The sequence below is a fragment of the Rhineura floridana genome, chromosome 1 (genome assembly GCF_030035675.1).
Source record: "Rhineura floridana isolate rRhiFlo1 chromosome 1, rRhiFlo1.hap2, whole genome shotgun sequence".
NCBI lineage: Eukaryota > Metazoa > Chordata > Lepidosauria > Squamata > Rhineuridae > Rhineura > Rhineura floridana.
In genome coordinates, this window is record NC_084480.1 from 304,896,195 (window position 1) to 304,968,283 (window position 72,089).

Consider the following 72,089-nt stretch of genomic DNA (forward strand, 5'->3'; position numbering starts at 1 on the left):
ATATGGCATTTATTGATCTGACTAAGGCCTTTGACACTGTGAATCAAATCGCTCTCTGGACCATCCTTCTGAAAGCTGGATGCCCTGATAAATTTGTGAATATTTTGTGACTCCTTCATGGCAACATGTCAGCAACAATTTTGGACAACAATGGCTTTCAGAGCTATCTATTCAGAGTCAGATCAGGTGTAAAACAGGGATGCATCATTGCTCCTACCTTATTTGCCAGCTTCATTGCTATGATTCTACACCTTATTGAGGGGAAACTTCCTACTGGTGTGGAAATCATATATCAAACAGATGGAAAGCTTTTTAATCTCAGTAAGCTGAAAGCAAAAAGTAAGGTAATATCAACCTCTGTCGTAGAACTTCAATATGCCGATGATAATGTAGTGTCTGCACATTCAGAGAAAGATCTTCAAACTATCCTAAATGTCTTTGCAGAAGCATATGGAAAGCTTGGGCTCTCACTTAATATTAAAAAAGCCAAAGTGCTTCATCAACAGGTGCGAACTAGTCCCTCTGTAACACCATCAATCCAGCTGAATGGTGTGACGCTGGAGAACATTGATCACTTCCCCTATCTCGGCAGCCATCTCTCTGTAAAAGCTGACATTGATGCTGAAATTGAACATCATCTGAGCTCTGTGAGTGCCACATCCGAGGATCAGGATATTCGCAGGAAGACCAAAATGCTTATTTACAAAGCCATTGTACTACCAACCTTACTGTATGCTTGTGAAACATGGACCATTTATAAATGCCACTCCCAACTTGAAAGATTTCACCAACGCTGCCTCTGGAAAATTCTGCAAATTACTTGGGAGACAGACGGACTAATGTTAGCATTTTGGAAGAAGCAAAGACTACCAGTGTTGAAACAATGATCCTCCAACATTAACTTCGCTGGACCGGCCATGTTGTTCGAATACCTAATCACCGTCTTCTAAAGCAGCTACTTTACTCCCAACTTAAGGATGGAAAACGGAACATCGGTGGACAGCAAAAAAGGTTTAAAGATGCTCTCAAAGCTAATCTTTAAAAATTTAACATGAGCATTAAGAACTGGGAAGCCTTGGCTCATGAGCGTCCCAATTGGAGGTCAGCCATTATCAAAGGTGCTATGGACTTTGAAGAAGCACGAGTACAGGGTGAAAGGGACAAACAAGCTAAGCAGAAGGCACGTCAAACAAATCCTCATCGTGACCATCTTCCATCTGGAAACCTATGTCCTCACTGTGGGAGGCTGTGTGGATCCAGAATTGGCCTCCACAGTCAGTTAAGGACCCACTGTTAAAGACCTTATCTTGGAAGACAATCTTACTCGGCCATGAGTGATCGCCAATGAATAAATGACATCCATTGCTCCACCCACTTTTCCCTCTGGCCCTGCCCAGCACTGGGCATGGCTCTTGGAAAGTTCCCCACAAGAGAATGAGTGAACTGGCTTAACACACTTGGCATTCTCACTTAGTTCAGAAATCATTGCTATTTTTTTTTAATAATTTTTATTCAAATTTTTCAAAAGACAAACAAAACAAAGTAAAAAAACATAATACAACAAAAAAAATAAAAATAAAATAGTTGACTTCCAATTTGTCGCAGATCAGCTATAAGTATATAATATACATCAAACCTGTCCCTTAATGTATACATACAGGATCACTTTTCTCCATAGGCTGTCTTAGTTAATCGTCAAATCCCAACCAATATCATCATTTTATTTTGATCTTTCAACAAAAAGTCTAAGAGAGGCTTCCATTCCTTAAGAAATGTATCTGTCGATTTTTCTCTAAGTAGACATGTCAATTTATCCATCTCTACTAAGTCCATTAATTTCAATAGCCATTCTTCCGTTGTTGCTGTTGATTCCATTTTCCACTTTTGTGCATATAATAATCTTGCTGCCGTAATCATATATAATATTATTCTTCCATATTTCTTTTCTATTTGTTTATCCATAAAACCCAATAAAAAAAATTCTGGTTTTGACTGAATATTTATCTTTAGAATTTTTTGCATCATCCTACCTATCTGTGCCCAAAATGATTTTGCCTTTTTACACAGCCACCACATATGATAAAATGATCCTTCTTGTTGTTTACATTTCCAACAAACATTAGAAACATTACTATACATTTTTGACAACTTTTCTGGAGTCATGTACCAACGGTACATCATTTTATAGAAATTTTCTTTAAGATTATAGCATAGTGTAAATCTCAAGCCTTTTTTCCACATATTTTCCCATTGATCCATTTGTATGTTATAACCAAAAATTTTTGCCCACTTTACCATACACTCTTTTACTTGTTCTTCCTCCATATCCATTTTCAGTAAGAGTTTATACATTTTCGCAATTGTATTTTCATCATTTGTACACAAACCTATTTCAAAATCAGATTTACTTATTTCAAACCCATACATTTTCTTGTCCATTTTATATCTTTCTAACAATTGTAAATAGGCAAACCATTGAGAACTATATCCTTCCTTTGTCAGTTGTTCTCTCTCTTTCATTATATATTCTCCATGTACATTTTCTAATAGTTCTTGATAAGTTAACCATTTCTCTTTTCCAGCCATTTCTCTTCTGTAAAACGCTTCTTGACTTGAGACACATAATGGTATTTTCGAATAAAACCTTGGTTTATATCTATTCCATATTTTCAACAGAGGACGTCTTATAAAATGATTATTAAAGTCTACATTTACTTTTACTTTGTCATACCATACTTTGTCAGGTTATGGCCCTCCAAATCCAATAGTCTTTTATTCCTCAATAAAATCCATTCCTTTATCCAGACTAGACAGCAGGCAGCAAAACAAAGTCTCAGATTTGGTAATCCCAGTCCTCCTCTTTCTTTGGCGTCTTGTAGTAGTTTAAATTTAACTCTTGGTTTTTTTCCTTGCCATACAAATTTAGAGATATCTTTTTGCCATTGTTTAAAAGGTAAATCAGAGGATATTACAGGTATTGTTTGAAACAAAAACATCATTCTCGGTAATACATTCATTTTTATCACAGATATTCTACCCATTAATGACAATTGTAGTTTATCCCATTTTAGCAGATCTTTCTTAATCTCTGTCCATAATTTTTCATAATTATTATGAAACAACTTTGAATTTTTATTTGTCATAATGATACCTAAATATTTCAACTTTTTCTCTATTGTAAAATCTGTCTTGTCCATTAACTCTTTCTGTTCCCTTAAAGTTAAATTTTTCACTAACATCTTTGTTTTTTGATTGTTGATCTTAAATCCTGCTAACGGTCCAAATTCTTTTAATTTGTCCATCAATACATTAATTCCTTCCAAAGGGTTTTCTAATACAATTATCAAATCATCAGCAAATGCTCTCAATTTATATTCTTCTTCTTTTATCTTTAATCCCGAAATCCTTTTATCTTGCCTTATATCTCTAAGCAGCACTTCTAAGACCAGAATAAATAAAAGGGGAGATAATGGACATCCCTGTCTTGTACCCTTTTGTATTTCACATGAATCCGTTAAATCTCCGTTAACAATTATCTGAGCCTTCTGAGATGTATAAATCGATCTAATCCATTTTATAAAATTGTCTCCAAAATCCATTTGCTCCAAAACCTGAAACATAAATTTCCAATTCAAATTATCAAATGCTTTTTCAGCATCTAAAAAAATCAAAGCTACTTGTTTATCATTTTGTTGTTCTAAATATTCCAACACATTCAAGACATTCCTGACGTTGTCACGTAATTGTCTTTTAGGTAAAAACCCTGATTGATCTTCCTGGATAAATTGTTGCAATATTATTTTCATTCTTTCTGCCAAGATCATTGTAAAAATTTTATAGTCATTATTCAATAGAGATGTCGGCCGATAATTTTTTGTTTTAGTTAAATCTTGCTCCTCCTTAGGTATTAATATTATGTTAGCATTTTTCCAACTATCCGGTATCTTTCCCTCTTGCAGAATAGAATTCATTGTATACTGTAAAGGTAGCAAGAGTTCTTCCTCCAAACATTTATAGTACATTGCAGATAACCCATCTGGTCCTGGCGCCTTTCCTAATTTAATTTTGTTTATAGCTTCAGATATCTCTCTTGACGTGATAGGGCCATTAATAGCTTGTCTCTGAAAGTCTGTAATTTTAGGCAAATTCTGTTTAGATATATACTCTTCTATTTTTTCAGATGGGATTTCCTGACACTTGTACAATGTTGAATAATATTGATGAAAAATCTTTTTGATTTTTACATTATCTGTCAGCATCTCATCTCCTTCTTGTATCTTTAAAATAATATTTTTTGATGTTCTTTTCTTAATTTATATGCTAACCATTTCCCTGGTTTATTTGCAAATTCAAAAGTCCTTTGTTTAGCAAAATTTAGTTTCCTTTCAATTTCTCTAACTGTCAGCATTGATACTTGATTCTGTAACATTTTAATTTGATTTACAATAGAAACTTTAGTTGCATTCTTTTTCAATTCTTCCTCTTTTTGTTTTATTTCTTCCAAAATTAATTGCATTTTCTGTTGTTTCTTTTTTTTAATTCAGAGTTACATTTAATAAAATATCCCCAATGATCATATGAAAACTCTGACAATTTTTCCATAAGTCCTGTGTAAAACCTTGTTTTATCTTCATTGGGGGCATAAATACCCACTATCAAAATGTTTATGCCCTGTAAAGTAATTTCAACCCCCACAAATCTACCACTATCATCCAGTAATACCAATTTAGGAAGCAATTGTGGGTTAATGTAAAGAACAACTCCATTTTTTTTTTTTGGTCCAGCCAAAATAAATTCTTCACCCAAATGTTTACAAATCAAATATTTGGAATCTTTCTTCTTAATATGAGTTTCTTGTAAACAAATTATATCCAATTTTAATTTTTTCAAATAATGAAACACTTTCTTTCTCTTCTGCGCCGTGTTGGCTCCATTTATATTCCAAGTTAGATATTTGTAATCCATCTTTAAGCGTGTATTTTAAAATGTGCCTGATGCTCCCTTTAATCCATCATCTTCCTTCCCCTCCTCTGCATGTTCTTGTTGACTTTGTTTCCCAGGAATTATATCCATATCTTTGAGTTTATCTTCTTCCATGTCTTTTGAAGCTTTTCTCAAGAAGTCCCTTGCTTTTTGAACAGTATTCAATCGATATTTCTGTTGTCTGAATGTAAAAATCACTCCTTCTGGAACATCCCATCTAAATTGAATTTTGCATTGCTTAAGTTTTTCTGTAAGGAAAGCATATTCTTTTCTCTTACGTAAAAGTCTAATAGGAATTTCTTTCATCACCAGTATTTCCTTACCATCAATTGTAAAGGTATTGTTAAAGTGTTGTTGTAATACCATATCTCTGGTCGTCTTCTTTATAAAGTGAACAAGCACATCTCTTGGAATTTTTTTCATTGTTGCATATCTGGAATTAATTCTATAAACTTTATCTATTTCAAATTTCATCCGATCTTCATTCAAATCCAGAAATTTAGTAAAGCATTAACAATTTTATCTCTGATGTCTTCACCTGTTTCCTCAGGGATTGCACGGAATCTCAAACAATGTTCTTTATTTCTCATTTCAATCACAGCCATGTAGTCCAAATTTTTTTCTAATTCCAGATTTAATATATCTGTTCTATTCTCCAAGATTTGTACCTTTTCTTTAGTATTTTTTGCATCCTCCTTTATTTGCCCAATTGTCCCTTTAATCTCATCCACTTGTGTTTTAATATAGTCTTTTATATCTATCAATTCAGTTTTCATTTCCTGTTTTATATCACTAATCCCTTCCATTATTTTTTGAAACATATCTGGGGGTATAGCCCCTTCCTGTGGATCAATTGAACCTCTTCGCTCCTGAGCCTTAGCTGTTTTTCTAGTTGTCATTCTCAAAAGAAGCCTTTAATTTCTGATATTAACCACTGTTCCAAAACCTAGAGGCAGTCTATTTCTTTTTTTTTTCCTCCACCAACAAAAGAGTTAATATTCCAGGCCTGTTATTATAGTCCGGCCAGCACAGCACAGTTCTTATCTATGTCCAGGAATGCAAAACAATTCTGGTTCACAACACCAAGCGATTAGTAACATATACGAACAGCAGATTCATCCAAAAAGAAATAGTCCAAGGAGAAAAATAGTCCAAAATATATTTCCATCAAATAATAATTACCTCTCATCCGTTTTTAAACTTTAAAACTCCAAATTCAGGCCAGCTTTTTGTCGTAAAAAAAAATATATAAATTGTTTACATTTTCTTTCTTCCTTAATTATATTTAAAAGAGAAAAAGTATGACTCACCCAGATTTCTCAGTTGCTGATTCGTAAACAAATCCCTTTTATTGTAGTAATTTAAGCCAAATGATAAGATTTAGACAGAAGTAGGCTCGCTGGTTAAGAACGTTTTTAAGAAGAAAAAAAATGCTTCGCTTTTTTCCAGTACAGCTTGCTGGAAGTCCTGACTCCGTCTTCAGCCGATCGGCATGCCTTCTTATCTCAGGGATTTCCTGATCAATTCCAGCAGCTGACAGCTCAACGAAGTCCTGTGGAAAATCTGATCGGTTCTCCTATACCTTGGAGAACATTTAAGCCAGTCAAAGTTTCCTCTTGGCTGGCTTTTAAACTGAAAAAAGCTTCCTCTGAGGCAGAGATCTCTCAGAGACAATCACCAGCTGAGCACTCACTTCCGGGAAGTCAGAAATCATTGCTATTTTTAGGAATAGACTTCTATTCCATCTTTCAAATGAAATGTTCCAGGGGTGGCTTAGACAACTTAAAATAAAATACAAAACAACAATAAGAGAAATGAAATAAAATGACAAATAATGCAAAAGAAAATAACTTCAAATTCACTGCAAAAAAGGTCTGGCTTTTGCATGGCTAGCCTGTTGCCTACAATAGAAAAGCCAGTGTCACATCCATTGCTCCACCCGCTTTTGCCTCTGGCCCCCCCAACACTGGGATGTGACTGTGAGGCGTCCTTCCCTGGCTCTCCCTGTCAGGTTCCTACCTGCTCGTGGTTACTGCCTGTCTCTAGGCACCACCAGGGACTCCACCAGTCCGGACCGCTCTCTCTTATGGTTTCTCTCCCCGCTCTAGCACAGATCTCAACAGATCCCCCTGCTAGGCAACCACCAGTAACGTCCCAATACTAGTATTCCCAGAGACTCTGAATACTGGTATTGTTATTCTCTTCACCGCTACCACCATTTGTTACAGTTCCCCTTCAGCCTTGGTCATTACCTTACCCTCCCTTCTGGTCTGTGAAACCCCAGCCAAGGATCAGGCCTTTGGTAAACCAAATTAAGTATTTATTAAAGATAACAAAGCTAACAAGATTAACAAGATTTCTTCTTAAGGCACATAAGCATATGGTTTTACTCAATACTAATCCGAACTCCACCTCCCTCCTTCTTCACGCTCTCCTGGCAAACAACTCTCTCAAATTCACACCACATCCACCTATCAACATCCACCTCTTTCTCTTCTCCCCAGATTCCACTCTCACTCTTCCTTTTATACATTCAGCCATTTTAAACACTCAGCCAATCATCTCGCATTCTACTGCCCATTCACTCCCCCTCTTTCACTCCACTTACCATGTATCTTCTAAAACAACTACACTTACCATATATACATTAATATAGAAACATCACATTTCCCCCCCCCTTAAACAACTGCAGAGTATTATTCCTGTTCCAGGATTTATACGTCGCGTTAACAAATAAAAGTCTCTATGGGGAAAATATCTTTCTTTGTTCCTCTGTCTGGTCACGTCACTGCAGTCCCAGCCACTTGCCTGGAAAGTCCATCGGCCAGTACATTGTCCTTGCCTTTTATGAACTGGAAGTCCACTTGATAGTCCTGTAGGGCCCATGACCACCTCTGCAGCATAGTGTTATGGTTTTTCATAGTCTGCAACCATAACAAGGCCCGATGATCCGTAGTCACTGTGAATCTTCGTCCCCACACGTATGGGCGCAACTTGTTCAGTCCCCACACGACCTCTAGGCACTCCTTCTGGACCGATGAATAGTTTTTCTCCCTCGGCGTCAGCTTGTGACTCAGGTACGCCACTGGATGTCTGGTGCCTTCTCTCTCCTGTAGCAAGACGACTCCCAGCGCAAGGTCCGACACATCTGTAGCCATGATGAATGGTTTCTCATAGTCTGGTGCTATTAATATGGGTCCTTGGCACAAGGCTTGCTTCAGTAGATCAAAAGCCTTCTGACATTCATCCATCCATACCACACGCTCAGAACACTTCTTCTTTGTTAATTCATGCAAGGGGGTTGCTATTTCCCCAAAATTTCTCACAAACTTCCTATAAAATCCAGCCACACCCAGAAATGCCCTTACTTGTTTTTTGGTTAAGGGGATCGGCCACGCTTGTATTGCCTCCACCTTGCTCCATAAGGGGGTGATTTTCCCACTCCCCACCTTATGTCCTAAATAGATTACTTCCTTTAGTCCAAACTGGCATTTCTTAGCTTTTATTGTGAGGCCTGCTTTTCTTAAGGCCTCCAATACTGTTGTCAGGTGTTGGACATGCTCAGGCACCGACTTGCTAAAAATGGCCACGTCATCGATATAGGCCACTGCAAAATCTGACATGCCTCGCAACACAGTATTGATTAGCCTCTGAAATGAACTTGGTGAGTTCCTTAGTCCCATGGGTAAGGTCACAAACTCATATAACCCATCTGGTGTACTGAAGGCAGTTTTGGCTCTGGATTGCTCATCTAGTTCCATTTGCCAAAATCCTTTACAGAGATCTAGTGTAGAGATAATGGTTGCTGCCCCCAATAACTCTAACATTGCGTCTACCCTAGGCATAGGATACGCATCTGGGACAGTAATTTTATTGATTAGCCAATAATCAATGCAAAACCTTGTCGTTCCATCTTTTTTCGGAACCAGGACAATACTTGAGGCCCAGGGACTGATGGATTCCCTGATCACTCCTAATTCCAGCATATCTTCCACCTCCTTTTTGATCTCATTCAGAACTTTCCCATTCGCACGGTATGGAACAGATCTGATTGGGGCATGATCTCCAGTATCAATGGAATGTATAACTATACTGGTTCGGCCAGGTTTGTTGCTAAAGAGATTCCTATAGGTTTTCAAAACTCTCAGAATCTCTTCTTTTACTTCCTCCTTCACCTCCTCTGACCATTCCATTTTTAGGAATAGACTTCTATTCCAACTTTCAAATGAAATGTTCCAGGGGTGGCTTAGACAACTTAAAATAAAATACAAAACAACAATAAGAGAAATGAAATAAAATGGCAAATAATGCAAAAGAAAATAACTTCAAATTCACTGCAAAAAAGGTCTGGCTTTTGCATGGCTAGCCTGTTGCCTACAATAGAAAAGCCAGTGTCACATCCATTGCTCCACCCGCTTTTGCCTCTGGCCCCCCCAACACTGGGATGTGACCTCTGGAAAGGTTCTTGCAAGTGAAGGCATACCTCATGCTGAAAAAGTTTCCCTACCCTGATATAGGATCTGAGCCATGGATGAAGAGCCGGTGGCTCTCACAAGGACAGCTCCTATCATCCTTGACCACTGGCGCTGCTAGCTTGCACTGAGGGGAGTTGGATTCCAACAACATTTAGAGGACCGCAGGTTCCCCATCCCTGATTTAAACCTGATCTTCTTGAGGCTTGTTAAACTGAAGTTAGGGCAGATGCTCTCCCTGACGCCAGCAGCTAAAACACAGGCAGCCTTGGGAATCGATATGAAGCAAGTGGGAAAGGAATGCTTCTGAGGGAAAGGGATAGTAATTGGAAGACAAAAATAGTAGGACGGCGAGACAAGGTCTGAACACAGCAGAGCACATTTAGGAGTAGCAGCAGCAAAGCGAAGCTTAATGAAATGGTGCCTTGAGTCAATCAGGCAGAAGTGATTAAAATCAAAGCAGGGAGAGTTTCTCAAATGACAGCAACAGACAGAGCTGGTAATCAAAAGCAGCGCTACAGTGAAAACCACACTATTTGTAAGGAAAGCAATGCATACAGATAAGATACCTAATCCTATTCCCTGCCCTTCATGAAAAAGGCGCATCTAATGGCATTCAGAGCCTATAGCCAGGCACAAGAGCAAAGAGGTTCAAGGCAGGAGTATCTCCTCCTCCTCTCCTGTCAGCTTCCTGTTTCCCTGATGCTACCTTGGCCAGCCTCAAAATATATTTCAGAATGCAGGCTGCAGCCAGTGGTGGCTGGTGTCCATTGCAGAGCTTGGAAAAGTTACTTTTTTGAACTACAACTTCCATCAGCCCCAGCCAGCATGGCCACTGGATTGGGCTGATGGGAGCTGTAGTTCAAAAAAGTAACTTTTCCAAGCTCTGGTCCATTGGGACTGGTGGGGTGGAAGTCAGGGTGCCCAACAGTAGTTGGAGCCAGAGCCAATGACAGGCAGAGCCAATGAATTCTACTTTTATCCCCATCCTCCTCCCTGTTGAGCTCTCCAAGGCCAACCCTGAGATCAAGGAGGAAGGTGACAGGAAGTGCCACACCCTGGACTGGTTGTGAGTAAAGAGGCAGACAGGTGGGAGCTGGCTGAGGGCAGACTGAGGTTGGTGGGACAGTGCCCCACTTGCCCTAGTGGACCAGCCTCCACTAACTGAGGCCCTGCCAACCAACACTGCCATCTTTTCTTCTGGAAGGGCTCCTTTATTGAAAAAAAAAAGCAAAACAGCACAACTTATATGTGGCTGTGGATTTGTTTTCTCTTGACAGTGGTGGCTTTTTGAACTTTTTTTACCTGGAGGGAACACTTTCTGCATCAACTGGCCTACTAAGGAACTCCCACATATTCCAGAGGATTCTGGGCTGTCCTCCAGGATAAATGTTTGGTCATTTCTTGTGGCACAGGCCAGTAGAGCTCCATTGTCGCAGTACTTGTGACAGAAATACACCTCAAACCATAGCAAATTCTCCCTTGCAGCTTCTTATTCCAAGGGAAGATTATTATTGGTGGACAAAATACAGCAGTGACCAGTTAAGACGTTTGGCCACAGGACTAGTGAGGGGGGAAGGAAATCTTCACCTTGGATGGTTTTAAAAGAAGGTTAGACAAATATATGGTGGCTATGCTCTGCCTTCCTGGTTGGAGGAAGCCTGCTTCTAAATACCAGCTGCTGGTAACTGCAGGAAAGGAGAATGCTCTTGTGCTCAGGTCGTGCTTGTGGGACGTCCCATATGCATCTGGTTGGCCACTGCGAAAGCCGATGCTGGACTAGATGGGCCATTGGTCTGGTTCATCTGGCTCATCTTATGTTTTTAAGCACACTCTTACCAGCAACCACTAGGAGGTGGCAATAGAAGTAGAAGATGCTTCCCTCGGCACTGTGCAATCATGTGGTTGCTGATTGGCTAGCTTTGCCCACTGATATGGAAGCATTCTGCATCTGCTCTGGGGGTAGATTGCCAGACAGCAACCACAACGGCTATTATCACTGATGGTTATGTTCTACTTCCACGATTGGAGGCAGTATAATTCTAAATACCGGTTGCTGGAAACTGCAGAAGGGGAGAATGCTCTTGCACTGAGGCCCTGCTTGTGGGCTCCCCATAGGCATCTGGTTGGCCGCTGTGAGAACAGGATGCTGAACTAAATGGGCCACTGGCCTGATCCAGCAAGCTATTTATATGTTCTTACACATTGCACATTGTCCAATCAGGTGCCCCTTAACTCCACCACCGCCTCCTCCTGATGGTTTCCAATAATGGCAAGAATTCTACTCCCTCTCCCTTTAGTTGCCTCACAAAAGTAGCCAGTGGTTCTCATTAGCGAACCTCTTCTAGCAAACTGTCTTTCCAAGAAGCTTGCCCATCATTACCTTTTCACTGAGGATTCCCTGATCATTTTTGGAGGAACCCCAGGATTCTTTAGAATATAACCTAAAAGCCTCTGCCTGAAAACCAGCAGAAACATTCTAATTTTGCTGCATCTTAAATGGACAAGCTGAGGAGCTATCATGGGGATATATTAATTGCAAAAGGGAAGATGCAGGTATTAATTTCCAGCTCCTTTCAGAAGTGAAGCGTTCTACTTTTCTTTTCCCTGATCCAGCACACATTTTGTTTCCAGTTTCTCCCCCCTTTTATGTCATCTTCTTGGGATCCAGCTGCCTTATTTTTGTTGTTGATGATGCCACTGCTGTTCTCCTTCTGAAGAAGCCATTACCATTAATTTAGTGGCATAATATTTACCAGGCGCGCATACTCCCAAGATCACACAAATGCCTATACTTTCAAATCCACGGAGAAACCTGGATGTTTTAAAATAACCCCCACCTGATACAATTACAGTTTGCAAGAGTAAATGATTAGCCACATGACCATGCAAGTTGCCAGATGGAATCTCAAGACTCCTGTAGCGTGTTGCCTTTGCAAAGTATGGGGAAGCTATTTAATGCTCGAAGTACGAATGAACTGGCTGAATACCCTTGGCATTCTTTTCTTTTTTCTTTTCTAATGAATAGATTTATATCCCATCGTTCAAATGAAATGTTCCAGGGGTGACTTAGACAACTTAAAATAAAATACAAAACTACAACAAGAGAAACAAAATAAAATGGCAAATAATGCAAAATAAAATCACAGTTCACGCGAAAACCTTTTTTCAATGTAGCACTGTGCACTGGCTCCAGCTCAGTCCCAGATTCCAAACTGAACAGGGCAGATTCAGGTCACCCTGAGATTCATCCAGAGTGGCTAGAGGCAGCAACAGATTGCTGTTTGTTGGACTAGGCCCACCAGGAGTGATCCAGGGCTGTCAAATGGATGGGTGGCCTGGCAGCGAGGAGAGGGAGGAGAAGAAGATGGACATAGGCAGCCTGTGTGCATCTCTTCATCTTCTTCCCCTCCTGACTGCATGCTTAATTAGAGGTTTAAGAACACTGTGCAAGACACCAAATCGGTCCAGGATCCAAACCTGGGTCAGTCCCTATTCATCCTGGGTCAGATCTGGGCCATTTCAAAGTAGGGATGGGTGAAAAATTCAATTCAGTTTGCATTTCAACCTGAATCTATCAAATTCGCACTTCCCGAAACAACATGAGAACCGAAAAAGATAGCCACCCTTCAAAATTCGCACTTACTCAAATTTTGCAGTGCAGTTACCAACCAACCAATGTTGACAAAAAAACATATGTTGGGGGAAATGTGCATAACGATGAATATATGAGTGAAAGTAACAGACAAAAAAGAAATTGCTTGCAAAAATATGTACATTAGTCAAAACTGCCTACAAAATTGTGTACTAGGAGAAATTTGCATTAAAATGCTGGAGAATTTTCATGAGGGTTTTTTAAAACAACAACAACAAATTGCTGCAGAAATGTGGAGAACTGAATTTTCATGAGGGTTTTTTAAAACAACAACAACAAATTGCTGCAGAAATGTGGAGAACAGGAAAAATGAGAAATGGAGGGAACTGAAATTGACAGATCTTTCCATCCCTAATGTCATGTCCCTAATCATTTGCTTTTTGTCAACACTTCCACCCCCCCTTCATGGAAGATCATTTAACTTCTACTTACTGATTTTGTCTTGGCTATGGCAACAGGCAGCTTTGCAAAATGTGGGACTGCAAAAAGCCATCTTGTCCCTGCTGTACAATCTAGGGATGAACCAACCGGATACAGATGATGGGAGAGACAATGAAAGCAAATATGGTCCCCTTGATTTAAAAGATGGGGAAGTACAGAGTAACATCCAATCAGAAGATTCACTGCCAGGTACAAAAAAGAAGTGATTCTGCCTAGCCAAAGCCATCTGGAATTGTTTGAGTCATCCTATGTAGTGCTGTGCATGCTTTTTGTGTTCAAGGGGATTTACTCTCAGGTCAGGGTGCATAGGATTTGAACTTTAATTTTTTGTCCAGGAAAAAGAAAGAGTCCTTGGGAAAAGGTAGAGAGACAGTGGGGTAGAAGAGTCAGAGTCTTTGCCGAAGGAAGGTGGCAGTCAGTTTCCTTTCTGCAGTCTTTTTTTTTTATGAATGCCCCCCTTTTCCCATTAATGACAAAGCTATTTTCTAACTTTCCGGCATCCTGTCACCTGGGCCTTCTTCCCCTTTCCTGACAGGCGACAAAATACAAAGATGCATGGGTTGCTTGGACAGTGGCAGGATTTATGGTGTGATAAAAAGGGGTGGATTTACGGCACACAACTTTGTCTATCGTTTGTGTCCCAGACATGAATTTTATTGCCTCTTATTTATTCCCCGGGAGGGGTGACAGTGGCTGATGATTGTTTCCTTTAGATTCATGACATTTATGTACTTCTGTCATTTCCCCTCTCCTCTAGGCTGCATTTTTTTCTCTTTAAACAAAGAAATCTTTGCCTATTTTTAGAGTAGAGATTTTTGGTCCAGAAAGCATGGTCCGGCACATTCCATGATGGATAAGTATAATGCCGTCTTTGCTCAGGATGTTTTTTTTTTTAAAACTCTTTTGAGCTCAGGTCAAGCTTACACAGAAAGAACCTTGAAACATTTACAGTGCAATTCAATGTATGTCTATTCAAAGGTAAGTTCTATTGTGTTCAGTGGGGCTTACTTCCAGCCAGGGATGGTGGGGTGCGTTTGATTTTGTTTGCATATTTTAATGAGAAACTGCCTAATTTCCCAGATTGGTTTAACTTTCAATCCTTCTTCCCAGGGAACTCTGTGAATTATAGTTCTGTGAGGGGAATAAGGGTCTCCTAACAACTCTCAGCACCCTTAACAAACTACTGTTCCCAGGATTCTTGGGGACGAGCCATGACTGTTTAAAATGGTATAGTACTGCTTTAAATGTATCATGCAGGGGCCCTAGTGATGGGCAGACATCCATTCAAACTATTGTGAGCATTCCTACCAAGTAATTACAAACAGAAGGGCCTTCTTTGTTGTGGTATCCTTTCTGTGGAATCCTCTCTGTGGAATTAAGGCAAGCACCAACACTGATGTCATTTGTGCACTTGCTGAAAATTCATTTATTTTCCCAGGCCTATCCATTGATTTGAATTCATTAATTTTAAAATTAATTCTTATTTTCTTTCACATTTACAAATCAGTTAAATAAAGATAACACAATCAAATGGAAAAATGAAAACAAAAATATAAATAAAAGAGAAACATCAAGAAAATAGGTTCCTGTTTTCTTCTCTTATTGCAATTTTAATGCATTGTTCCTAGGGGTGGACAAATCTGCTAGTTTTGGTTTTCTGCATTTCTCATTTTTCCAAACAAATCCAATTCCTGGCATCTCCACAACAATTTGCTTTTAAAAAAAAATCCACATGAAAATTCATCAGCATTTTAGTGCAAATTTCTCATAATAAACACATTTATGTATGCAGCTTCAGCTAATACATACATTTTTGCAAAGCAATTTCCCCTATTACAATGTATTTTTGCATGCTATTTGTATTTTGTGCACATTTCCCCCTAATATATGCATTTTTGTATATATCGTTTGTTTTGAAGGATAGCTATTATTTTTAAGTTTGCATATTGGTTCAAGAAGTATGAATTAGGTAGTTTCTCCTTAAAGTGCAAACAAAATTGAATTTCTCCATGCCTAATTGTTTTTAGTAGACCCCCTCCTTGTGATTTCAAATAAAAAGTGGTTATTAACATATGTTAAATAAAATTAATAAAGTGTATTTTGTAACACATGGATGGTGTTGGCATGTTTATGAGTGGTGCACTCTGCAGGATTGTGGACAGAAATTAGGATGGTGATGATGATGTTCTGGACCTGATGGCAATCACATCTTAAGAATACTATCTGGAAAAACGCTACCGTTATTTCTATTCTGCCACTTTATACTATTCTTGACCTATCAGATAAAACCAAGTGTATTCTGGGTAAGGAAGGATAGGGATGGGTGAGAATTTTGATTCAGTTTGCATTTCAGTTTGCTCTTTCTGAAACAATGTGAGAACCAAAACTCATCCATTCTTTCAAATTTGCACCTATTTGAATTTTTTATTGCAGTTCAGCAACCAAACAATGTTTACAACAATGCATGTGTAAGGGGAAAGTGTGCATAAAAAGGACAATAATGTGCAAAATGCATTATAAGAGGAAAATGGCTTGCACAAATGTATACATTAGTCAAAACTGCATACAAAGATGTCTTTATTAGGAGACATTCATGCTAAGATGCTGGAAAATTTTCATGAGGATTTTGTTTTTTTAAAAAAATTGCAAATTGATGCAGAAATGTAGAGAACTGAATTTAAGTTTGGAAAAATAAGAAGCGGAGAGAACCCAAATTCACAGATATTTCCATCGCTAAGGATGGGGGAGACATTTAATTCAGTTTACATTTAAACCCAAATATATCAAATTTGCACTTTCTGAAACAATATGAGAAGCAAAATGTAGCCATTGCTCAAAATTCTCACCCATCCGAATTATGTGATGCAGTTCTCCAATCAAACAATGTTTACAATAATGCATAGAACAGGGGAAAGTGTGTGTAAAAATGAATATATGAGTGAAAATAATATACCGAAAAGGAGTATATTAGGAACAATTGCTTACAAAAATGTGTACATTAGTCAAAACTGCATATAATAATGTGTTTATCAGGAGAACTTCCCACTAAGATGTTGAAGAATTTTCATGAAGCTACGGTTCATGGCAAGCTTCTTACATGAAAAATTGTGTGTGTGTGTACACAACGTGAATGCTATTTGAAAGCTATTAATATTAGTGCTACACATGATTGGTAATGAAAGTATTTTATTTTTTGTGTTTCTCAGTGGATGGCTTTCTGAAAGATGGATGTTCTCTGCCAGCTCTGCCAGCTGTGGATTCAATCCATTGCAAGCAGCTCAAATAGGCAGAATTCCAAATCCACACATACAGGGCACTCCTGGCTTCAGAGGATTGCCCTCTACAAGTTGGAGGGCAATAAGAATGGTGGGCGAGGGGGGGTAGAGTTAGCATTTTTGTTGACTGCTACCTGCCCTCCCAATGTGTTTACTTAGCACATATTGATAATGATTTTGTGTTGCAGCTATTTCACAAGTATAAGATCCATTAGGAAATTAAACTTTATATTAAGATTCTTTAAGTTAAAATAGGACTTCCCAGGAGGAATCGTTCCTCCTGTGCAGCCTTTGAGACGAGCTCCCGTCTCAGAGGAAGCTTTTTCAGTTATAAAACCAGTCAGAAGGCTTTTTGACTGGAAAAGATTTTCTCCCAGGCAAGGGAGAAACGAAGAGATTAGCCACAGAAAGCTTTGTTTTGTTTGTTGGACTGGAATTCATTGGAATCGCCTATGAAGGAAGGTAGCCAACAGTGTCGGACGGAGCCAGGGATTACAAACAGGCTCTAACTGATTAAGCGAGACTTTTTTTTTCTTTAAAGAAAAATGGAAATTAACAGGCAAGCATCCTCCTGTCTATTATCATCATTTTGTTATCGTTACTGCAAAAGAGATTTGTCAAAGAGTCAGCAACAAAGAAGCCCTGGGTGAGTTATAACTTTCTCTTTTACATACGGAATTAAGGAGGAAGAAAATCGAAATAGCCTATCTTTGTTTTTTATTGCAAAAAGCTGGTATGGAATTGAGCATTTTAAACATATAAACGGATGTGAGACATCTAATTTGAAGAGAAATTTTGATTTATCTGATATTTGAGTATTATATGTCTGGGACTATTTTTTCTGGTCTACTTTTTTTTTTTTTTGGCGAATCTGCTTATTCCTTATGCCACTAATCATTTGGACGCTGTGAACTAAATTTGTTTTGGACATATAAGAGATAAGGCAGTTCGTGCTGTCTAGAGGGTGATGTCATCTGGCTTGGAAGATTAACTCATTTGTGACTGAAAAAAGAAATAAACTGTTCTTTGCTTGAGAATAGTGACTATATTGGAATTGAAGGGGTTTTGTTCTTTTGGTTTTAAGAATGACAATCAAGAAGGTGGCTGAGAACCTGGATGTTCAGGAAGGGGTTCTCTCTCTAAATATGTTTCAGAAAATAATGAATGAGATTAAGCTAATGAAACAAGAGATGGGTCAGAACAGACAAGAGATGAAAATTGGATTTGGCAAAATGAGACAGGAGCTGAAAGAAATTCAGGATTCTATAACTGGACAAGAAAAAGAAGATGAAAGAAAGATCAAAGGGAAGGTTCAAGCCCTGGAGATTGGAATAGATTTATCAAATACGGACCTGGAAAAAGATTTTGATTTTATGGTTGTGATGGATCCTAAAGACAAATATTACTGTTTGGAATTCGGCGCTGTCCCTGAAGGAATTGGTGAAGAGATTAGAGATAAAGATATCAACGACTCGAAAAAATTCCTGGATTGGAAGGATTTGATGGAACTTGAAATAGAGAAAGTTTATAGAATAAATTCCAGATATGTGACAATGGAAAAACTCTCAAGAGATGTGTTAGTGCATTCTGTAAAAAAGAGGAACAGAGATACAACTTTACAACAACATTTCAGTAATACATTCAGAATTGATGGCAAGAAAATACCTGTGATGAAAGAAATCCCTATCAGACTCTTATTATATGACTATGGCAGCAAGACCAAGATTATTGGGTGTGCAAAGATGGAAGATGGAAAATGGAATCAATACTGATAATGGGAGAATGGGAGAAGAGCTATTGAAATTACTGGACTTAGTAGACCTGAAGAGATGGATTAATTGACATGTCTATTTGGAGAAAAATTGATGGATATATATCTCAAGGATTAGAAACTTCTCTTTGACTTTTTGTGGAAAGAATAAAATGATGTTAATGAGATTTGATACCAATTAAGATAACCACTGGAGGAAGATGATTGTATAATTTTATTAAGAGACAGGTTTGTTATATATTATAGATTTATAGCTAATCTATGACAAATCGGAAGTCAATAGTTTTTATTGTAATAGTTATTAATTTGTTTTGTTTGTTTGTTTTTGAAAATTTGAATAAAAATTAATGAAAAAAAGAGATTCTTTAAGTTAAAATAAAGAGAAATATTCATGGCTAGTTTACTAACACATCCTGCTTCATAATCCAGTGGAGGACAAGCCAGCAAGATGTGTTAGTAAACTAGCCATGAACATTTCTCTTTATTTTAACTTAACTGCAGCCATTGATAGAACGTACCCTCTGGAAACTGCTTTAATCATATTTTAAACACATCTACACCATATCTCCATATCTAGAGGCAGCAAATTCTATACCTTAGTGTTGTTGCACCTACTCTTTGGAATACTCTATTGTTAAATATTAGAGAAGCACCATCTCTGCTGTTTTCTTCAGCACCTACTGAAGACCTTCCTCTTTCAACATGTCTAGATCTTTCCCAGTCTGCCTCAGTACTGGAATTTTTTTCTAGATCTTTGGATTGTTTTAACGCTTATATGTCTGATGGCCTGTGCTCCTTTGGGAAGGAGGGTGGAATATAAATTAACTACTACTACTACTACTACTACTAATAATAATAATAATAAATTACACATTACATGAGGTATTATTTATTTTTGTCTATCCTGAATCTCCAGAAAATCAGGCTCGAGTGATACGTAGGAGAGTATATTATAATTAGGGATGGGGGAGAAATTTGATTCAGTTCACATCTACAAAAATGCATATATTGGGGAAATGTGCATGAACTGAATATATTAGTGCAAATAACACACAAAATGCATTATATTTGGAGAAACTGCTCAAAAAGATGTAGACATTGATCAAAACTGCATACAAAAATGTGTTTAGTAGGAGAAAATTGTGCTAAAATGCTAAAGAATTTTCATGAATATGTATCTTTTAAAATCCTGCAAATTGCTGCAGGAATGTGGAGAACTGAATCTAAGATTAGAAAAATGAGAAACTGAGAGAACCAAAATTGGCAGATCTTTTAATTCCTAGTTATAATGATATCCCTTTCATCATTCTCTCCATAGAGACATGGGGGTGGGAGGCTTTGTGTGTGTGTGTAGCCTCTAATGTCTCACGAAAACAGCCACCTAATACGTGCAAGATATAGAATGCTCAATTACATTTGGCTTCAGTCTTGCTGAAATTGATAAGACTAACCTCCAGTCTAATCTTGTAAAATTCTTTTTGAGGCTAAGAGCTTTCCCTTTAATAAACAAGTGAATCTGAGCTCAATCACAGACACGGAGCTTGCATTCTTCCAGGCAGCAGGGCAACAGAATAACCTTAAAGTGTGTGAGGAGTGAGAGCTGGCAGTATAGCTAACAGCTCTTTCCAGAAATTGCAGTGCCAGTCTGGCGGAGATGTTCTTCAGCATAATATTCAAAAAGACTGTCTACCAGAAATGTTTATGAGGCTAGCCAGAGACAGTCGTCTCAGCTTTTGACTCACAGATCGGGCAGCATGGCCGTTTCCTCCTCACCCACTTCATGTTTTGACTTGAGCCCTATGTATCTATTCATTGCATAAAGGGCCAGGTGGGGCAAGTAAATAAAGGATTGTGCCCACTTGCCCCAATTCCAGCCCCTACATGTGTGCATGGAGCCTGCACGCATAGAACTGTATGGACATAGAGTTCTTTCCATACATCTATTTCTTGGGGTGTGATTGGATTAGGAATGGGTTTTTATATTGTTTTGAATTTTAAAATTGTGTTTTAAATTGTTTTTAAAATCTGTTTTTAAATTGTGTATTTGTTCTAATGTTTTTGATTGCTGTAAACCGCCCAGAGAGCTTCGGCTATGGGGCGGTATACAAGTGCAATAAATAAATAAATAAATAAATAAATAAATGGGTAACAAATTCAATTCAGTATGCATTTCATGTTGGATCTATCATATTCGTACTTTCTGAAACAATATGAGAACAGAAACACATCCTTTGAAATTTGCAATTATTTGAATTTTGCTATGCAGTCCCTCAAACAAAAATGCATTATATGATGAGAAACGGCTTGCAAAAATGTGTGCATTAGTCAAAACTGCCTAACAAATGTGTTTATTAGAGGAAACTCACACTAAAATGCTGGAGAATTTTCATGAGGACTCCTTTTTAAAAAAAATCTCAAATTGATGCAGGAATGTGGAGAACTGAATTTAAGGTTAGAAAAAATGAGAAACTGAGAGAACCGAAATTGACAGAACTTTTCATCCCTAGGTTGGATCTTTCAGTTACTCTGAGTTCAGAGATACAGGAGAGTTAGCTGCCCTCAGAGAAGGATTTCCACTGTTTCTCTGGACTGAGCTGCGATCTGGGGAGTAAGTCCCACTGATCTCAGTGGGGCTTACTTCTGGATAGACATGCATAGGAATATGCTGTCAGTCTCCACTTTAGGCCTGCTTCCTTTGTGAAGCGCATCCAAGCCTTTTTTCAGACATTATCACATGGTAAAGCAAATGCATGTAGATGGGATAAGGGAGCATCATCACTGTTGCAGGTTCTATGCTGACCAACATATGTTTGTTGCAATGGCTGTAAAACTGGAATATCACGAAAGTCACTTTTAAATGAAATGTCAGCATTTGACAAGATCAACACATCCCCCCCTTATACATTCTCTCTGCTCCATTCTCCCATTATCCTCCTTTTTGTTCCAGGGAAGACACCTCATCTTTGTCCATCCAGACGAGTGTGGTTTACTCTGACAGGCAGCTGCTTTCCAGGGTCTTACGCACAGGTCTTTTCCATCACTGCTACCTGATCTCTTTAACTCAGGGGTAGGGAATCTTTTCCAGCCCAAGGGCCACATTCTTTTCTGGGCAACCTTCTGGGGGCCACATGCCAGAGACAAAAGTAGGCAGAGCAATACATCTGAATGTTTATACCTTTGTACAGAATGTTACATTTGTACCTTTCTTTGCACTCACTTGTCCTGCTCTATCCTCCATCCAGACAAGCAAGAAACACTCTTAAAGGACAGCTATGTTTCACTTTACAGATATTAATAATAATAATAATAATAATAATAATAATAATGGAATTAGGTAGATCCACATCGACTGGGCTGCCTCTAGAGTTTGTTTTTTGGTGTCAAGCACACTGCCTGTGCCAGCATTATGTATGCTGTGGGCCTCTCTGTCACTAGTGTGAATGAATTGCAAGGATTCTGTGACTGTGATGGACCTCAGCAGCTGCCCATTCCTTCTCAATGAGGCCAGTGGAATAAGGATAAATGCTCTTGCTTTGAAATCTTAAACTGAGCTCTGGAGGATCATGCTGGATGAGTCTCTGTGCATTTGTTGGAATAGATTGTGATTTTATGAATCTCCAATCAGGCAGTAGCTAGCTGTGACTGTTTTCCTCTCGGCAGTTCGTCTCTGCCTGTTTTTGAATAAATAGGCATTTTGTAGGGGTCATTTAGAATAGAGGCTGGTAGGTTCCTTTAAATATCCCAGGTATTATTTTGAGTATGGTAAAAAGAATGTCCAGAAACTGGTTTGTTTAGTAATTCTCTAGGAATTCTGCTATGACCTTTCACTTGCATTCTCATTTTAAGCTCATCCTAAATTTCAGATGTTACTAAGCACAGCTTTGGAAGCAAAATTTGGTCCATATTAGCAAATTATCAAAGAAGTGGGATATTTTAAAATGTAGAGAACTGCATTTAAGATTGGCAAAAATGAGAAATGGCTGGAAACGGAAAATGGCAGATTCACCCATCCCTACTAACCAAGTCTGAATTTTCTGTGTTGGTGTTGCAGTGATCCAGTTGCTTGCCTGACTCTCTGTTACTGTGTTTACATGGAGGCAGCCATTTTTTGTTGTTGTATAATTCCCTCTTGAGAGTGACTGCCTCAGGGGGACTTGCTCTAGTCTATTGAAAAGGACCAGAGGCAAAAAGGCCCAGCGTGTTAGCCTCTCAAGGCTCTGACTTCTTCTAGGAGCTATTTAAAATGGAAAACATTTAAAACACAGAGAGGCAGGTAGCTCTGGGGCCATCGGACCACCTCCTTAAGTGCTTATTTCCTCCTTAAAATCTGCACAGAAATGGGACAGGACAGACCTCGTCCTGTCCCCATACAGAACTGGAAAAAGCTGGGACTTAAAATGGGCCCATCGATCCCTAATCAGAGTCTCAAAAACTTGCTTAAGTTCTGTCTTGAAGGAGAATTCTGTGCAGCCTGATCCAAAGCGTTTTTACCTGGAAAAAAGTCCTACTTTTATCTATTGGGAATCATTTGCCTATGGGTGTGCTTAGTATGCTGTCTTAAAAATAAGGTCAGTGAGATAAATACTTGATTTAAAAAAATAAAAATATCACAACAGCAGTACTAAGTTCATGGTGGGTCTAGGAAAAGAAAGTGATGTGTCATCATGACTAAGCCATCGGCCTCGGGAGCAACAGGTGGTCCTTAGTCACAAATGACATCAGCTTCCCAAAGAGATGTGTATTAATTTGCTCTCTTGACACATGAGGCCCGAGGTAAATATGATGAAAGGAAATGAAACCAGCTGCAGCATGTCATTCAGTGAACGCAAATAGGCTCCAAAGCATTTTTATTTAACACATATACACACACAAAAAGAGGGTGACTAACTCTGGCTTCCCATATTTCATGTGGACCACACACACAAGTGCCTCGGTTGACAGTAAACAAGTGGATGTGAATCATGTGAAGCAAAAGTGTTTAGAATTGTACTATCAACTTGTCTGTAGTTCTCCTAAACAATGAAGCAAGACAGGACTAGTCCAAGTTGCTATTGAAAGCCTTTCAGGACACAACAGTTGATACGAAATGTAGCAATAGCTCAGGGTGAGTATGTACACACCTGTTTGTCCCTTTGGAGGTGGCATCCATCCATGTCAGCTGATGGTATCTGCCAGGACCGGTTCTGGGACTCTGCACTGGACAGTAGAGACAGTGAGCCATCCACCACTTCCAATTCCTAAAAAAAGTTGCTATGTCAGGCATTGTGGATAATTAAACCAGTGGGTGGATTGCAGCTGACCTTCCCAGATCTGCCTGCCGCTGCCACCAGGTAATCCCACCAGGGGGGCATTGATGGAGGAAGGTGCCTATCAGACAGTTCTTTGTTGAAGTAAGGCATCCAAATACGTAAAAGATCATCTCACCCCTTTTATAACCCCACTATCACTCCCCTCTACAGGAGTGGGCCTCCTGCAGATACCATCTCACCAGGAGGTCTGTTCCATACAATGTCGGAACTGGGGCTTTAGTGTAGTGGTACCTACCCTTTGGAACTCCCTCCCATTACATATCAGGCAGGTATTGTCTCTATTCCCTCTATGGATGTGGGCCAATAAATTGATGCTGAATCCTGAAAAGACAGAGGTGATGTGTCCAGAATTCTCGTGTCTGGGAGGTGGGGAGACAGCCTGTTCTGGACAGGGTTGCACTCTCCTGGAAGGAGCTGGTTTACAGCTTGGGGGTACTCCTGGGTCCAACATTGTCACTGGAGGCTCAGGTGGCCTCAGTGGCTAGGAGTGCTTTTTTCCAGCTCCAGCTGGTTTGCTAGCTTCGGGCCCTTTTGGACAGAGATTACCTGGCCACAGTACTCCATGCTCTGGTAACTTCCAGACTGGATTATTGCAATGCATTCTACATGGGATTGCCCTTGAAGATGACTCAGTAACTTCAACTAGTCCACAGTGCAGCAGCCAGATGACTGGCTAAGGTTCCCTTTAGATCTCATGTAACCTCTGTTTTAAAACAGCTGCATTGGTTGCCAGTTCATGTCTGGGCTTAATTCAAGATGCTCACGCTAGTCTTTAAAGCCCTAAACGATTTAGGTCCAAAGTATATGGAAGACCACCTCCTTCCCTACAGACCCTCTTGGGTGTTAAGATCAGCAGATGGGGCACTTTTGGTATTTCCACCACCCTTGGAAGCTCAGGGGTGGAGGCCCAGGAGAGGGCATTCTCTGCAGCAGTCCCTACATTGTGGAACTCACTGATGGGGGTTGTTGTTCAGCAACATCTGGAGGGCCAAAGGTTCCCCACCCACTGTTGTAGAGAAAGAAACTGATGGCCAGATCACTGGGAAAGGAGCCTTGCAGTTGCTGCTTCCTGTAATTGGGGGCAAAATAAAGCTCATTTGAAAACTGCTGTAAGCCATTGTCACTGCTAAAGGTATGACCCCTGTAAGCTTGGCATTTAATTTCTTAGAGGGAGAAAAGAAAAATAGCAATATGGACCTTATGGTGAATGGCAGATAAGAAATCTTACTATTACTATTACTATTACTACTACTAGAGCTAGTGTGGTGTCAGACTGGGGCCTGGGAGACCAGGGTTCAAATCCCTGCTCGGCCATGAAGCTCACTGTGAGACCTTAGACCAGTCACTGTCTCCCAGCCCAACCTCACAGGATTGTTGTGAGGATAAAATCAGGAGGGGAAGAACCATGTTTGTACACCACCGTGAGCTCCTTGGAGGAAAGGTGGGATATAAATGCAATAATAAATAAAATACCAATAATTTGGGGGCCACATACATGCATATACATACAGCAGGAATGGAGAACCTGCAGCCCTTCAGATGTTGTTGGATGCCAGCTCCCATCAGTCCTCAGCAGCATGGTCAATGGCCAGGAAAGATTAGAGCTGCAGGCCAGCAATATATGAAGGGCCATGAGTTCCCCACTCTTGACATTCACACCCTCAAAAATGTCCAACGTTCTAATTTCAGCAATTTTTGCCTCCACTAGGGAGGGGGGCAGTAGTGTAGTGCCAAATTTAGAAGTGCAGGGTCCCTTCATGATAGTTATGTCACACACCCTCACAGCGACACCCCTTTTCTCCTTTCCTCATATCCCTCACTCTCCGTGCTGTCTCTGAGTCCACACTCCTCTACAACAGACATCTCTAGGATCCAATCAACATGAGAGGTGAGGCAGCATGCTAGCTACTGAGAAGAGTCTTCTCAGTGGCTGACTCACCTTCTTTCACTCTGATTGGCTCCAATCAGCGCAAAAGCACAAGGACTCTTCTCAGGGGTTAACATGCTCCCTTTTGATGTTGTTTGGCTCATACATAGAGACCTGGCAGGCACCCTGCTGCCAAAAAAGTAACCAGTCTGCAATCCCCCACAACCCTGGATGACTACACCCATGGGGGAGATTCAAGTCAGTTTGCATGTAAAGGCGAACTACCTTATTTTCACTTTCCTGAACAATATGTGAACTGAAACACAACCATCCTTCAAAATGCAGCCTTCTTTGAATTTTGCAGTGCAGTTCTCCAGCCAAGTTCTGCGTACAAAAATGCCCATACTAGGGCAAAGTGTGCATATAAATGCATATATTGATGAAAATAACATGCAAAGAAATGCATTAGCTTAGGATAAATTGCTTCGCAAAAATGTTTATACTGGGCAAAATTGCTTACAAAACTGTGTCTATTTAGGAGACGTTGGCCCTAAAATGCTGATGGATTTTCATGAGGACTTGAAAAAAAATCAGGTGGAAATGTGGAGATGTAAGGCTGGAAAGCTGAGAAACGAAGAGAAACTGCAGTGGACAGATTTCACTCATCCTTTGTCTCAGCCCTAATTATTACCTGCACACAACCTTAGGTTAAGATTCCAGATGATGGTACCTAATTTATTTCTGAAAAGTTTCATGTTAGAATGGGACCGATGCTGATGTTTGTATTTCACTTCCTTTGAGAATCATTTCTTTACAAGACTGATAACTGGCCTGCCTGGCTATTAGCAACTGGACAACCAAAGGCAGTCCCAAAACAAGAGGGAAGCATGACTTCTTTATTCGAAGCTTATCTCTTGACCAATCCAAATACCTTTGCTTGCTCCATTGACTCACAGGAATTAAGAACATGTGAAGGAAGGACTAAGTGCTTACAGATAATATCAAAACACACCTAAAAATGCAAATAGTCTAGGTCTCCGTTTTCACCTGTTTTAGCTGAAGTTAAGACACAAAGCAGGAAATGTGGTCCAGTTTTAAAAAATCTATTTAATCCATTAAATTATTATGGTTGTGTTTGGAATTGTAAACTGGAACACAGAGAAACAACTACACACGGTAGGATTATCACAGCATTGTTTCAGTCTGTCCCCCATTACGGCATTTTAATAGCATACAGTAATTTTTAAAATATGATTGCCTTTTAGACTCATTCTGGATATCAGCACCTGTAACTGGATAAACAGGAGATTATGGCTTTTTCTGCCCTGAGAATAAGAAGAACCTGATGGATCAGGCCAGTGACCCATCTAGTCCAGTGTCCTGTTCTCACAGTGGCCAACCAGATGCTCATGGGAAGTCAGCAAGCAGGACCTGAGCACCAGAGCACTCTCCCCTTCTGTGGTTTCCAGCAACTGGTATTCAGAAGCATACTGCCTCAGATTGCAGAGGCAGAGCATAGCCATCATGGTTACAAGCCACTGATAGCCTTTTCCTCCATGACTTTGTCTAATCCTCTTTTAAATCCATCCTAGCTGGTGGCCATCACTGCCTCTTGTGGGAGCGAATCCCATGGTTTAACTATGCACTGAGTTAAGGAGTACTTTCTTTTGTCTGACCTGAATTCTCCAACATTCAGCTTCACTGGATGTCCCCGAATTCCAGAGTTCAGAAAAAAGGAGAAAAACCTTTCGCTATCCACTTTCTCCATGCCGTGCATAATTTCATAGACTTCTACCATATTGCCTCTTACTCACCTTTTCTCTAAACTAAAAAGGAAACCCAAATGTTGCAACCTGTAAGATCGGAAGGGCCATAGGTCAGTGGCAGAGTATCTGCTTTGCACACTGACCTTCCAAGGTTCAATCTGCAGCACCTCCAGGAAAGGCTGGAAATGCCTGCTGTCTGAAACCCTGCAGAGCTGCTGCCAGTCAGTGTAAACAATACTGAGCTAGATGTACAAATGATCTGATTCAGTATAAAGAAGCTTATTATGTTCCTTTGTTTGCATCCTTGCAAGCCTAAGTGCATGCTTTCCAAGAGTGCGAAGCATCTCTTGCTAACTCTTATTTTATTTAACACAATCTTTCAGGGAATCTGACCTCTCTTGGGAGAGTCGTCTGCTTATTTTTAGCATGAGATTGTATTTTGAAATCAAGTTTAAAATACAGACAATCAAAAGGAAGCATACATATAACAATGCAATAAGATTAGAGGGGAAAGGAATCTCACTTATTACTGTGCTTAGTATATCACAGAGCTTGCTGATCACTTCCAAGAATTTCTTCACATCACTTAGGGCATAATTCCTAAAGCTATGCTGCTTCATCATTTTGAACCCATTGACCCCAGATTCCTGCATAAAGACCTTAAGCAATCATATACAGCCATGAACTCATGTATATAGTATGTAATTGGAACTCTCCCATGGAACCTTCTAAACCTGAGTGGACTGATAAATCTTGAAAGATCATGATGATATACAACCTTTCTTTGGAAGTGCAATAAGCAAAGAGTTCCAGGTGGTGGTTGTTTTGTTTGTTAAGAAAGATGTTATGGTGACATGGTTTCCATTTGTTTCCCTATGTCAGTGCCCCTCCAGATGTTGCTGGATTCTAATTCCCATCAGCCCCAGCCAGAATGATCAATAGACAAGGACGATGAGAACTATAGTTCAATAACTGGAGGGCCACAGGCTCCCCAAACCCTGTGCTATGTGGACTTACATAGCAGGAGCCCTGCTGGATCAGACCAGTGGCCCATCTAGTCCAGCATACTGTTCTCAGAGTGGATGCCCAGATGCCCATGGGAAGCCCACAAGCAGGGTCTGAGTTCAACAGCTTGTGGTCTCTAGCAACTGGTATTCAGAGTCATATTGCCTCCTATACTGCAGGAAGTACACAGCCATGATGGCTAGTAGCCACTGATAGCCTGTCCTACATGAAATTGTCTAACCCACTCCTCTTTAAAGCCATCCAAGTCGGTGGACATTTCCACTTCTTGTGGTAGTGAATTCCATAATTTATCTATGTGCTGCATGAAGTCCTTTTGTCAGTCCAGAACCTTCCAAACTGTGGAATCCCTTCAGGTTTCCAAGGAAGCCATTTGTGTGGCAGAACACAATCCCAGCCCGTCCTGTCCCCCAGCACCATTTGGATCATAGAGGTGCCTCCAAGGATACAGAAGTAGGCAACAAAATGACAAAGGAGGTTCAGCATAATTAAGTGTAAATCGATGCACCCTGAGGCAAAAAAAAATGTATATGTCCTAATTTCGCAAACACATTGATGAGGTGAGGACCGATGATGACCAGCTAGGAAAAAGATTTTGGGTTTGTGGCAATGTTCCAGGAAAACATCAAGTCCCTGTGCATGCATTGGCAGTTGAAAAGGAAATTTCCATGGTTGGGATTATTAGGAAAGGGACTGAAAATGCTTTATATAAGAATGCTGCGTGTCATTCTGGTTGTCCCAGAGATGGGGTGCAACATCTTGCAGGGCTGGAGAACTTTTTTCAGCCTCAGGGCCAGATTGCCTTCTGGGCAACCTTCTGAGGGCCACATGCCACTGGTGTCTGGGGCCAGAGGCAAAAATGGGCAAAGCAACGAATGTAAATGCTACCTTTGCACAGTAGGCTACTTTCTACACATGCTCGCGCAACCCTCTCTATCCTCTGCACAAAAAAAGAGCCATTATCAGATATCAAGGACACAATCCAGCCAGGCAAAAACACTTGAGATGTAAAGCAGGACCAATGAGAGGTGTTACCTGGGGAGAGTTCCAAGGGCCAGATATAGAGGCCTGGGGGGGCGCATTTTGTCTCTGATGTTCCCGACCCCTGTGACAGAGGTTTATAGAATTATGTGTGGTGATGAGAAACTGTATTTTTTTCTCCCTCTCATAATCGAAGGTCATCCAATGAAACTGATTGGCAGCAGATTCAGGACAGACAAAATAAATTACTTCTTCACACAGTGCATTGTTAACTTATGGATGGCCACTAACTTAGGAGACGTCTTCAAGGATGACTAAACAAATTCATGGTCTGTCAGTGGCCATTAGCATGACAGCTGTATGGATCCTCCATGCCTAGCAGCAGTATACCTCTCAAGTCCAGTTGCTGAGGTGCAACAGGAAGAGAGGCTTGTTGCCTTCAAGCCCTGCTTGTGGGGCTTTCCAGAAGCATTTGGCTGGCCATCGTTTGGAACAGGATGCCAAACACAGGGATATGCCTCACGGCAAGTCAGACAAGTGGGTACACTTGGCCCATCATTGTTTACAACAAGAGTATGGAACCTCTTTGGGGCTGAGGGCCACATTGCCCCACTGGAGAGCTGCCAGGGGCCACATTGTAGCTGGGGATGTAGCCGGTTCCCAAAGTGGGTGTGGCCAGACCCAAATGTGAGCACAGTTACACATTCTTATGCACAGAGGCACATGCAGTCTCACACACAAGACAAAGGGTTGGGAGGGGGAGAAAAGGCAAGGCTAAGGGCTGTGAAAAAGAGACATTGTGAAGTTAAAGGGGGAGAGAAGGAGCAAGGCTAGGGACGCGGAGGGGAGAGGAAAAAGTGGAGATGGAAGAATCATTGTAATCTGCCCATGGAGAGAGGGGGGGGAATGATCTCTTTCTCCACGGGCAGATCACCTGGATTCTGTGCTGCATGGTAAGAAAATGACCCCCTCTCACACTGACTGAGAATGGCTTTTCAGTAGGGATGTGCTAGAATTCCACCCAATTTGGATTTGGTACCAGATTTTCCATTAATTCGCTTATTCTCAGTGGCTGAGGATAGGATTTTAATGTAGTGAATTTCCGCAGATATTTTTGAAAGTGAACCTTTTTTTGAATAAGCTTCTTTTGAGGTGGGAGCCCGTCTCAAAAGCAGGCACAAGCGAAGTCACCCTTCCCGGAAAAAATCAGCCTCTAAAAAAATTGATTGAGAGAAATATAATTTATCGATACTTCCTTTTAAAATATCGATATCTCCTTCAAAATATTGATATTTCCTTTTTAAAATATTGATATTAATATCAATATTTTTTCTGAGCAGAAAACCCCCACAGATCAGTAAAAGCAGTGGCTGGTGGATGCAGAACTAACGTGAATCAATGCCAGCCTGTTAGTTGGACGGAATGCTTTCAAACCATCCTGGGCAACAGATCTCATCCCTCCTCTCCAGGAGTTCAATCAGAGATCTTTACCAGCCTTACCTGGAGATGCCAGGGACTGAACTTGGGAACTTCTGCATTCAAGGTAGATGCTCTACCCGTGAGCTACAGCCCTTCCCCAAAATGTTCACAGTTCCCAAAGCCAGTCACTTCCCAGCAGCAGTCAAAATCAGAACCTTGCACATGGAATGTCTTGACCACCAAACAGAGCACAGGGGCAAACGGCTAGATGGGTGGTTGACCTGATCAAGAAGGGTTCTCCTTTATATTCTCAAATGGTCTGTCCCTTCTCAACTGAATTTGGTATGTAGATGTATTCAAAGCAACATGGGAGAGTGGATGATTTAACACACCTGCAGATAAATAGGTGTCAAGCATTCTATCAGTACACAGGTTGGTTTTTAATATACGTTTAGACAACTGACATTGTGTATCCAACATTTCTCATACTGTAGCCGTCACATTGATTGAGAAGACTGGTGAAATGTTATACATCACTGGGTTATTAAGAATGTGCATTAAATGGATGTAAAAATTAAGTGCTGCAATTTCCAGATGTTAAAAAAGTGCATTGTTATGTTATCATTCTTCCCCTGCTGCAGGCAAAGGAAGAGCAAATCAGTGCAGAAACAAAACTATGGAACTTGCTCCCACAAGATGCAGTAATGGCCACCAGCTTGGATGGCTTTAAAAGAAGATTAGACAAATTCATGGAGGACAGGGCTATCAATGGCTACTAGCCGTGATGGCTGTGCTCTGCCACCCTAGTCAGAGGCAGCATGCTTCTGAAAACCAGTTGCTGGAAGCCTCAGGAGGGGAGAGTGTTCTTGCACTCGGGTCCTGCTTGCGGGCTTCCCCCAGGCACCTGGTTGGCCACTGTGAGAACAGGATGCTGGACTAGATGGGCCACTGGCCTGATCCAGCAGGCTCTTCTTATTTTCTTATGTAGTGAGGCAATCCTGTTTATGGGCCCCATCTCCACTGGAAGTTTAAAGCAGTGTTACATCACTTGAAATAGTCATCGCCTCCCCCAAAGAATCCTGGTAGTTTGTCTTAAGAGACCCCTATTCCAGAGCTCCAATTTCTATAGTGGTTTAACAGTCAATCCTTCTTCCCAGGAAACTCTGGGAAATCTAGTTCTCAGAGGGGAATACTGAGTCTCCTAACAACTCTCAGTGCCCTCAACAAACTACAATTCACAGGATGCTTTGGGGGAAGCCATGACTGTTTAAAGTAGCATAATATTTCTTTCATTTTGTGGGGCAGATGGGGGTCTTAGGATAGAAATACACTCACAGTTCTACTGGTTCCAGTGCATCTCCACCTCTTCTGAAAATGAGGGCACACAATGCTAGTCAAACCTCACCCCTTTTTACTGTAAAACCTGGTGGGATCAGCTTGCATGTTTTCTTTTTTTAAAAAAAATCAGCTTCAAAGAGATTTTGCAACTGATCGGCAGATCAACCTGTTCTTCCTCCAGATGTGGCTAATGGGAAATCTTTGTTGTAGGCAACTAGTATGTTCACAGCCTTAGTTTTGATTCAAGATGGGCTGCTTTTCATGGAGCTGAGAGGCTTTTACTAAACTTCCCACTCCTGAAACATGCACCCAAAATGTGTGCTTCTGTTTATTGACAAAATATCTTTGCCGTGCTCCTTAGAAATAAATATACATGTGTAATCTCCAATCCTCAAAACAAAGTCTAGTTCACAAGATTGCCTAGATCTTCACATATTGTACTGCACAGGTTGAAGGTACTCTGAACCAGTCAGGAAGATGAAGCATTGAAAAGCCAGCTTAGAAACCTGACAGGCGAAGCGTGATCTGTTTGGCATGTAAACAGTTGGCAGGTCTGGGAACAACAAACACAAAATGTTAACGACTGTATAAAAGCCAAATATTGATGGGGATATCTCTCCTGTGTGCTTTAAGCTTTGCCTGATTCAGAGAAAGAGACAAGAGAGAGAGTAAACAAACTGCAGAAACAAGAGTAAAGTAAGATTTTATGGGCTGAGTGACAGAAGCAAAGAGACACAAATAGTAAAATATCTAGACTTTTGGGTACTCTGCAATACCCCTCTGAGCATGAATAGCCTTTGTGATTTGTGTAAAGGGAAAAAATTAATCCATTGGCATTAAATATCTGATTCCCTGTTCAAAATGGGAGCAGTCCTTTGAGCAAGGAAGCATGTTAGACGTGACAATTTCTCTCCCTGAGCTGCCACCGCAGTGAAATGCAAAATGGGCTTGAACATAAAGGCCATCCAGCAGGGCTTTGAGAGGAGATGTGGAAGCTGGAACTCAGAAGGCCTTTGTCTCAATGATGGGAAACCTGTGACCCTCCACATGTTATTAAACTACAAGCCCCATCATCCCAGACCATTGGCCATGCTGGCTGGGGGCTCTGATGGGAACTTGTGCTCTTGACCCTTGCCTTTCACGGCTGATAAAAACCAGCAAGGAAGGGACAGCCAGCTGGGCCAGGGAGGTGATCAATGCCTTCTTGTGAGAGGGGGTGGTCCCAGCCTGCACAAAGTAGGTGGTGGTAAGACCACTCTTTAAGAAACCCTCCCTGGATCTGGAATATCTGAATAATTATCGGCCGGTTGCTAATATTCCCTTCTTGGGCAACATTCTGGAAAGCATGGTTGCAGGCCAAATCCAGACTCTCTTGGATGAAACCAATTTTCTAGATCCATTTCAATCGGGATTTAGATCTGGCTTTGGCATAGAAACTGCTGTGGCCTCCCTGTATGATGACCTAAATTGGGAGAGAGATGGGGGAGTGTGCCCCTATTAATCCTCATTGATCTCTTAGTGGCTTTCAATGCCATCGGCCATGGTATTCATCTGGAGCACCTGTCTACGTTGGGGTGGATGGCACTGCTTTGCAGTGGTTCCAGTCCTACTTGGATGGTTGCACTCAGAGGGTGGTGCTTGAGGAGTATTGTTCGGCCCTGTGGAGCCTTCAGTGCAGGATTCCTCAGGGTTTGATTTTATACCCCATGCTATTTAACATCTACATGAAACCACTGAGTGGGGTCATCCGGAGATGTGGAGTACTTTGTCAGCAATATGCTAATGACACACAACTCTGTCTCAGAGCCTGGAAAAGTTACTTCTTTGAATTACAATTCCCATCAGCCTCAGCCAGCATGACCATTGGATTGGGCTGATGGGATTTGTAGTTCAAAAAAGTAACTTTTCCAAGCTCTGCTCTGTCTCTCCTTTACATCTCTAGGTGCAGCAGTGGATATGCTAGATCAGCGATTCCCAACGTGGGCGATAGTGCCCCCTGGGGGGTGTTACAGCCTTTCAGGGGGGTGTTGGCATGACTACAAACTTTAGGGGGGTGTTTGGGTTCATTATGGGGGGGTTGACATTTGGAGGTCTGATGCGACAGTTGAAGCATTTAAGTTTAATTTTATTTAATGCACAAATCATTAATTTTTAAACTCTTCTCCCCCCAGTTAGAATGTATTTAATAGTCTCAATTCATGGAAATAACACTATAGTGTGTGCTCTTTAGTAAAGAAATTCTGAATAGCGGCCAGTGTCATATCAAGGAATGGGGATGTTAGCCACACCCCGGCACTAGGTAATGTTCCGATGCTGTCTTGAGGGATGTTGGAACCAATCCTGAGAGGGTGTTTGATAACCTGGGTGTATTGGTGGAGGGTGCATTCTTCCAACAGATGAGTGCCGTGTGCAAATGGGTGACGTAGACAGTCAATTATTCGCTGGTTTTCTTCAGGTATGGGACAAACTCGCTACCTGTTGTTTCTGTGAAGTTTACTTTTCTATAACTATGTATGTATATTAATAAATCATACTAAGAATTCAATGTGTAATCTAAGTGCAATAAAAAGGCATGATAAAAACGATCAGTAATAATCATTGAAAATACCTTTTATGCATTACTCATATTTTAAGGGAAGAATAGGAAGCATTGGCATATACTTAATCTGAGGGGGGCGTTGGGCACAAAAAGATTTTGCAAAGAAGCATTGGGTTGAAAAAGGTTGGGTAACACTGTGCTAGATTGATGTCTTGCCTCGGTAATGGACTGGATGAGAGTCAACAAACTGAAGCTCAATCCAGACAAGACTGAGGTGCTGTTAGTGGGTGGTTCCCTAGACTGGATGGAGGGTATGCGGCCTGCTCTTGATAGGGCTACACTTCCTCTGAAGGAGCAGGTAGGTAGCTTGGGGGTACTTCTGGATCCATTACTGTCGCTTGAGGCTCAAGTGGCCTCAGTGGTGAGGACTGCCTTCCATTAGCTTTGGCTGATGACCCAGCTACGACCCTATCTGGACAAGGATAGCCTGACTTCTGTTGTCTATGCTCTGGTAACCTCTAGGTTAGATTACTGCTATGCATTATACGTAGGGCTGCCTTTGAAGACAGTTCAGAAACTGCAGCTGGTGCAGAATTCAGCAGCCAGATTGCTCACTGGGGCCAGGTAGTCTGAGCACATAACACCAATTCTGGCACAACTGCATTGACTACTAATGAGTTTTGGGGCTCAATTCAAAGTGCTGATTTTGACCTAAATGTAAATGTACTTTCTTCAAGTCGATCCCAACTTATGGCGACCCTATGAATAGGGTTTTCATGGTAAGCGGTATTCGGAGGGTGTTTACCATTGCCTTCCTCTGATGCAGTGACTGGCCCAAGGTCACCCAGTGAGCTTCATGGCTATGTGGGGATTCGAACAATGGTCTCCCAGGTCGTAGTCCAACACCTTAACCACTACATCACACTGGCTCTCGATTTTGACCTATGAAGCCTGATATGGCTCACCACCCCAATACCTCAAGGACCACCTCTCCCCACCTCTCTCCCCATATGAACCAATCTGGACCCTGCATTCAGCATCTGAGGCCCTTCTTTGTGTGCCTCCTCTGTGGCAGGTGTGGAGGATGGCAACATGAGAATGGGCCTTCTCAGTGGTGGACCCTCACTTATGGAATGCTATCCCCAGATAGGCATGCCTGGTGCCATCATTATCTATCTTCAGGTGCTGGGCAAAAACATTCCTTTTCTAATAGGCATTTGGCTCTTACTTTTTTGGAGAGTTTTTGGAGGGCTTTTGACATTATAGCCTCATTTAGGGGGTAGTTTGTTCCACCATCTCATCCATGGTGGGTTTTTAAAAAAAATCTTTTTATTTGTGTCAGCTTTATATTGGTTTTAATCTTGTTATTGCATGTCACTTTGGGTTTGTTTTTATGGAGAAAAGCAACTGATAAATTTAATAAATAAATAATAAATAAATAAATTGATGTCCCACAACATATGAAGGGCCACAGATTCTCCATCCTTGACCTATCTCAGTGATGGGGAGATGGATCCGGCTAGTAGGACAGATCCATTACCCCTCACTCTCTGTGGGCCACACTGACAGGAGGGAGGGGCCACCCATCTGGCAGTCATGGATGTCATGTAATGCAATTTCAAAGGAAGAATCAGGAGCAGATTTTTCATAGCTTTCTTCTTTTGCAGCCCAGGCTGTAATTCAGTTTTCAGGAACTTTCGCTCCCAATACCAGACTAATGGCTTAGAACCTAAGGTAAGTTAACTTAAAGAAGCTCACATAAGGAACATTCCCCCTCCCCTTCTCTCCCCCCCCATGGCTATTTGTGGCCCCAAAAGCCTCCGGGAGGAGGTGACTGGGTTCTGTTCTACACAATGTGAGACAGAACATAAGGAACTGCTGGTAGAGGGGGGAATCACCCCAAATTGAGCTAGGGAAACATATGGAACTGCAGTGGAGAAGAGTTTCCAGTATTTTTCTCTCAAGCCCTCTAGGCCCCATCACATATTATTCTGTTATTCAGGAGGGGCTGTGGATGTTCCAGAGCGGTCTTTTCAAGGATTGCTGGTGGTTCCAGGGGAGGTGGAAATGGGAAATTTTCCTTCTGAGAACTTCCTTAACTCAGGACCCAAGCCATTGCTTGCAAGAAGGATTCTCATTTAAAATAACTATATTAATGGTGGCCTGTCCTGTGGACAGAGTGCACCTTGCGGCATGTTTAAAACCAAAACATGGAAACACTTTGAAAAATAAACAAAAGATAAAGAATTCTACACTCATTCACGCACATACACTCCCCAAAAGATAAAATTCCAAGATTAACATCGCAACCCACATTTCTGAAAAGAAGTTTAAATTTGTTTGACAGTTTGTTAAGTGAAATAGGCATGTTTCTCTCCACCTCCCCACTTTTTATTAACTGATAACAAAGAATTAAAAATTATGGCAGATCTTTCCTGATACATCTGCTTAAACCATGCTTGTACACCAGTCCAGATCACCAGCACAAACATCCTCTGTGCCATCTCGACTACCCCATGAATGAGTCAAGGAAACAACATTACCCATTTCTTATCAAAGAATCTATATTATCTGGTGGATGGAACTCCAAGCTCTATTTGGCTAAATATGAAAATTTTCATATTACCATGGTGGTCAGACCAATATCTTCTGTCTAGCTTCTCTCCTTATCTCAACAGGGTTAAGTTTAGTGCTTTAGATAATATCCTAAATAGTACTTTCTACCATCCCAGCCACTTTCATAAAAAAAAAAAAAAGATCCATGTTGCCCCAGAAGCTGGACCACAATTATTCTTCCTGTTTAGATGGTGGATCAGATTGAGAATGTGGTGTTATCAGATCACTATGTGATTTTGAAACTGCAAGAACTGGTGTTATTGAAATGTTTGCTAGAGTAAACTATGGCTCTTACAGCCTTCCCCACCCATTGTCCACTGCCAGTAGTGAAGTTTTACAAGTCTTCACTGCCAGTTTTACAAGTCTTCAGTTATGCACCTCACACGGGTTTTTCAAATTTGGAATTCCTGCATTATCTTTACTGTTTTTAATTGTTTATGCAACTTTGTGAAGTCCCTGAGCAACTTGTTGCACTATTTAAATCCAACGTAGGCGGTTTAAACGGTTTAATACTTCAAAAGATTGTGCAACATGCATAATCTTTAGACATATTCTTATGTGCCATTGGTTGCTTGTACTGATGAACTCTCTTGGGTCAAATCTCAGCCATAAATTTATTCAATGTTCATAAGTGTCCAGTACCGTACTCTCGATTCCAGCCCCAGTCTGTAAAATGGAGAAAATTATACTGGTCTTTCATATAGAGTTGATGAAAGCCAGACAATGTATGTGTAGCACTTTTAAGCATTAAAGAAGAAATATGTAATAGGTACAATCCATTTTAGCACAGGGGAGTCCCCATAGGACTCAACAAAGCCCTGTCTGCCCCAGCTCCTCCCTTTCCTGTACGCACCAAGTGTAGGGACGGGCAAATTTGTCTGTTGTGGTTTCTCTTAGTTGCTCATTTTTCCAATCTTAAGTTCAGTTTTCCACATTTCCACATCAGTGCAATTGTTTTGGTTTTTTTTAAAGAGTCCTCATGAAAATTCATCTTACACGTTTTTGTAAATGCAATATTGCCTAGCATACACATATCTGCAAAGCAATTTCCTATAATATAATGCATTTTTGCATGTTGTTTTCACAAACATAAGCATTTTTCTGCACACTTGATCTTAGTGTATGCCTTTTTGTAAACATTACTCAGCAGGAAAACTGCATTGCAAAATTCAGACAAGTGCGAATTTCAAAGGATGGCCGGATTGTTCCAGGGAAGTGCAAATTTGGGAGGTTCTCCTTTAAATGAGAGCTGAATCAAATTTCTTCCCCATCCCTCATCAAGTGTGATACAGCACACCTCATGCAATATAGTGCACTGGTCCATTGTAGGCAGTGGGAAGCCTGTGTACACCCTTTCTATATCCCCATCTGGCTTCCCTTTTCACCTCGGTGCAATTTAGTTGAGCTCTGAGCACAAATAATTTGCATTGATCTGGAAGGATATCACATATGCACATGGACCTCCTGATCCCCATAATAGCCCAGTGGACTGTCTGGCAAGACATCCTATGGCACTCTCTGCTAGTAAATCCCATGGTGTGCCCTCCACCTGCAGGCACTAAGATGGTGCTGAGATATATCCTGTCCTTACGATATTATAATGAGTCTGGGGCTAGATGAAATGGGATCTTGTGACTTGGTTAGCTGTAAGAGAGGATCCTACAGGAAAAGAGACTGCTAAAATGATCAAACCAGTTTCTTTGCTAAATAAATAGCCCAGCCCAGTCTGTTAAGTATTTGCTTTGTTATGTAAGCTTAGGCCAAGGTGTTGCCATAGAAACTACCAGCTGAATATATTTCTGGAAGATGAGCTGAAAGGGGGTAGGCCTTCCTTCTCTCCTGGCTGGATGTGGTGTCTGCAAGATCTGTGGGTATGCAAGGGAACAAAAGAACAGAGGAAAGTACAAGAGGCTATCTTGCTCTCTGTGCTGGATCTAGTGCTATGGCCTTGAGGAGCCAATGAAGAAACCTAGTGGGGGGGGCAGGTTCTGTGGGAATCCAAATTCTGTGAACCTTCCATTTTATGCTTAGCCTCTTTAAATAAATAAACTGACATAAGCCATGTTCTACCTCTGCTGTCAGAGGCAATATGCCTGTATATACCAGTTGCTGGAAATCACAAGAGGGGAGAGGGATACTGCTGCACTCAGGTCCTGCTTATTATTTATTTATTTATTACATTTATGTCCCACCTTTCCCCCAAGGAGCTCAAGGTGGCATACAAACATGGTTCTCTCCGTCCCGATTTTATCCTCACAACAACCCTGTGAGATAGGTTAGGGTGGGACACAGTGACTTTCCCAAAGTCACCCAGTGACCTTCATGGTCGGGCAGGGTTTTGAACCCTGGTCTCCTAGGCCCCAGTCTGACACTCTAACCGCTACACCACACTGGCTTCTGGACTTCCCATAGGCATTTGGTTGGCCACTGTAAGAACATAAGAAAAGCCTGCTGGATCGGGCCAGTGGCCCATCTAGTTCAGCATCCTGTTCTTACAGTGGCCAACCAGGTTCCTGGGGGAAGCCCGCAAGCAGGACCGGAGTGCAAGAACACTCTCCCCTCCTGAGGCTTCCGGCAACTGGTTTTCAGAAGCATGCTGCCTCTGACTAGGGTGGCACAGCACAGCCATCATGGCTAGTAATTGATAGCCCTGTCCTCCATGAATTTGTCTAATCTTCTTTTAAAGCCATCCAAGCTGGGTCTTGTGGGAGCAAATTCCATAGTTTAACTATGCACTGAGTAAAGAAATACTTCTTTTTGTCTGTCCTGAATCTTCCAACATTCAGCTTCTTTGAATGTCCACGAGTTCTAGTAGTATGAGAGAGGGAGAAAAACTTTTCTCTATCCACTTTCTCAATGCCATGCATAATTTTATACACTTCTATCATGTCTCCTCTGACCCGCCTTTTCTCTAAACTAAAAAGCCCCAAATGCTGCAACCTTTCCTCATAAGGGAGTTGCTCCATCCCCTTGATCATTCTGGTTGCCCTCTTCTGAACCTTTTCCAACTCTATATCCTTTTTGAGATGAGGCGACCAGAACTGTACACAGTATTCCAAATGCAGCCGCACCATAGATTTATACAATGGCATATTGCCTTTTTCACAGCTGCCGCACACTGTCCACTACAACCCTGAGGTCTCTATCCTGGTTGGTCAATGCCAGTTCAGACCCCATGAGCGTATATGTGAAATTAAGAATTTTTGCTCCAATATGTATAATTTTACACTTGTTTATATTGAATTGCATTTGCCATTTTTCCGCCTATTCACTCAGTTTGGAGAGGTCTTTTTGGAGCTCTTCGCAATCCCTTTTTGTTTTAACATCCCTGAACAATTTAGTGTCATCAGCAAACTTGGCCACTTCACTGCTCACTCCTAACTCTAGGTCATGAATGAACAAGTTGAAAAGTACAGGTCCCAATACCAATCCTTGAGGGACTCCACTTTCTACAGCCCTCCATTGGGAGAACTGTCCATTTATTCCTACTCTCTGCTTTCTGCTTCTTAACCAATTCCTTATCCACAAGAGGACCTCTCCTCTTACTCTATGTCTGCTAAGCTTCCTCAGAAGTCTTTGGTGAGGTACCTTGTCAAAAGCTTTTTGAAAGTCTAAGTACACTATGTCCACTGGATCACCTCTATCTATATGCTTGTTGACACTCTCAAAGAATTCTAATAGGTTACTGAGACAGGACTTTCCCTTGCAGAAGCCATGCTGGCTCTGCTTCAGCAAGGCTTGTTCTTCTATGTGCTTAGTTAATCTAGCTTTAATAATATTTTCTACCAGTTTTCCAGGGACAGAAGTTAAGCTAACTGGCCTGTAATTTCCGGGATCCCCTCTGGATCCCTTTTTGAAGATTGGCGTTACATTTGCCACTTTCCAGTCCTCAGGCACGGAGGAGGACCCGAGGGACAAGTTACATATTTTAGTTAGCAGATCAGCAATTTCACATTTGAGTTCTTTGAGAACTCTCGGGTGGATGCCATCCGGGCCCGGTGATTTGCCAGTTTTTATATTGTCCATTAAGCCTAGAACTTCCTCTCTCGTTACCACTATTTGTCTCAGTTCCTCAGAATCCCTTCCTGCAAATGTTAGTTCAGGTTCAGGGATCTGCCCTATATCTTCCACTGTGAAGACAGATGCAAAGAATTCATTTAGCTTCTCTGCAATCTCCTTATCGTTCTTTAGTACACCTTTGACTCCCTTATCATCCAAGGGTCCAATTGCCTCCCTAGATGGTCTCCTGCTTTGAATGTATTTATAGAATTTTTTGTTGTTGGTTTTTATGTTCTTAGCAATGTGCTCTTCAAATTCTTTTTTAGCATCCCTTATTGTCTTCTTGCATTTCTTTTGCCAGAGTTTGTGTTCTTTTTTATTTTCTTCATTCGGACAAGACTTCCATTTTCTGAAGGAAGACTTTTTGCCTCTAAGAGCTTCCTTGACTTTGCTCGTTAATCATGCTGGCATCTTCTTGGCCCTGGCGGTACCTTTTCTGATCTGCGGTATGCACTCCAGTTGAGCTTCTAATATAGTGTTTCTAAACAACTTCCAAGCATTTTCGAGTGATGTGACCCTCTGGACTTTGTTTTTCAGCTTTCTTTTTACCAATCCCCTCATTTTTGTGAAGTTTCCTCTTTTGAAGTCAAATGTGACCGTGTTGGATTTTCTTGGCAATTGGCCATTTTCATGTATGTTTAACTTAATAGCACTATGGTCACTGCTCCCAATCGGTTCGACAACACTTACATCTCGCACCAGGTCCCGGTTCCCACTGAGGATTAAGTCCAGGGTTGCCGTCCCTCTGGTCGGTTCCATGACCAACTGGTCTAGGGCATAGTCATGTAGAATATCTAGAAATTTTGCTTCTTTGTCATGACTGGAACACATATGCGGCCAGTCTATGTCCGGGTAGTTGAAGTCACCCTTTACTACCATATTTCCTAGTTTGGATGCTTCCTCAATTTCATATCTCATCTCAAGGTCTCCCTGAGCATTTTGATCAGGGGGACGATAGATCATTCCCAGTATTAAATCCCTCCTGGGGCATGGTATCACCACCCACAATGATTCTGTGGAGGAGTCTGCCTCTTTTGGAGTTTCAAGCTTTCTGGATCCAATGCCTTCTTTGATGTATAGAGCGACACCGCCACCAATACATCCTTCCCTGTCCTTCCAATATAGTTTATATCCAGGGATAACCGTATCCCACTGGTTTTCTCCATTCCACCAGGTCTCGGTTATGCTCACTATATCAATGCTCTCCTCTAAGACCAAGCACTCCAGTTCTCCCATCTTGGTTCGGAGGCTCCTAGCATTAGCGTACAGGCACTTGTAAGCAGTGTCTCTCTTCAAATGTCTTTGGCACTTGTGGTTTGGCCTGTGGTAATTTTGCCCTTCTGAATTTATATCCTGTGCCCCTGCTCTCACAATGCCTACTTCTAGGCCTACCCCTTTTAAAATTTCATCATTTCTTATCCCAGGGGGGAGGTTTATTCTGAACCGGACCTTCCTTGGCTCCTGTCGGGTTTCCCCCCTCAGTCAGTTTAAAAGCTGCTCTGCTACCTTTTTAATTTTAAGTGCCAGCAGTCTGGTTCCATTCTGGTTCAAGTGGAGCCCATCCCTTTTGTACAGGCCCGGCTTGTTCCAAAATGTTCCCCAGTGCCTAACAAATCCAAACCCCTCCTCCTGACACCATCGTCTCATCCACGCATTGAGAGTACAAAGCTGTGCCTGTCTGGCTGGCATTTCAGAGAAAGCCACCTTGGAGGTTCTGGCTTTCAGCATCCTACCTAGCAACCTAAATTTTGCTTCCAGGACCTCATGGCTGCATTTCCCCATGTCATTGGTGCCAACGTGCACCACGACCACTGACTCCTCCCCAGCACTGTCTACCAAGCTATCTAAATGACAAGCGATGTCCGCAACCTTCGCACCAGGCAGGCAAAACACCTTGCAGTCTGCATGCCCATCACACACCCCACTGTCTATGTTCCTAATGATCAAATCACCCACTACAAGGATCCCTCCACCCCCTGGAGATATATCCTCGGCACGAGAGGATAGCTGCTCATCCCCCAAGGAATGGGTCCCTTCTAAGGGATCATTTCCCTCTTCCTCAGCTGGATGGTCTCCTTCCCTGAGACCATCGTTCTCCATGATAGCAGGAGAGCTATCATCCTTGGAGTGGGACACAGCTATAATGTCCCTGAACCACACACCTCTCTGCAGAGCTTGGAAAAGTTACTTTTTGAACTACAACTCCCATCAGCCCCAGCCATGCTGGCTGGGGCTGATGGGAGTTGTAGTTCAAAAAAGTAACTTTTCCAAGCTCTGCCTCTCTGCCTCCCTCAGCTTTTCCAGGTCAGCCACCTTGGCCTCAAGGAAATGAAGTCGTTCCCGGAGACCCAGGAGCTCATTGCACCGAGAGCACACCCACGACTTCTGTCCAACAGGCAGATAGTCATACATGCTGCAGGCAGTGCAAAACACTGGAAAGCCCCCACACCCCTGCTGGCTTCTTACCTGCATAATTTTGTTAAAGGTTTATTACGTTAATGGGTTGGAAACTGCGGTTTAGTTGAGGTCAGGGAACAGACAGGCAGAGTGGGGGCCCTGTAAGAACAGGATGCTGGCCTAGGTGGGTCTTCAGCCTGATCTAGCAAGGCTCTACTTATGTTCTCAGTTGCTAACCAGTGCCACAGTCCAGCATAGGCTTACTTCTCACTGAGGGGGTAAATGTCTGGGCTGCAGGTAGAGTCTCCGATGACTGAACAGTCCTCTACACATTATATTTATTAATGTCCCATTAATAAGCATTATATTTATTAATGTCCCATCTATAGAAAAAAAGGCACCTACATCAGCCACCACCATGCTTCCTCAAAGAGAGAAGAACTTTGTTCAAACAGATGGGAGAGTGGGTGTCCAATTCAGGCACCCAATGAAAAGTGATTTGTCATTTATTATTACATTTATATACCGCCCCATAGCCGAAGCTGTCTGGGCGGTTTACAGCAATTAAAAACAATAAAAACAAATATACAAATTTTAAAACACAAAAAGAAAACAATTTAAAAACAATTAAAAACAATTTAAAAACACATGCTAACAGTGATCACGTTGAAGGGGGTGTGTTCAGTGTCAGAATGGCTGAGCCAATGCAACCAGGAACTGAGAAAGAACAAACAGTCTCTCATGCATTGTGAAATTTTTGAGGGGATATTTACTGAGACCTTTTGTGGGTGCTATAGAAGATACAGAAGGGCACATTAGAACCCGCAGGCACCACTTTGTCAACCCCTGTGTAACTTAATTTATATGTGTAGATGCAAATTTAGAAAAAATACTATAATATATATATAAAACTACATCTTTTGATAGATGAAGATGATACCGTTTGCTATTAGTTTGGTGCCAAAGCTCCCTGTGGCTGTTATGGGGGTTGTTGTCATTTTTACAGTATAATATAGTTATTTATGGTTTTAACAGTGTTGTAAGTTGCTTGGAGACCTCTGGGTAACAAGCAACTAACAATTGTTGTTGTTGCTGCTGCTGCTGCTGCTGATGTTGCTGATGTTGCTGATGATGATTATGATAATAATAATAATAATAATAATAGAAGACTTGAAGACCCCTTCAAACAGACAAAAGACTGTCCTCTAAAAGTAGGGCACATAGCCTGCCTAACTGGAAGCCATGCTTTTAGCCTGGGTTTTCTTTAGGATAGAACTCCATTCCATCTGTTATTTGTACCAGTGGTGGCTGGTGACTGGTGCCCATTGGGACTGGTAGTGCGGAAGGCAGGGAATCCAACAGTAAGTGGAGCCAAAGCCAATGATAGGTGGAGCCAGAACCAATGGCAGACAGAGCCAGCTACTTCAAGTTTTGCCCCATCCTCCACCCTGCTGAGTCCCACAAGGGCAACATTGAGACTAAGGAAGAAACTGATAGGCAGTACTACCCTCTGAACTGGTTGTAAGTAAGAGGGCGGGCAGATGGGGGCTGAAACAAGGGCAGGCTGAGGTGGTAGGGAGAGGTGCCTTAATGGAGCATTCTCCACTGTCTGAGACAGAATCTCACTGTTATACGTTTCTTATTTTGTACCTGCAACCCTACCTGTATTCACATGGTATTGTCCCATTGATTGCATCAGATTTACCTCCATGAGAACTTGTTTTGGGCTGCACTGTTCATCAGACTAAATTTATCAAGCAGAGGAAACGTTCAGTGCCTCATTTGTAATCCATACTAAAATTGATTCCCTCCCTTGTAAATTCAGCCCTTTATAACCTTTGTGGTTGAACTCTTGGCTAATGCTGGTTTATTTGCACTGTACTAGGAAGAAAGCCATCACAAAGCCATGTAATATTCTGGGCAAACAAGAAAAGCAAATGACAACACAGACCACCCAAATCAAGCACACCACTCTGGATACTTTCTTTGCTATGTGTTCTGCACCAAGGTGATTTGATTCTGAAGCAGATAAATCACCCTCATAGCTCAGTGGCAGTGCATCTGCTTTGCATGCAGAAGGTTTGAGGTTCAATCCCCGGCATCTCCATGTAGGGCTGGGAATGTCCTCTGCCTGAAACCCTGGAGAGCCACTGCCAGTCAGAGTAGACAATACTGAGCTAGATGGACCAATGGTGTGACTCAGTATAAGGCAGATTCCTAGGTTCTCTCCAGCTAATTGCCCTTATTCAACGACTTACTTTCTGCAGTGGCTCTCTTATTTACATCCATATTGCAAATGCAGCAGAAAATGAATTCTGTGGCAATGATCTTAACCTTGCTGTGCCACAGGGGTGGGGAACATTTTTCAATCCAAGAACCGCATTCCCTTCCATGCCACCCACATGCCAATGGTGGGTGAGGTCAGAGACATCTCCATGCACAAATACTTACTCCTGTGTAGCAGCTCTGTGTGACTAGGGACATCTGTGCAACCAGGCAGCCCATTGTGCAGAGTCCCTCCATGAGAACAGATGCTTGCACATTGACATTTCTCTGCACACACACACAGTTGTTGCAGGAAGACCTGATAGTGCAAGTGGGGACATACGCACTCAATCACTGCATTGTGCAGGTGAGGGCCTCCTGCAGATACCATCTCAGGAGGTCTGTTCCACACAACATGGGAAGAGGACCTTCAGTGTTGTAGCACCTACCCTTTGGAATTTCCTCCCCTTAAATATTAGACAGACACCATTTCTTTTGTCTTTTTGGCACCTGCTGAAGACATTCCTCTCAACAAGCCTTTTAAGTAGAGACCTTATCCCAGTTGGCATCAGTGTTGGAATCAGTAGCTTAGTAGTGGCAAATTCAGAAGTGCAGGCTCTCTTAGTGATAATCACAGCCACACACCATCCATTTTTGCGGCTGGGTTGAGAATGAGATCCTTGTTAATGCCTTCTCTTCTTTCATGACAATAAGCATGAAAGGGGAGAGTGTTAGCTATTGAAAAGAGTCTTCTCAGTGCCTACAACAGTCCCCTTTCATGCTGAGTGGCTTGTAGGATGTTGGAGATATAGGGACCCTTCTGGGACCCTGCTCCCAAAAAAAGTAAGGGAGACCTCAGACCACTACACCCCTGGTTGTAATTGTTTTAAATATGTTTTAATGATTTTTTAAAGAAGGCATTTTGTTTCTAATATTTTTTTAAGATGTTTTGTTTTTATTTTTTTTAAAGATGTGTTATAGATGTTTTTAGTGTTTTGTCATTTGTTTGCCACCCTGGGTTCCTGGGAGGAAGGGCAGGATATATTATTATTATTATTATTATTATTATTATTATTATTATTATTATTATTATTATTATTATTATTATTATTATTATTATTGTGGTGATTATTGTTGCCAGGAATGGCCCTGCCGCACCATCCACACAGATATGCCCTATGAACAAGTAACACATGGACAGGGTTATAGTCAGAAGCAGCTTGACAGGTAGGGTGGAGCTGCTATGCTGGCTTCCTGGCAGGTGGCAGGAGGAGTGAGGCAGTGCAGAGGTTGCCATGGCGGAAACGCACCAATGGAGACAACCTGGCGCCCCTGCCAGTGCGGTGTACTCATAGAGCTCCTGAGCTGTGTGTAAAACCTGGACTAGAACTGCTTCAGACTCTGGTGAACTGGAATACATAAAACATGGACTGGATTCCCTGACATCACCCCATGTTTACCTGAGTGGAGCAGCTGGGTGTGGACACCCTTCAGATTTCCCGCTGGCAGAGCAAATCCTCTGCACTGCGCTGTACCAACCTTGTCACTGCCTTGCCTCGCCTTTCCCTCTTGGTAAGCAAGAGTAAACCACCTGCTGGGAAGCTAATGTAGCAGCTCTGCCCCACCTGACAAGTTGCTTCTGGCTGCAGCCATGGAGAAAAGGGCATTTCAGCAGGTGTTCAAGGTGTACCTGCAGAAATCTCCCCCTTCTACACCATGATTAATGGTACAGGAGCCCTGCCCTCTGTTTTTTGCATCTGGCCACCCTAGTATGTCTATGTACACCAGGGGTGGGGAACCTTTGCCACCCCGCTCAGATGTTGCTGAACTACAACTCCCCAACAAGCATGGTCAATGGCCAAGGGTGATGGGAGTTGTACTTCAGCAACTTCTGAAGGCCAAAGGTTCCCTGCACCTGGCCTATGAAAACACACACACACATATTTCTCCCCCTGGCCATAGGCTTAGTACAAATGTTTATATCACACTGTTATGTGACTTCTAGCAGATTTTGTATCCTACAGGACAACAATGAAACTAAATGTTTTACTTCCCTGGGGCAACTTCCTCCCCCCCCACCTGCAATAAGGGAACTTACATTGGCAATCTCTGCCTTGGCTGTAAGCCCAAGGCCTGTTCTTGACATGTCCCCTTTAGGGATGTTTCTAGTGCCATTGCATCAAATGCTTCCCCAATATACAGATATTTCCGATTCAAAACTGAAAAGACCTGGGTATCTCCTAAGCCTTTTCTATTCAGAATCCAAGGCTCTCCCATTTTCCCCCTTCCTGTATATTTTTAAAAAATAATATTTAGATTCATTTGGCTTTTGTATTCTTTGCATTGGATATTGGGAGGAGTCCTTTCTTTATGGGATTAAAGTCTCTAGGCAAATGGTACATAACAGCTCGCAGAAGTTTTTGCATATGTCAATCCTGGGTGATTCACGTTTCCCTCTACTGCCAAATCTTATGAGTCAGCAGAAAGCATGCTGTAGCAATACTCTTGCCCTCGAACCTTCTGTTGTGCCCTTCATGGTACATGGCAACACCTTTTTTTTCCCAAAAGCTTACAGCAACAAAGCCAGGCTCTTCGACGTCAAGCCAGGTGTTAAAAGATTAAAACCTCCGTGGGCGTCTGAATGCTGTGAGCCCTTTAGCTACTGAACCCTGGGAAACTCAGCGTTCTTTTGGATTGTGATTTCAAGTCTGCACAGCTTCAGGTCATTACATAATATGAACTTATGGGAACAAAATGTAAATTGGAAAATGGAGAGAGAGAGAGAGAGAGAGAGAGAGAGAGAGAGAGAGATGATTTGGATGTTCCCACAATTGGTTGTAGTAGAAATCTACCTTCTGTGCTAAGTGAATTCAGATATCACACTTTCTCTTTTAGAAGTTGTTGAAGTCTCAGAATTATTTTTAGGGGGCGGGGGGAGGAGGAAGAGTTCACATCCTCTCCTGCTCTTTTATAGATCATCTGTTTGGCATTTATTTGTGGAATTCAATATATCCATGCCTGCAGGCCCCACCTACAAGACAAATCGCCAGCCTCTTCAGGTGACAGCATATGATGAAACCAATGCAGAACATATACGTGGTGGAGTCTCAAAGAGAAAAGGACATGCCATTCTAGGACACTTCTGGGCTCCCATTTGTAATCTACAGGACACAACTAGAACCAGGACCAGTCACAAGAACTAGCATTTTTAAGTACCTGCTAAAACCCACGCCCCAGCAGGCTCCACTCTGCAAGTCCTTAGAGGCCTCGCTACTGCTGTTCCTTGTCATTCCCTCTTCATTTGCTCTGTCTGAGCAGCAGTGGCTGGTTCCCATTGGGACTGGTAGGGCAGAAGGCAGGGAGGCCAACAGTAGGGGGAGCCAGAGCCAATGGCAGGCAGAGCCAATGAATTCTACTTTTGTCCCCATCCTCCTCCCTGTTGACTGAGGAGGAGGAAGCTGGCACCTTGGATGGATATAAGCAAAACGCAGGCAGTTAGAGGCTGGTGGAGGACAGGCTGAGCTTGGCAGGGCAGTGCCCCACTCCCCCTAACAAGAGAGCCTCCACCATTCCTGAGTAAGGGAGCAATGACAAAAGGGAAAAGATGAAGTGGCAGCTTTTGTTCAACTCTCTCTCTTGACAGCCACACAACTTGGGCCCCAAGGAAGAAGGCAAGTGAGTGGACCTTGGGACAGTGGCGAGGAGCAGGCTCACACTAAAGGCCTCCCAAGGGTTCTTTCTCAAGTGCCTCCCAGAACTATAGGTGATGTAAGACCATATAAAGGGCAGCCTAATTCTTAAATGGATCTGGACAGCACAGGTTGGGCATCATCAGTCAGACCTGGCTGCAAGACTACTAGAGGCAACAAAGCATACGATCCCAACTCCCTTTTCATCTGTGCTTTGCAGGCAGAAGTCTCTACTCTCTGCTGTGGTATGAAAGCCCTCAGCTTGCTTCCTAAGAAGCTCGGGATAATGCAAATTTGGATCCCTTTGATGCTGTCATCTAGATTGGATACCAATTGTTTTAGTATTGGTGAATTATAATTGGAGCACAAAAGGGAAAATACATGTTGATCTGACTAGATCCTCCAGTGTTTTTTCATGCTTGTAGAGGGGGAAGGGCCTTGGATCCATGGTAGGGAAGATGCTTTGCATCCCAGGTCCAATCCCTGGCATCTCCAAGTAGGGCTGGGAAAAACATTTGTCCGGAACGCCGCAGAGCCTCAGGCAGTCATCATAGACAATACTGAGCTGCAGTGGCTAGATGCACATAGCAGCTTCCATGGTCCTATGCTCTAATAATAGTCTCTCTCACTATCCATCTTTCATTACGAGGGTTTTTGGCACCTCGCTTAATAATTCAGGCATAGCTCTGGCAAAGTTTGTTTGTGCACTTGTTTCATTTTAACACACCCTTCATCAAACAAGGGATCCCAGGGCAGGGTACAACAAATATAAAATCAGATATAACAATGCAGCAATTCCAATAAAAACAAATCCAATAAAAACAATGTAAGATCTACCCGTATGACCCCTACTCAAGAATTAGCAGCCCAATGCCTCAAGAACCCACATCATTTAAAGCCTGGCAAAAGAGGTCATTTTTTAGCTGGCATTGAAAACCAACTAATGTTTGGGCCAGCTGGATTTCAGAAAGGAGGGCAATCCAGAGCTAAGGAGCCACCTCTGAGAAGACCTGTCACAAGTTGCCGACTAGATGTATGGACCTCATTCAGAGATGGACTAAGAAGTAGGGCATTCAGAAGTGGCTTGCTGAGTGGGATAGAGCCACCGTGTTTATTTCCTGGCAAGTGGGTCACTGTTGCTTTCCAGGAAGGGAAAGTAGGGAGGAGGTCACAGGATGGAGCCAATCCAGTGCTCTGCTCCAACCTCCCCATTCCTCCTTCTCTTCCTCCCAGTAAGCAGCAGTGCCCCATCTGCCGGGAAACTAGAATAACAGGTCCATCCCACCCAGAGAGGCACTTCTGAGAGCATCCCAGCAGATCTTAATATCCAGACAGGATGATAAGGGGAGAGACATAGCTGGGTCCTAAGTAATTTAGGCCACAGTGGGGAACCTCAGACCTGGGATCTAGATATGGCCCTCTAGGCCTCTCTGTCTGGCCCCTGAGACTCTCCTCAGTAGGAAAGGGTGAGGATTTTGATTCAGTTCGTGTTTCAAGCAGAATGTATCAAATTCACACTTTCCCAAACAATATGAGAACCGAAACACAGCCATCCTTCGAAATTTGCATTTATTAGAATTTTGGGATGCGGTTTGCCAACTAAATAACATTTACAAAAATGCATATGTTAGGGGAAAGTGTGCATAAAAATTAATATATGAGTGAAAATAACATGCAAAATGGCATGAAATGATGAGAAACGGCTTGCAAAAATGTGTACCTTTGTCGAAACTTCCCACAAAAATGTGTTTATTTGGAGAAATTCTCACTAAAATGGTGAATTTTCATGAGGATTTTTCAAAAAAAAAATTCACCAATTGCTGCAGAAATGTAGAGGACTGAGTTTAACATTAGAGAAAGTGAGAAACGGAGAGACCCAGAACTGACAGATCTTCCCGTCCCTACTCTCCAGGCACTCCCACTCTCCCCAGGCCACACCTTTCACCAGCTCTGCTTTCCACCCTCCTGGAGTGTTTTTGTCTGGCTGGAAAGTGTGTCCTTGAACTCTGATCATGTCTCTTGCGTGGCTGGATGGAGGATAGAGAGGGTGTGTGAGAGGATGTAGGAACTAGCCTGCTCTACAAAGCTAATAGTCACATTAGTTGCTCCACCCTCTTTTGCCACTAGAGCCTTCGGCTATGGCATGTGGCCCCTGGAAGGTTGCCCAGAATGAAATGTGGCCCTTTGGGCACCCCAGTTTAGGACTTCGTAAGTCAGCGTTAGAACCTTGAAGTGCGCTTGGTGGCCTGCCCTACCTGCAGTCCAAAGGGATAGTTCTGGTAACCCTGAGGTTCTGTTTTCTTCCTCAGCACAATCCAGATAGCTCATCTGTTCCTGCTGGCTTCATTCCCACAGAAGTCATATGTGCTTCAGATTAATGAATTTGCCACACCCTTGGAATGAAGCTGCTCACATTGTCTGCTTGAGGCAACAGAGAAGGTAAGCTATCTCTTCCCTCCACCCCGCCTTCCCTCTTTCAAAGGAAGCATTTCCTGTCACTTCAATGTTGCCAATTAACGTTGGACCGAAGCCAAGTTACCTTCATCAACCGATTTGCTCATTAAATGTTAAGGCAGTGTAAAAAGACCAAACAATTTGCATCTTGCTGAGGCACACAAGATCCCCATTCCCTTCGACTGCATCTTGGCTGGCCTTTTCTTAGGATAGCTTTCAACTACCTCTGCTGTTGCTTTTTTTGAAACATATGTTTATGGATACTAAAAAAAAAAGTCAAACATGTTGCTTCCCTTTGAAGTAGGTTGATTCCCAGGGAAGAAGGCATTTGGCCATGACTCAGTGCTGCGTAACATACTGTACATTGGGAGCAAGAGCGCAGCAGGCAATTACTGTGTAATTCCAAAGATAATTAGATGTGCTGCACCAAGAGAATTGGGCAGAACAGATCCAGAACTTTGCTCAGTTTCACAACCAAATTCCCTCCTTCTGGGACAGGGATAGGGAACCTGGAGGAAGCCTTCCAGATGTAGTTGGACTACAGCTGCCATCATTCCTTACCATTGCCCATGCTGGCTGGGACTGATGGGAGCCTCAGTCCGTCAGCATCTGGAAGGCTGGAATCTCTTTGGGTACATAGAATACAGGTGAAGCATCCTATCCTAGCAAATTATTTCGGTTTTTTTTAAGAAACCAGATTTTCCTTCCTTCCTTCCTTCCAGATCTGACATTTTTATTAAGCAAAGAAATTTCTTAATTACGTTTCAAACTATTAGGAAGAAAATCCCCGATAAAAACCTACCCAAGGGGAGGGGTTGCAAAATAAAAGCATGGAACAGTATATATTGAGCAGTTAATGTGCATAACAACTGGCCATTGTGCACATTCCTCTTACCCTATGGAGAATGTACATGCAACCTGTCCATGATGATGGAATTGTGAACATTTTCCAGTCGGTATACACAATCTCCAACAGATTTGGGGAATGTGCATGTTATCAACTGAATTTTGCACATTCTGTGGTCATTATGCATAAACTTCAACTATGACTCTCCAGATCCTATCGGACTGCAACTCCCATCAGTCCCAGTTATGAATCTGTCTGATCCTCTTTTAAAGCCATCCATGTTGGTGGTCATCATTGCCGCTTTTGGGAGTGAATTCCATAGTTTAACTATACTCTCTATGAAAATGTACTTTCTTTTGTCTGTCCTGAATATTCAGCTTCATTGGATGTGCGTGAGTTCTAGTATTAGAAGAGAGGGAGAAAAACATCTCTCTATCCACCTCCTCCACACCATGCAGAATTTTATATTCCTCTATCATGTCTCCTCTTACCGCCTTTTCTCTAAACCAAAAAGCCCCAAATGTTGTAACCTTTCCTCATAGCGGAGTTGCTCCATCCCCCTTGATCATGTTGGTTGCCCTTTCCCATACCCCTTGCCCTTCTGTCCTTCTGCTTCTTGTTCTCTCTCTTCCTTCCATCACACTCTGCCCAGCCACCCTATCCATCTGTCATCTGTTTCCAGTGCACCATGGGAGTGGCGACGCTGCCCTCCTCCACTGGGCATGCTGGAGGCCTTTGTTCTGCCCCATCCCTCAGAAGAACAAAATGGCAGAATGGCAACCCGGCTGAATGCTACGTTATGACAAAAGTAGCTGTATCTTGGTAGATATTTGTGTCTCCTCCAGAGGCTGGAACCATACTTTGTATTAGAAATTAACCCATCTAGTTAAAATTCAGTCTCAATCATTATTTTTTTAAAATTGATGTTTCTTTCGATATTTATGAGCAAGGTATATTGTCCAATGTAACCTATATTTAATCATTCAGAAATAGTCTTCCTCATCTGAGGAAAACTTGAGCTAAAATAGAATGGGAAAACCTTGAAGAGAGGTGGGCAAAGGACTTTACATATTCCATTGTATTCCCTTATCCAAACACCACCACACACACGTTTAGCTACAGGCCTGATGTTTACATGAATTGCTTTCAAATTTGAATATACAAGTTTGGCAAAGGTAACAGTTACACATTATTTTCAGATTTGTCAAAGAACTGTTCATACCAATTCTAGTCTTTTTAAATCTTGCATTTCCATGGCTTTAAATATCTTCCAGTCAGATTAGCAGCACTTTTGATGCCTGCCAATGGGAATCTCCAAATAAAACAATTGACAGTAATGAATTCTTCATGTAGTCTAAAATGCCAGTGGCTGCAAATGGCTAATAAATAATGCAGAGTTTTAATGTAAACTACCTTTCGTTTTGTTCATCATCTTATTTAGCGCTCTTTTTGTTTCTTGTCCTTCATTTTCCATTAGAGAAGTGATATCCTTTGCGAACGTCTATAACTAAGGAACCAAGATGATTTTCTGCACAGGGCTAACCGTACAATGAAGTAACACAAAGCAGTCATTTTAGGCTGAAGATCCAGGTCACTTCCAGATGAGCATTCACCCTAATTTGCTTGCACAAAGGTTGTGGGGAGGTTATACAATGCCAGCTGTTTATTGAGCATTTATTTCAATTTGTTTGCAGGAAGGTTTTATGATGTTACATCAGGCAATAATAATAATAATAATAATAATAGCAGTAGTAGTAGCAGCAGCAGCATTTATTAGATTTCTTACCCACTCTTCACCATAAGATCCCAAGTTATGTTACAACAATGTGATGTGCCTTCAAGCTGATTACAACTTATGGTGACCCTATGAATCAGTGATCTCCAAGAGCATCTGTTATAAACCACCCTGTTCAGATATTGTAGTTCAGGTCTGTGGCTTCCTTTATGGAATCAATCCATCTCTTGTTTGGTCTTCCTCTTTTTCTACTTCCTTCTGCTTTCCCACCATTATTGCCTTTTCTAGTGAATCATGTCTTCACATTATGTGTCCAAAGTATGATAACCTCAGTTTCATCATGTTAGCTTCTAATGATAGTTCTGATTTAATGTGTTCTAACACCCAATTATTTGTCTTTTTCGCAGTCCATGGTATCTGCAAAGCTCTCCTCTAACACCACATTTCAAAGGAGTTGATTTTTCTCTTATCCACTTTTTTCACTGTTGTACTTTCACATCCATACATAGAGATCAGGAATACCATGGTCTGAATCAGGACTGGTTCCAGGCATCCTTTGGGCACCAGCCTGCCCCGGGCCCCTCCGCTCCCCTTCCACAATCGCAGGACAGGAGCTTCTGAGCCGCCTGCCATCCCACCGCTTCACCTACCTTTCTCTGCTGTTTTTTGTGGCTGCGCGCACTGCATGCACAGGGTTATCATCAATTAAGTTGGCGGGCGAGGTTTCCGTCAGCGGCTGAAGCCTCTGCTGCCATATTGGTTAATGGCATGCAGAGCACGCATTGCTGCCATCAACCAAGATGGCGGCAGAGGCTTCAGCCCCTTACGGAAACCTTGGCCGCCATCTTGATTGATGGCAACCCTGCATGCACTGCAAAAAACAGCAGAGAGAAAGGTAGGTGAAGCGGGGGGATGGTGGGCGGCTCGGAAGCTCCTCCTGTCCTGTGATCCATGGCTCCTGCCCCTCATGATTCTGACTTTGGTGTTCAGTGATATATCTTTGTCTTTGAGGGCCTTTTCTAGTTCTCTCATAGCTACCCTCCCCAATCCTAACCTTCTTCTGATTTCTTGACTATTCTCTCCATTTAGGTTAATAACTGTGCCAAGGTATTGATAATCCTTGACAAGTTTAATATCCTCATTATCAACATTGAAGTTACATAAATCTTCTATTGTCATTACTTTAGTCTTCTTGACATTCCGCTGTAGTCCTGCTTTTGTGCTTTCCTCTTGAACTTTCATCAGCATTCGTTTCAAATCATTACTGGTTTCTGCTAGTAGTATGGTATCATCTGCGTATCTTAAATTATTGATATTTCTTCCTCCAATTTTCACATCTCCTTCATCTTGGTCCAATCCCGCTTTCTGTGTGATATGTTCTGCATATAGATTAGACAATTAGGGTGATAAAATACACCCCTGTCTCACACCCTTTCCAATGGAGAACCAATCAGTTTCTCCATAATTTGTCCTTACAGTAGCCTCTTGTGCAGAGTATAGCTTGCGCATCAGGACAATCAGATGCTGTGACACCCCCATTTCTTTTAAAGCATTCCATAGTTTTTCATGATCTATACAATTAAAGGCTTTGGTGTATAAAGCAAAGGTTTTGCTGTATAAATCTATAAAGCACAGGGAGATTTCCTTCTGAAATTCGTTGGTCCATTCCATTATCCAACGTATGTTTGCAATATGATCTCTGGTACCTCTTCCCATTCTAAATCCAGCTTAGACATCTGGCATTTCTTGCTCCATATATGGTAAGAGCCTTTGTTGTAGAATCTTGAACATTACTTTACTTGCATGGGATATTAAGGCAATAGTTCAATAATTACTGCATTCCCTTGGATCCCCTTCCTTTGGATTTGGGATGTATATTGAATGCTTCCAATCTGTGAGCCATTGTTCCATTTTCCATATTTGTTGACAAATTTTTGTCAAAATGTGGACAGATTCAGTCTCAGTAGCTTGTGGCATCTCTATTGGTATGCCATCTTTTCCTGGTGATTTGTTTCTTTCAAGTATTTTAAGAGCAGCTTCCATCTCACATTCTAAAATTTCTGGTTCTTCATCATATGGTTCCTCCGTGAATGAATCTATCATTCTTGCATCTCTTTTATATAATTCTTCAGTGTATTGCTTCCAACTTCCTTTTATTTTATCCCGGTTAGTCGGTGTGTTCCCCTGTTGATTATTCAACATTCCTACTCTTGGTTTAAATTTCCCTTTAATTTCTCTAATCTTTTGGAATAGGGCTCTTCCTACCTTTTTTATTATCCTCTCCTGTTTCTATGCAATAACTGTTGTAATAGTTCTCTTTCTCTTGCTTCATTTCTATCTCCTAAGCCCTATTTTCCCACATTTTCTAGTTCTTCTCTATTCCCTGCTTTTGCATTCCAGTCTCCCATGATTATCAGAACATCCTGTTTTGGTGTGTGATCAATTTCTTCCTGTACTTCTGTGTAAAATTTCTCCATTTCCTCTTCTTCTGTATTTGCTGTTGGAGCAATGGTTATGTTGATAGGTTTCCCCTAAATCTCATTGAAATAACTTGCTCAGACCTTGCATTATAGCTCCTAATTGCTTTTGCTACCTCACTTCTCACTATTAGAGCAACCCCATTTCTTCTTAATTTATCATTTCTGCATAAAATATTTTGTAGTTGCCTGATTGAAAATGTCCCATTCCTTTCCATTTTAATTCACTCATGCCAACTATTATAATGTTGATACATTCCATTTCTTTCTTGACAACTTCTAACTTTCCCTTGTTCATGCTTCTCACATTCCATGTTCCTATTGTGTACGTTGTACAACTCCAGACTCTCCTTTTGCATCTGTGCGCATCAGCCCCTGGGCTTCCTTTGAGCTTTGACTCAGTGGTGTCATTAGTCACAGTGGTACTCATACTTGTCCATTGTGTTTCCCCAATAGCTACATCAGGATAGGACCTAATGTAAGCAGGTCCTCTCCCATAGACTCCAATGGGTGGGATCAAGGTAGGATTATGCTTTTTTGTTCTTCCCCTCTTCCAACCTGGGGATGATCTGGGCACTGCATAGCTACCACTGGCAGATCTGGGGCATAGCTTGGGAAATCCAGTTGTCCAGCCATACAATTTGCTGGGCTTGTTAAATAAAATCTCTGAAAAGAACCTGCTGTCTTTCATCATTAGCTTGTTTGAAAAACAATTTCATGTAAAGGGATTTCTGAAGCACACTACATCATACATGGGGTATGTGATGGGATGCTATGAATGTTTGCATAACCCTCCAATTAAATACATATCCAACATTTCCTTTTCAAGTGAGGGCCATAGTGTAAGACAGGATTAGCATTTTTGAAAGAATTTCTTTTATTTCCACTGGCAGGCATGTTTTGCTGAAAAGCTCGTGCCAAACTGAGCTCAAGGGAAGGTTAAACCAATTCTTGGATCCAGCTTCAGGGCACAGACATTGTTGTGCTTTAATATGGAAATGTGTAGTGTGTGTGTTTGATTCTTATCTGGCATAAAATAATGCAACTCCAAAGATCCACGGAAATTTGGTTCAAGATCTGGCAGTTGCTTTATAAAAATATTGACCTGTAGGGAAAGAAAATGAAGAAAAGGTGAACTTTTAATTATTGCATTATCATTGTCAACCATCAAATGCTTTTTCTTAAATTAATATCATTTCTCCATCCCCCGACCCCATTCTTTGGTATAACCTGTTTATTGATATTCATGCAGTGAATCCACTCTTGAAATGTCTAGACTTCATGTCAATACAGTTTCTAGACGGAGACATGGTTTATAGATGGAGGATATTAATAATTGACTTTAAAATTATTTTACTTTACTTTAATAAAAGACTAGGCAGGAGGAGGCTGATATGCCCTTTTAAAAAATTGGCACATATGTAAGCTGAAGCTGGTAAAATCATTTGAACCATCAATGATTTTAAAAAGTTATTGACTTGACTGGCTGATTGGAACAATCACTTTGTTAATGGTAGCCTTACATGGTGGAATTGCATGGCTTTTCATCACAAGAAGGTAAGAAGGGCTCTGATAGATCAGGGCAAAAGCCCATCCAGTCCAGCATCTATTCTTACCAAATGCCTTCCAAGGTGCTTGCATTCCTGAAAACCCTGTGAAATCTTCAGCTGGGCTTTTCTGTAAACAGAGAAAGGTGGGGAGGCTGCCTACTGTGTGCCTAGCAGCTGTTTATTTTTTTTTTTAAGTGAAGTCTTTCTAGATTTAAAGAAATATGTAAAGGTTTTTTTTCAGGTAAAAGGAAAACTTCCCTTAAAAAAATAAAACCAGGCTCATTTATTTATTTATTTATTATTTAATCTGTATCCCGCCCTTCCTCCCAGCAGGAGCCAAGGGCGGCAAACAAAGTGCTAAAAGTACTTTAAAACATCCTAAAAACAGATCTTAAAATACATTAAAACAAAACAGCATTAAAAACATTTTTTTAAAAAACCACTTTAAAAAAGGGTTAAAAACATTATTAAAAAACATGTTAAGGCTCATCTCAGGCTCTCAGTAACCAGCCCCTCCTGGTTTTCTGTGTGTCGGTTAAAGATTAGGGGAAGATTTCATGAGGTATCTTCTCCTATAGTTACCTTTTCAGATGAGGTAACAGGAGCAACAGGGCCGGCTACAGAGTGCTAGAGAAATGTTTAATCTAGTTTTCTTTTTTCATTTTGTACATGGCATATCCTAATAATACTAACGAGGATAATAATAATAACAATAATTTTTAAAAGATGGATGTATTACTGAAATGTTCAAATGAAAAAAATACCTCCTCCCAACACAGTGATATAATAGGTGTCCTCGCCGTCAACCAGTAATATATATTATTACATTGGGATGTATCTAATGTTCTGACTACTAGTGCAAGGGCTTTTGTGCTAGCGGACTGGTGAGTTTTCATGTTGTGCAACAGTGGAATCCAATGCAACAGGTGTGCTGGAGGAAACTCATTGCTCAGCAGATAATGCAGCCTATTGTGCCACTAAGTTACTAGGAAACAAGTATACCGCTAAGTGACTTTAACATAGTGCTGCATTGGATACAACCCATTCAGTTTTAGGACTGTGGGCCAAAAAGCAGCATAGATTTTATTTATTTATTTATTTATTTAATATTTGATTTCTATCTTGCCCTTCCTCCTGGCAGGGGCCCGGGGCGGCAATATAAATAAAGACACCATTACGCAATAGAACAGAACAGAACATGTACTAACATAAAAGGAGGAGATAACGTCTTGCAAGGTCTTTGATTAATCTATTTGTTTTGTCCTCTCTTAAAAATGAGTAATTGAACCACAGAGTATTTGCTATAGATATTGTTAACTTTATTATGAGAACAAAGAGGGGGAGGATCCCTATTCAAGACGTGTTTAACGAGTCGTAGACATCTGGTCTGCTCTCAGAAGAATATGGTATAAAATTAGCATATGATTACCATAATATGTGAGCACCTTAGAAAGCAGATTTAGATGACTCGATGGAAAGTGAACTTGACCGGCAAGCATTTAATTATACTGTAGCAGCTCAGAAGCCTTTTTATTCAGAACTTAGCTAGAAGACAAAGCAAAAGGTCTGCTCAGAAGACTTTTTCTTTTACTGCCAATGTCAAAGAATTTTTTAACTTTATGAGCTGGATTATAACGCCTAGCAAAATCATATGGCAGAGCCAAAGGCTGGAGAGTTGGAGAGCTGTACCCAAAACAAGTCCTGGAGGATGTACAACAGGGTTGGAGGATAGGGTTGCCAGGTCCATGGCCTGAGACTGATCCTGTATCTTTAGGAGAAGAGAAGGTTAGCCAAGTGCAGGAGTTCTTGCAACTCTGTAATGAGAAAAACCACAAGGTGGAATTCTCCCTTCTCCCTGCACAACTTTTAAAGATACAGAAGACCTCTTGGTTGCCAGGCCCGGCCTCCAAAAGGTCTTCTGTATCTTTAAAAGTTGTGCAGGGAGAAGGGAGAATTCCACCTTGTGGTTTTTCTCATTACAGAGTTGCAAGAACACCTGCACTTGGCTAACCTTCTCTTCTCCTAAAGATACAGGATCAGTCTCAGGCCAAGAACCTGGCAACCCTATTGGAGGACCTTCTTCAGCCTTTGAGGGCCACATTCATTTATTGGCAACCTTCTGGGGGTCACAAGCCAGTGGTGGGCAAGGCCAAAAGCAAAGATGGGAGCAAACAATATGTGTAAATATACCTTTGTGCAGGAGACTAGTTTCAACAGAAATGGTCATGCCTTAAACTGAAGGATTCCACATCAGAGGACAACATGGAGTCCTTGCTACCTAGCAAAGTCCAGGACCCTGCTAGGTCTGGGGATGAGGATGCATTGGGACTTTTAAACAAGACTGCTGTGTGTGTGGGGGGGCATCTGTGCAGTGATCTGTCACCTGAGCTATGGCGACTTCAACAGCAGAGGGACACTTGCCCCATAAGGAAAAAATGCCAGTCTTCCAAGAAAGACTCTTTGGGAGTCAAGGTCTCCTTATGAGTATTGGCTTCCTCAAGAAGAGGCCTCTTTTTTACAACAGCTGATGGTATTCAGCTGGACCCTGGATGTGCTCAAAAGCTCCAGAACCAGGCTGAAAGAACTGCAATGCCTTTCTACAAGTCCTGTGCCTTGTAATGGATCCTCTGTCTACCTGGATCAGATGTTGCTGCTCTCTGGGCCTCTGATAGCTCTGCTCTCTGGTAGTTCCCCTGCAAACCAGGACCCAGCTACGGCGGGGCACTAGGGTTGCCAGGTTCAGGGCCTGAGACTGATTCTGTATCTTTAGGGGAAGAGAAAGTCAGCCAAGTGCAGGTGTTCCTGCAACACTAATGGGAAAAACCACAAGGTGGAATTCTCCCTTCCCCCTGTAGAACTTTTAAAGATACAGAAGACCTCTTGGAGGCTGGGCCTGGCAACCAAGAGGTCTTCTGTATCTTTAAAAGTTGTGCAGGGGGGAGGGAGAATTCCACCTTGTGGTTTTTCTCATTACAGGGTTGCAAGAACACCTGCACTTGGCTGACTTTCTCTTCTCCTAAAGATACAGGATCAGTCTCAGGCCCTGAACCTAGCAACCCTAGTACAAAATCTAGAAATCTTGTGCCATTTGGATGGGAAACACCCCAGCTATAAGCATTCAAAAACAAGCTGGGTCCTCAAGGGAGAAAGAATTTTATTATTTTTATTTATTTATTAAATTAAATTAATATCTCACCATTCCTCCAAGAAGGAGCCCAGGGCAGCACAGAAAAACACTAAAAGCATTTTTAAAAATCTTAAAAACCAAAGTCTTTAACACATATTAAAACAAAACATTTAAAATGTATTAAAACAAAACATCTTAAAAACACCTTTAAGAACCAACTTTAAAAGCATCTTTAAAAGCAATTCCAGCACAGACATAGACTGGGATAAGGCTTCTATTTAAAAGGCTTGTTGAAAGAGGAAGGTCTTCAATAAACTCTGAGAATAGATAACAGAGATGGTGCCTGTCTAATATTTAAAGGCAGGAGATTCCAAAGGGTAGGTGCCAAAATGCTAACGGTTCGCTTCCTGTGTTGTGCGGAATGGACCTCCTGATAAGATTATATCTTCAGGAGGTCCTCACCTGCAGAGAGAAGTGATCGACTGGGTATATAAGTGGTAAGATGATCTTTCAGCTATCCTGGTCCCAAGCTGTGTAGGGCTTTGTGCACCAAAACTAAAACCTTGAACTTGGCCTGAAAGTTAATGGGTAGCCAGTACATTCTTTCAGCAGCAGGGTAACATGTTGGTGATGCCCTGCCACAAAGAGCAGTTGTACCACTGCATTTTGCACCAGCTGTAGCTTCTGGATCAATTTCAAGGGCAACGCCACATAGAGCACATTACAGTAATCCAGCCTGAAGGTTACCAGTGCGTGAACAACAGTGGACAGGATATCCTGGTACAGAAACAGCTGCAGCTGTCCTACCAGCAAAGCTGGTAAAAGGCACTCTTAGCCACAGAGGTCACCTGGGACTCTTGAGACAAAGATGGATCCAGGAGCACCCCCAGACTATCGACCTGCTCTTTCAGAGGAAGTATGATGCTATCCAAAGTAGGCAATTGACCAATTATCTGAACTCAGGAATCACCAACCCACAGCACCTCCGTTTTGCAAGGATTAATTAGCCTCACCCAGCCCACCACCGTGTCAAGGCAATGGGCCAGGGCTATAATACAAAAAAGCTCCACTGGATGGCTACTTCAGGATGCGATGGAGACAGAGAAGTGAGCCTTTTTTGCCACCCTCACCACCACACAGGAGGCATGGTTATGATGTTTTACTTGTGCCCAATTAGCCTCAGAACATGTATTTCACCACTTATCCTCTAGCCATCATCCAGCCTCTTTCATACCCCTTAGTTCACTGGTGTACCAAAGTGCAAACTGGGCTCCACAATGCCAGAGAGGCCACTCAGCAGCAACAGTGTTAAGAGTATGATACACCTCGTTGTTCCACAGCATAACAAGGCCTTCAACAGGGTCACCTGCTCTATCTACTGGAAACTCCCCCAGGGCATTCATGAATCCAATGAATGAAATGTAGCATTGAACTCAATGATAATGTCAGGCATTCTCAGTAATAACCAACTGTCAGTGTTCTAAAAGCCAGACTCACAGCTGCTTGGCTTGCCTAATCGGGACCATACCCATACCAGACCTTTATCTCACTTTGAACCGTCATGGCTTCCCCCAAAGAATCCTGGGAAGTGTAGTTTCTGAAGGGTGCTGAGAGGAGACTCCTATTCCCCTGGCAGAGCTTCAGTGGCCAGAGTGGTTTAACAGTCAGCCACTCTGACTGAAGCTCTGCGAGGGGAACAGGGCTCCTCCTAGCAACTCTCAGGACCCTGCACTAACTACACTTCCCAGGATTCTTTGATAGAAGCCATGACTGTCCAAGGTGAAATAAAGGTCTGGTGTGAATGTGGTCAGGGACAGCTTTGGTTTAAATTTGGGTGGGAGGCTACATGTGCCTGTTGCAGAATAAAAAGGTGGGGGAAACCCTGAATAAGAATGATACTGTTCACAGTGTTTTCCTTTTGGAAAGGAAAGGGGTTTCCCCTCTGCCCAGTGCCCACCCATCCAATCTTCTCCCCTCCTCCTCCCCTCCCTGCCCCTCCCCCAGGACAGTTTCACCTATCTAAGCATTATAGTACAGGAGTAAATCCCACTGAACTAAAAAAACATGCAAATGATCAAACCTGCCCTCCCCTCCTTCTCCTTCCTAGCCCCTCCCTCTTGCCCCCTCCCCTTCTTTCATTCCTCCCCTCCCCTTCCAATCCCCTCCTTCTGCTCCCCTCTCCCCCTTCCTCTTTCCCTCTACTCTCCCCTCCCCCTCCCCCGGGTCAGTTTTAGTTATCCTAGCCATGATTGCAGGGGAGTAAATCCCACTGAACTCAATAAGCATGCAAATGATCAGACCTGTCGTTCCCCTCCTTCCCCTCTCCTCTCTCTTCCTCCTCCCTTCTTCCTCTCCTCCCATCTTCCTTCTTCTTCCTCCACTGCCTGCTCCAGCCCTTCCTCCCTCCCTCTTCTCCTCCCTGCCCTGGTCAGTTTTACATATGCAAAGCATGATTGCATGGGAATAAATCCCATTGAACTCAATAAGCATGCAAATGATCAGAACTGCCTTTTCCTTCTTTCCTTCCCCTCTCCTCTCCCTTCTTCCTCCCTTCTTTGTCCCCTCCCCTCTTCCTTCTTCCTCCTCCCCTGTCCACTCCAGGCTTCCCTCGCCATGGTCAGTTTTACCTATCCTAAGCAGGATTGCACGGGAGTAAATCATTGAACTCAATAAACATGTAAATGATTAAACCTCCCCTCCTCCTCCCCCTCCTGCCTGCGCCCCTCCACCTCCTCCCCTCCCCATTCCCTGTGGTCGGTTTCACCTATCCTAAGCATGATTGCAGGGGTAAATACCACATAAGCATGCAAATGATCAATCCATTCTCAGCAAACTTGCACAGGATCCCATTTCTTACCTCCCGGATTAAAAAGCAGAGAGATTCAGTAATAGGCAAAAAACTTTGTGGTTTAAGAACATACCTATAGCCCACATATATTTCTATCAAACTTTAAAAAGCAGGGAAATTGGGCAGCTATAGTGAATGCACCAGGAGAGCAGGAGACCTGACCTCTTCTCTGAGATATTGTACTGCCCTACAAATTTGTCAAAATGCAAACACCGTTTGGGTTGGTCTTTCACAGTCCAATCCACTTGCTGTGTAGCTTGGAAGAATTTGGTAACATGTGCCTCTGAGCATGTGGTGAGTGGTGGCAACACCTGCAATCAGCCCAAATAGTAGAAAAAGACATGTGCTGTGCTGATCTTGTTTTAGCCGGGAGGAAGCAAGATTATTAAGACAGTTGATATATTTCAGATGATCACTTTAAATATGTCTGATTTACTTTGCAATTTTAGTGAACTTTCCTATCGATAATCATTTTCTTTTGTTTCTGTTTCTGTGAATATGTGAAGTACAGCAACACTTTGCAAAATTTACACTAAAAAAATTCCAAAAAGAATTGTGGAATAATGGCACTGATTGTTCTGCAGAATAGTCTCCAGTAGACATCAGGAGTGTCTCAGTTTGCACAAGATAAAACAATGGGAGGTGAAATATATACTTTACATCAAACTGCAGTTTCAGATTCAATTGTTAATGCACCCAAAACAGAAATGGAGCATAACCTCAAATTTGAAACACAAAAGGCTGTCTTCACCATCATATGGCATTGACCAATAAAAAGGTTTTGAAATTAATATATATAGTTTTGAAAGCAACAAACAGAACTTCACTCCACCTTGCTCTGAATCCCGATAGGGATTCCGTTAATCACCTAAAAATATATATGAATGTAATTGTGATTAACCAAACAGAGGTTTTTATTGTATTAACAAAACGTTTCAGCTTCCGCCTTCATCATCTGCTAACATACAAATGCTGTTACCAAAGTGGCAATTATAGAGCTTTGAGGATGGAATGCTCAGAGGGACTTCATTTGCAGAAGCTAGTTAGTGATATATATATATCACTATATATATATATATATATATATAATCACTAAACATCTGAAGATCAAAGGAACACTTATTTAGTGAAACAGTGTGTTTGTACGTGTGCTTGTGTGTGCAATTTTTTTAAAAAATGTTGTGGTGCTTATACAGTATATGCATGCATTTAATTTAATTTTTGCCTCAATATTAATGACTGCTTGGCAATACACTTTATCCATATGTACCTTGTTTGCGGATGCACACGTTGCACATTTTTAGAAATAGCCAACTGGAGGTCAAGGTGCAACTAAGAAATCTCCTTGCAATGCTCAAGGCTGTTGTTTTCAGCCTTCCCATACACCTGCTGCCTCCAACTGAAGCAGTTTTATCTTCTGACATTTTTTAGAATGCAAGTTTATGTATCGGAAGCCTGAAATATCCAAGCTCTCTTTCCCTGAGAAAGACAGGAATTAACTGGCAGACTTTGGCACCATTCTTTAAAATGTCCTTTCAGGGTTTTTGTCCTTGTTCTATAAAGAAAGAGATATAACATCTTTAGCATGAATGCCAGAGGGGAAAAAACATTGCTTTCCTGAATACAAAGGAGAGTAGGTCACACAACTCGACACCCAGCGGCAAGCAGTGCATTTGGAATACAGGTTGTACAAACTTTATTAGAATTGCTGTATTTAATACAGTGCCGTCAATATAATTAGCCCTTTATAAAGCAAGATAGGCAAACGTTTCTGTGTGGGTGAGAAACTTTCCTCAAGGTGCTTGCAATTAAAATGATAGCTCGTAACCTCTCTGCTAGCAGCGATTCAGCAGGAGCTCCCATGCTGCTAAAATATTCTGTGAACTGGTTTTATGAGGGGAAGGGGGATTTATATTCAGGGGTGTAGTCGTCTGGGGTCTTGGGGGGGTCTTAGACCCCTTACCTTTTGAGAAGCAGGGTCCCAGCAGGGTCCCTATAGCTCCAGTATCTTATGAGCTAATCAGCATGAAAGGGGAGTGGGTTGGCCACTAAGAAGAGTCTTCTAACATGCTTCCTTGTCCTTTCCTGCTGATTGTAGCCAATCAGAGTGAAAGGAGATGAATCAGCCATTGAGAAGACTCTTCTGAGTAGCTAACACTCTCCCCTTTCATGCTTATTGGCTCCTGGGGCATTTGATGTTGTAGCAGAAGAAGATCTCATTCTCAACCCAGCAGCAAAAAATAGGGGGGGGGGGAGGATGGGAGGAGCTGAGGCTGTGACTATCATGAAGGGACCCTGCACTTCTAAATTTGCCATTGCACTACTGCTTATATTGCACATGAGGTAAGGAAAATGAATTCCTTCCAGCATGAAGTCTAATGCTTTACTTCAGGGATGGAGGTTTCAACCTGAGTGTCACGTTCAGGCTCACCTGCCTTCCTAGTGCCATGTGCTGCTGCCAGTTCCTGAGAAGGGAAGCGAGGGGCGGTGCGGACACAATGGCAGGAATGATGGATTGGCTGTGCTGGTGCACCAGCATCACCTCCCCTCCCCTCCCCCTCTTCCTCTCAGGAGCTGGCAGTGATGCTCAGCATCAGGAAAGCAGGCGAGCAACATTGCCCACCGTCCGCTGCTCCGCCAACTGCCACTGGTCACATTACCCTGTGAGGAACCTTCGGGAGGGGGCATAGCGGCTGGTGGCTTCATGTTAGTGCGACAGTGGAATCTGCTCTGAGTGCTAGTCTGAGCTTTCAAGGAACTGTCCCAGGTGCTGAAACCAATTCCCAAAGTAGGTCCAGGACCTTGGACAGCTCCTTAAAAGTTCAGACTAAAACCCAAGGCAGATTCTACTGCCTCACTGACATGGAGCTACCAGCCGCCACTGTTAGGGGCAGCATGCCAGTGATGGGTGATTGGGGAAGGCAGAGCAAAAGTGGGCGGAGCATGGAATGCACTTTGTACTGTAGGCTACCCTCCAGCCATGCAAAACTCTCAGGTTCTATGGACACAGATCCTGGCAACAGAGGCATTATCATAGTTCAAGGACACAGTCTAACCAGGCAAAAACACTTCAGGAGAGCACAGATCAGGGCTAGGCTAGTATTTTTATATTGCTACACGTTTATTGTATTTTTGATGTTTCTTGTCTTGTGAACCGCCCAGAGAGCTTCGGCTATGGAGCGGTTTATAAGTTTAATGAAATAAATAAATAAATAAATAAATAAATAAATAAATAAATAAATAGGCCAGTGAGGAGGCATGGCCTGATGAGGTCTATGGAGAGTCCTGAAAGCTGGATAGAGAGGCCTGGGGGGGGCAGGACCTGAGTTTCCCAACCTGCTTTACTTAATCTGCATGCCATCTGGCATTATTATTACTGTTATTTCAATTTGTATGCTGTTTTGCCACATAAACATGCCCAACGTGGCTCGCACAACACAGGAGCAAAAAGCCCATATCCGTACATCATTACAGTAAGTTTAATGCCAAATCATTTCAAAACAGAATAGACAATCCAAATGAATGAGTTCATTTTGACAACATGAGTATTCTAACATTTTTAATTCATTGTAAAATAAACTACAATTAGAACGCATCAATTGTATCAGTTGGTTAAAATACATAAAACCAAAATCAGATTTATATACAGGTATAGCTGTCCACAAACCTGACCTAGCCGTGACAGATGTGGTTCAGGTCTGAAGTCTATCCCCTAAGATGGAGGAGACTTCTCTCTCTCTCTCTCTCTCTCTCTCTCTCTCTCTCTCACACACACACACACACACACACACACACACACACCCCTACACACCCCTTGTACCCCACATAGTCACCAGTGGATGTAAATCAAGTTCCACAGCATAGTTGAACACATCCTTGTAAACCTCCTGTGGCCTTCTAAAGTCTGTTTTTGTTTTATCTGAAGCATTAACCAGAGTGGTACCTTATTGGGGTGCCCCCAAATCCTCTCCCCATGGTAGTAATCGCTAAACTATATCTTGTGGCACACTAGGTGCCTTGACAACATTCCTTCTGTGTTGCAAAGAGTAAATTAACTACATGAGTGATCAGCTGTAACTCTCTGCATGTTTCTTTGCTTTTCCAACCATCCTTCCAGGTAGTGGGGAATCCTGATGTGCCTCTGCCTGAGGTGTGGAACGCCTCTCCCACTATGAACCTACCCGTTCACTTCGTTCATCATCGAAGGCCCTCCTCCGGGTACCAACTCATTGTGAAGCCCGGAGGGTGGTTACTAGATCTAGGGCCTTTTCTGTGGTGGCCCCCAAGTTGTGGAATAGCCTCCCCGAAGAGGTACGCCTGGCGCCTACACTATTATCTTTCCGGTGCCAGGTTAAGACCTTTTTATGCTCCCAGGCATTTTAATCATTTTAATTTTTTTAGCTTTTTAATCTTGTATACTAATGTCTTTATTTTTATTTTCTGTTTAACTGTATTTGTTTTTATGTCATATATGTTTTTGTGATTTTATTATTGCCATGTATGTATTTTACCCTATGCTGTTTACCGCCCTGAGAGCTATTTGCTAAGGGCGGTATATAAATGCAACCAAATAAATAAATAAATATGCTTGCTTGGGACACATGTCTCCAAATGCATCAGCATACTACTTCTCCATGTTCAGAGAATAAGCCCTTTCCAGAACGCAAGTGATCTGTGTATGTTGAGAGAGATGGGATTGAGGGTTGTATCCAATGCTAAGTCAGAGCAGACCCATTGAAATTAACGGACATGGCTAACTCAGGTCCATTACCTGATGGAGCGCCTCCAGCGCCACCAATTATGCCGCCCGACAAGATCAGCCACTCAGGGCCTTCTCTCAGTCCCACCAACTAAAACAGCTAGGTTGGTGGGGACTAGGGAGAGGGCATTTTCAGTGGTGGCCCCCACTCTCTGGAACTCCCTCCCGTACGATCTTCGACATGCCCCTTCCCTGAATGTATTCCGCAAAGCCTTGAAGACCTGGCTCTTCAGACAGGCCTTTGGGACTTCCGGGGAGGGTTAATTTTTTAGGACTAATTGCCTATTCTCTGAACTGTTATTGTTCTTTATTCATAGTTTTATTGTTATATGTATTTTATGTGTATTTTATTATGATGCATTTATTGCAACTAAATTGTACGTCGCCTAGAGTGGCCATCGGCCAGATAGGCGGCATATAAATTAAATTATTATTATTATTATTATTAATTTCAGCAGGTCTGTTGTAAGTAGAACTGAGCTGGATACAAGCCTTAGTTTCAAAATGGGCAATCCTTTCCCTCTGCAGCATAGCTGCTGGAGGACAGGCTTCTATCTCTCTGACAGAACTCAAAACTAGCACACTGTCTCAAAACTAGCACACTGAAACCAAAGCACAAGGGAGCCAAAAGTGGATAAAGTTCTGACTGATCAGGTTAGATAACAGAGCACCCACACTGAGTGCTCAAGGGGACCAATGGAAACAAGACCTGAGTGCTTCAGAAATGGTTTTCTGAGGGCTATCCCAGAAATAGGAGAAAGGAAGAGGTTGAAAGTAAATCTGTGGTTCAGTTATATAGCGTGGCTTAGGCTTCTGAAGAGAAGGTGGAAGACAAGAGAAATTTGCAGAAAGATAGAAAAACAAGTAGAAGGCATGAACGTATAACACTGGTTCTGGTCCAACTGCACAGGCTGCCAGTTTGTTTCTGTAGTTTGTTAAGGGTGCTGAGACTGTAGCTCTGTCAGGGATCTCCTAACAATTCTCAGCCCCCTTCACAAACTAGTTTCCAGGATTCTTCAGTGGAAGCCATGATTGTTAAAGTGCTTTTAAGAGCACTTTAAAAATGTATGATGTGGATGTGATGTGAGTGGAGTGATGACACAATACATCCTTACTGAAATGATGAAATTTTAACCTGGCAGGGATGGCATTGGTGACACATAGTTTGGGTGCTAAATCTGGGGAACACTGCTTCATGGTGAAGATTGCTCAGGTCTTCCATCAGCCCTGAATCACTTTGCCTCTTCCCACTGACCAGTAGGGATGGATGAGAATTTTGATTCAGTTCTCATTTCAAGCAGAATTTATCAAATTTGCAATTTCCAAAACAATATGAGAACTGAAACACAGCCATCCTTCGAAATTCACATTCATTAGAATTTTGGGATGCAGTTTGCCAACTAAACAACATTTACAAAAACTCATATATTAGGAGAAAGTGTGAATAAAAATGAATTATGTGCTTTCAAGTCGACTACGACTTATGGCGACCCTATGAATCAGCGACCTCCAATAGCATCTGTTGTGAACCACCCTGTTCAGATCTTGTAAGTTCAGATCTGTGGCTTCCGTTTTGGAATCAATCCATCTCTTGTTTGGCCTTCCTCTTTTTCTGCTCCCTTCTGTTTTTCCCAGCATTATTATCTTTTCTAATGAATCAGGTCTTCTCATGATGTGTCCAAAGTATGATAACCTCAGTTTCATCAATAAAAATGAATACATGCATGAAAATAACATGCAAAAAGGCATGAAATGATGAGAAATGGCTTGCAAAAATGTGTACCTTTGTCAAGAACTGAATTTAACATTGGAAAAATGAGAAACAATGAACAGAAACAGACAGATCTTTCCATCTCTACTGACCAGTCTCTGCAGAACAAAAGTGGGGGAACTTTTTTCATCCGGAGGCTACATGCCAGGGGTGAACAGAACTAAAAATGGGTGAAGCAATGAATGGAAATTTTGCACATTCCAGCAAGGCACAAACATTTGAGGAGGTTGCAAAGCAGGGCCGGTGCGGGGCATGCCCTGAAGAGAGTCTCAAGGGCCAGACAAAGAGGTTTGGAGGGCCGCATTTGGCCCCTGGAAATGAGGTTCCCCACCCCTGCTGTGGAATAGGCTGCCACTTTTTGGGGAAGGGGCTTGCTATGCAAAAGGTCCCAGGTTCAATCCCTGATTCCTCCGGGTAGTGCCGGGGAAGACTCTTGTCGGAAACTCTGCTCTGACACTGCCAGTCTCAGCTCATAAGGCAGCTTCCGATGTAGCAGCTCCCAATTTAATACCAACCTTCTGTTTTTGGAAGAATATACAATCCTTGCAGGCTCACTCATCAACCTACCCATTCAGATTGAGGCTCCTCCTTTTCCAAATAAATTCTGCATTTATGTAAAAGGGTTTAAATAAACACATTTGTTTTCCCCTATGCAA